Below are 56,506 nucleotides of genomic sequence, written 5' to 3' on the forward strand. Positions count from 1 at the left end.
CACTGATATACTAGTTCTTGCAATTACTAAGATATTTCAAAGCTAATTACAACTAATAGACAAATCATGTTCTCCTGGACTAAAGTATCAATCAGTACACATCAAACGGGTTTAGTGTAAAGAAGTTATAAACAGTCTGAAAAGGCCATGACTTTATGCAATACCAAAATACAAGTAAACGGTAACCAAAGGATGTAGGATAATGAGTACATAACAATACATATTCAATAATTCTTCAAAAACAAAATCAATGTAGTGTTTTCACATTTAGTCATTTTGGGGCAGTCCTTTTGTAGCTGACTGTGCATTACAGGTTTGCTTATTGTTGAAGGCCTATAGTTGTCTATATCTATTTTATCTAGATTGTATGATAGTTGGCTCAATGACAATCATATAAAATCTCCTTATTTTCATATTGTTTCATTATTTGATTTGCTATTTCAAAGGTTAAAACATCCAACCTGTTTTATATTTATAAAAAGTCTGTAGTTGATTTTGCACAGTAGACAAAGACTATACAAACGGAGACATACTTTTGCTTAATTTTTTCTGCTACTTATGCTAATATCAGACTCAGACTTCTTTTAAATTGAGTTTTACGGTGCGTATTGCTGCGTGTTTGTTTATTCAATATTGGCTAGAGGTATAGGTGGAAGGTTGAGAACTCAAAAAAAAATTTTGCACCTGTCCCAAGTCAATAAACTCTAACCTCTGTGTATACAGTTTTCTGTGTTTTTTTTAAAATTTTGGTTCATTTGTATGTTTTGTAGTTTAGTGTGGCGTCCATTTAGCTGAACTAATATACATTATTGTTTAGGGGCCAGCTGAACCCCGACTCCGTATTTTGTATTTATAATGGAAGTATACATTATTGTTTAGGGGCCAGCTGAACCCCGACTCCGTATTTTGTATTTATAATGGAAGTATACGTTATTGTTTAGGGGCCAGCTGAACCCCGACTCAGTATTTTGTATTTACAATGGAAGGAGAAATGTTACTCACATGTTCTGGTATAATACAATCAATCTCTACTGGACCTGTACTGGTTACTTCACAGGCCTTGCTCCCTATTGTGACCTCAGCATTGGGACTAAAACCATAGCCACTTAATGCTAAAGTTATTCCTCCTAAAAAATACATGTGTCAGAACAAAATACTTTAAAAACTGTTGTATCGTCAATGTATTTATATTTTGGTGAATGAAATTATTTGGCATCTTTTGTTTTACCATACAAATTCACTTTAGAAAAGTTATATAAAAGAACAGCTTTCAAATAACTTCTGTAGACACTTATATTTGATCTTTCCAAGGGCTATAACTCCAACAAAAGTTTTTGTTCTTTGAAACTTTTATGATAAATATTCTAAATAAGATGTGAACATGAGATAGCTTACAATGCAACGATCCATACAATTTTTATTTTAAGAAATCAACGGTCAACTTTGCCTGAGGGAGTTGGAACCTTAGTTTCTTAATAATTTCTTAACAAGGATCTTTAGAAAAATATTTATACCTGTGTCCCTTAAAGTCATATGAAACGAGTGACTGGTGAAAAATAATGTCAATCCAATTCTTGAACCAATGCATGCATATATCATAAACTTAATCTTCTGTGCATGATTTTATCATTTTTTACGCATCCATATCATATAATCGTCAAAAAAATATTTCACTCGGTCAGTGTTGATGTGAAAATATGGCAGCTAATCATTTGTTGTGTTTTGAAGCCGAAGTTTACCAATTGTCACCTTTGTAAACAATCAACAAAGAAGCATGGATATTGAGGTAAGCACGTGTATAACATGTACAATAAGATATAGTTTATATCGATGATGGAGCAATGTTTACGTTTGTTGACTCTCTCTGACAATTTGGTTTTCCCCTTCGCACTTGCATATTGCGATCATCGGATTTTTATGAGAAAGGTCACGCTGAGGTCACTGCATATGGAAATCATATCTGCGAATTATTGTCTGGAAAGCCAATAATTAAAAAAAGAAAATTTCTTCTAAATTTGGATAAACTAAAGAATTTTCTTCAGAAAAAGTATGTGTACATAAGTTTTATAGTAAAAACTAGCCATTTAGTTATAAAAAAACATGTGCATCAATTTTTTTTAATTTGAAGTTTCATCTGACTTTAAACTGTCATGACACATTGTCAGACTTTTACTCTTTTTCTTTTTGTAAATATTTTGACATGTAACTACTTCCAAGGATGTTTCTGTACAAATATGATAATAAAAAAGATAATTTAAACAAAATGACTTCATCAAAGCATGACATGAAAACATAACATCCCACTCATCTTCTTTGATTCCCATGTCTAATTTAATTCTTACCACCAATAGTTCCAAAGGTTGGACTGATATCAGTTATTGCCATCGAATAAGTGAAAGTTTTAGTTGCACCATTGTGTAGAGCCTTCCCTTTTCCACCATCGATAACTTCGACTTCATAGGTTCCATAAGATCCCTCACCGACAGTACAAGTGATTGAGGTTGTTGTAATGGCTGTTATCACACATGGTACTCCCCCTATAGTCACTGCACTATTGTCGGATCCAAGTTTAGTACCGGTGATTTGTATTTCTGTCCCATTTGCACCTAAAAGATTGGTATATAATTTTAAGCTAATATATTAGTAATCTATAAATAATCAGGAATCATTGTAGAAGTCTGGGGATTGTGAAAGAAATCTTTTTTTCTTGTTTCTTTATTTGCAATTTCAGACATTTCGTTTAACCAAAGAAACAAAAGGGTATCTCATTACTCCAGGCAATCTTAATTGTACTTTTAAGGTGTGTCTTCTCTCTCTCCGTTATTAAGGACTTCCTCGTGAATTTCAAATGAAGAGCAATAAAAGTTTATCATGTTATCTCTTGAATATCATTCCATATTCCTTTTCATGCTAACTATATTTATTGTGGTACTCTTTCGACAGTATACTGTAAATCAACTAAATTTTGCAATTTATTTTCGTGAGAAAAAAGATAATCAGGAATATAAGTAGTCACAAATATGTAAATCTTGGATCTATCCTCAAATCTATACATTGAAAAAATGGTGAAAATTGATAGCCATGAAGTCAGCTAGAAAGAGAAAACTTGAAATAAAGTATCCACAAAAATAAGTTGATTTACAGTATATATACATACCTGTAACAGGACTTATTGCAGTAATTGTTGGTGTACTTGCAGCTGACCATTCATAACTACAGTCATCTGTACATAGTGTAGGAACATCATTTACATATGCTAGTACCTATAAAATAGCACTGACAGGTAAAAATCTATGCTGGGACTTTTCATTCCATGGTTATTGTTATCATTTGTTTAATCTTATACATACATCTGTGGATTCATCAGATACTGATTTTCATGGATCTCTTGGGTATAAATTAACCAGGAATTTAAGTGTTTAACAAGGCCCAAATTTTATGTAGACTTGTATATAGATAAAACAACAAAAAATAAAGAATCGAAGAAAAAATAAAGTTTTCCTAAATCCATGAAAATTAATGAACCCAGTGTGTATATACAGCTTCTAAAATATAAAGTATTCAATTATCATAAAAAAAAAATTTAACAAGCCTTACAAATCTTAAGATTCTTAAGCCACTTTATGAGATATCTTAGAAAGCCATTTTGTTATAATTTTTTATTGAGGATACCAAAGTAACATTGAAATTTTATAAACTAATCCTGGTTCTGTTCTATGTAACTATTTAGACTCTGTGTGGCACACATGGTCATAGATTGTATTCAAACTTCACACAATGTAGTATTGGGGTATACATAGAAAATGACTTTGTCAAAATGTAGTTTATATTGTGATATTTTCAAAAATATAATGATAAAAAAAAATGTTTTTAAGATACAAGTTGTGAAAAATTTACACAATTTGTAAAAATATACAGGGAAAAAGCTTTATTTTGTGAATTGAAAGAAAACTTAATGACAGAATTTTGGAATAAAATATGTGAAGATAGCTCTCATAAAATGCTTTATCGAAATTAAAAAAAAAAATATTGTCACCATACTCCTTGCTAAAATACAAAAAAGAAAATATCTCTACATTCTTTCAAAAGAATTAAATTATCTTAGCCATCTCCTTCCTTATTTCCTTCCCAAAACATTTTCAGTGCTTTTAAAAACAGTCAAAATAATCAGATAAAATCACATAATTCTCTTCATTAAAATAAATAAATGTGGATTGTGTCCACATGTGGACACAGATGATGCCCCTGCTTGCATATCATATAATTATAAAGGGACATAACTGAAGAACGGTAAAAGTGATGCTACCCAAATTTGAACTTGGTCTGAGTTTTGTGGTAATAAGCATTGTGTGTAAGTCTCATAACATTTGGTTGAGGCTAACTTTAGAGAACAGAAACTAAAAATTCAGCAATTTTTCTATTTTTAAACACGAATAACTCTAGAAGGGTTGTGTATATGTTTCATAACACTTGGTTGAGACAAACTAAAGTTAGAGAACGAAAAAAAAAAAATTCAGCAATTTTTATGTTTATAAAGGGACATAACTCAACAATGGTAAAAGTGACGCCACCAAATTTCGTACTTAATTTGTATTATATAGTAATAAGCATTGTGTATAAGTTTCATAACATAAGGTTGAGGCAAACTAAAGTTAGAGAACGGAAACAAAAAAAATGTACTTGATCTTAGTTTTGTGGTAATGAATATTGTGTATAGGTTTCATAATGTTTGGTTGGGGCAAACTTAAGTTACAGAATGGAAACTAAAAATTTTGCAATCTTTCGATTTATAAAGGGGCATAACTTAATAATGGTTAAAGTGACACTACCCAAATTCAACTTGATCTGTGTTTTATCAGTGGAAGGCAAAATTAAACATTGCATTGAATAAAGCATTGATTGTAGTTGATTCAACTATAATCATGGACAAAGGAAGATAACTCCAAATTTAAAAATTACTTGAATAAAGACATTGATATTTTTAGAAATTACATTTAGCTTTAAGACAAACTCAAGTTATAGAATGGAAACGAAAAATTCAGCAATTTTTTCATTTGTAAAGGGGCATAACCCTAGAACGGTAATCAAACAGCTTGTAAGCACTGAATGGTAAAGATTGCTTTAATTTATCAGTAGGAAGTAAAATTGAATATTGCATTGTATAAAGCATTGGTTGTAGTTAATTCAACTACCATTATGCACAAAAAAAGATAACTCCAATTTTCAAAGAAGACTTTGAAATATTTTTAGGAATGAAGGGTAAAAATTGCTTTAATTTATCAGTGGAAGGCAAAATTAAACATTGCATTGAATAAAGCATTGATTGTAGTTGATTCAACTATAATCATGGACAAAGGAAGATAACTCCAAATTTAAAAATTACTTGAATAAAGACATTGATATTTTTAGAAATTACATTTAGCTTTAAGACAAACTCAAGTTATAGAATGGAAACGAAAAATTCAGCAATTTTTTCATTTGTAAAGGGGCATAACCCTAGAACGGTAATCAAACAGCTTGTAAGCACTGAATGGTAAAGATTGCTTTAATTTATCAGTAGGAAGTAAAATTGAATATTGCATTGTATAAAGCATTGGTTGTAGTTAATTCAACTACCATTATGCACAAAAAAAGATAACTCCAATTTTCAAAGAAGACTTTGAAATATTTTTAGGAATGAAGGGTAAAAATTGCTTTAATTTATCAGTGGAAGGCAAAATTAAACATTGCATTGTATAAAGCATTGATTGTAGTTGATTCAACTATAATCATGTACAAAGGAAGATAACTCCAATTTTAAAAATTACTTGATATTTAGAAAAAAAAATGAAAAATTTAGCAATTTTTCCATTTGTAAAGGGCATAACTCTAGAACAGTAAAAGTGATGGCACCAAAATTCAAACTTGATCTGTATATTGTGGTAATAAGCATTGTGTATAAGTTTCATAACAATTGGTTGAGGCAAACTAAAGTTAGAGAACGGAAACCAACTTTGGGACGTACAGACCGACAAGGGTAAAACTTAATGCCCCCTCTGCTAATGCGGGGGCATAAAAAAGTTTTAAAACAAATTGCATTTTCGCCTCAAAACTTGATTATTTCATAACATATATGGACCAATAGTCTTTCTGCTATTTTACTATCAAAGATGGAGAAAGATCCCCATACTACCTTAATCAAAGGTAATCATGATATTTCTTGGTGTATGTGTTTGTGTCTCTTTTATTCTAAGAATTTACTGACTTTTGCCATATCACATCTCTAACACAAGCAAAAGTTCAAACAAATAAAAATGTATACAAAGTCTTAAGCAATACTAGTTTGACAAACCTGAGGTTTACTATGATCTGTATATAACATATCTCCTGGGATTGGATTGTACCATAATCCACCATTAGTTAGGGTGTATACATTAACAACAACTTTCCTCCCGGCCAAAGATGAGTTAACCTGACAAAAGTGGACAGAGAAATATTATACAAACATTGAGTCAAGTATATGGATATCTATAAGGGATTTGTAAATTCCTCTCCAAATTGTTAATGGTAATGTGGAATTTGTCTCAAGACCATCCCTGTCATTTTTGTTGCATGCCATTCATAGTTTACTAACTTACAAACTTTCTTAATCAGCATCTTATTACAGATCATACTGATTCAGTGCTATAGACATATTCTGGATTTGTTTTACTCATGCAAGATATAAAAAAAATACAGAGAAGAATTTATGTTTTCTGAAATCTTAAGACTTCAAACCACTATTTTCAGTGCTGCTAATATCAACTATGCATACCCTCATTTGTAATTCAAAATATCAGAAAACAGGAAGTAGGTGTCTGACAGGTCTGAAAAGTGCTCACATGTTATGACTGTCAAGCTGCAGGCCATATAAGAAGTCAAGCTGTACAGTAATACTAGACAAATATTTGAAGACACCAAGTATTAACCAACAGAAAGTAGGTGTCCGACATATATCTGAAAATTCCTCACACATTACAACCCAATACTGTCAATCTTCTTATCAAATAGGGAGAAATGTGTAATGAAAATAGTAAGTACATTCAAAATATTAATAAAAAAATTCAAAATGACATCAAACTGTTGTTTATTTTACATTTATTCATGTCATTGTTAAAGCAATTGAGGGCCATAACTCCTTCACAGCAAAAAGTGAAATCATCAAAATCAATCTTGACCTCCATTTTGTAATAATTTTTTTTTTAAATTTGAAAGGATTGTATCAAACATTCTCAGGTTGAAGCCAGGAATCTGCATAAAGTGCCATTTACAAATCAATCAAGGACCATAACTCCTGGATGGCAAACGTGAATATTGTCAATATCAAAATTGACCTCTGTTTTGTCTTCAGTGAAAACATATCAAAATTTCAAAAGCATTGGTTAAATAGTCACATCAGAGAAAAAGTGAGGAACCAACCTACCGAAAAGGTGAATGCAATATAGCCCCACTCATATCAAATCATTCTTAAAACACAAGTTGAGTAATAAGTTACGATAGTTATGAAAGGACAAACTGTTGAACAATGTGATTTGGGGTATTACAATATAAATTGAATGGACTTTCACCACAATATTTATGTTGCTTTGAATAGTTTTAATATACACTTATTGTCAAAAAAGCAGTACCTGTATTTGAGGCTGGTCACCAGCTAATGTTGTAAATCTTATATGGTAGTCAAAATTTGAACAGGTACCATATCGATATATAGAAATAGCTCCAATACCATCTATTGATTCCAAAATATCAGTCAATGCTGCAGAGCTTGTATCATGTGGAATACCTAAAATATCAAGTCACAATTTGTCAAAAGTGCTGTCAAGAATTTTGCAGGATGGATGAATGGATTGGTGATTAACATCCAGCGGCAAATATTACACATGTGGATATATGAATATGAATCCTGATTTGTATAACACACGACAGGCTGAGCTGGATTTTTATCTATTTTTTGTTCACCAAAATGAAAATAACTTTACAGCCCTTTTGATATTTGTTAAAATGAATCAAGTAAATCACATCCCTCTCTATCTTATTAAAAGAGCTTAAACTAATTGCCTAATGGCATGATTCACAACCATGTACTTAATGGAGTGTGTTTCAACCAACTATGATGGAGTGTGTCTAAACCAGCAACAATGAGGTGAGTCTCAAACGAGTACCTAAGTAACTAATGAAGTACTGTAAGTCTCAACAAAGTAGATAATGCAATAGGTCTCAACCAATTACCTGATGGAGTAAGTCTCAAACATTTACATAATGGAGTAAGTCTCAACTGAGGAACTAATGAAGTAAGTCACAACCAACTAGATAATGCAATAAGTCTCAAATAATTACCTGATGGAGTAAGTCTCAACCATTTACATAATGGAGTAATAATTAAAGTCACAACTGACGAAATAATGAAGTAAGTCTCAATTAATTACTAAATGGAGTAAGTAAGGTCCTTTTATAGCTGAATATATTGTATTGCTTTTCCTCATTGTTGTATGCCGTACAGTGGCCTATAATTGCTTACCACCACTTCATTTTAAATCCGGTTAATAGCTGTCTCATTGACAATCATACCAAATCTCCACATTTTTTATACAAGTCTCGATTAACTTCCCTATGAAGTAAGTCTCAAATATTTTCACAATGGAGTTAGTCTCAACCAATTACCTAATGGAGTAAGTCTCAACCAATTACCTAATGGAGTAAGTCTCAACCAACTTTCTACTAAATTAAATATCAACTTATAACCTAATAACATGATGGAAAGGAGAAAGTACCAACCAAATACCTAGATCATAGTTAGAGACTATGAAAGTAAATCATAATTAAATCATACAGCATATCTCAAGTTAGATTAGCACCAAACTATAGTGATTGTTGGCTAAAGTGATATATAAAGAAGATGTACTACTTTGAACAACTGTCTACCAAATACAACCTGAATTTTGATTAATATTAGGCAATTAAATTCCAGTGGAAAATATTACATGCATATCAAGAATGGTAACATGTTGATGAGCTATGAATAAACTCTATTTTATTCTAGACCAACATATCTTACTGGTCAATCACAAGCTAGGCAATGTTGTTAATTTCATTTAAGATATTAACAAATTTTGTTTTATCTTTAATTGCAACTTAAAATTTAACTGAATATTTGGTTTACAGGGGGATAAACTGCTTGTTATCTCACCTGATTTGGTTTTATTTTTAAAGGTAATGCTGAATGTTCCACTGATAGGAGGTGAAGCTGCCTGTAATCTTTTAATATCTATTTGTACCCCTGATCCAACCTGTCCAGGTTCTATAGTTAATAGTGGTATTTTATGGCCACATAGATATGGTACAAATGTGACCTCCAAAAGACCTTCTGTAGATCTCACATCTACTCTATCAATACGTGTACTGCCCAAACTTACAGGAAGCATTCTGTAACTATTTACAACTACAACAAAAAGTATTAATCAAACAATTTTAACAAATGTCAAGTTTTACATAATTCTTCATTAATATAATACATGTATATGAAACTAAAATAAAAAAAAACGACCAAATTTTTCAAATTCCAGTTTGAATTCACCACTGCAAACTGATTATCTGGTAAAATACTTAAGCTTATTGCATCAGTGAAAGGTTGTCTCTAGTAAAAAAAAACCAACATTATTGATCAACTTGTCAAATAAAACAATTACACTATCTCATTACCAATAAACACACCAATCAAAAGTTGTGTTGTTAAAGTTTTGTTTGTGAATATTTTAACTTGAAAAAAACTCAAGAGCAATCAATTCTGAGAGTGATCAAGGACAATGTTACTATTTATTTCTGAACTGTTTAAACTGTTAAAAAAGACTTTGACAAAATTTAAACAATGAAAGTCACGTTACCTGGTCCATGTCCAGAGTGCCCCATGAAAAATAGGAAAATTGGAATAACAGTGTGATTGATTAAAAAAGTAAATAATAATTTTTTTTTCCATGTAAATTAAGTGCAGTTAAGTTGTACATCACACATGTGTTTTAAATTAGATTTTCAAGAGAGCTATTATAAAACCATTCTGATTTAAACTTGAAATAAAGACACCAGACGATTGGCATAAGAGATAGAAAAAAAAAACAATTTACAAATACACAATATGGTTTTCATAACATGTATTGACAAAATTAAAAGTAAAAGAACCTTCAACATTCTCTGTGGGTTGTTCACGTCCTATATAGATATCATCAATATAAAAGTTTCTTGTATAATCATTCTTGCTAACATATATCCTTCTCATGTAAAAGGACGACCCTTGTGGTTGAAATCCTTTAACAGCACTGAATATTTCTACACAAACATAATGCCATCTAAAATAGAACAACAACAAAATAAAAAAAAAACAGAATACATTATGGAATATGGAAGAATCAAATTATAATCCCCTTCATTTTTTTTTATTGATATCAGCTTTTTAAACCACTAAAGAAAGAGACCTCCCTTTGAGAAACATTTCAAATAGAGAGATTAAATGTAGATACTATGTTCTGTTGCTTTCTACGATTTTTGTAGTAAAATCATAGATACATGTATTTAATAGCTGTGCTTATTGATTAGACTTTGCAGTTTCCTGCCTCACAACTGACCCTATGTTTGACAATGGTTCCCAAAAACATTTCATTGCCTTGCGTTTTGGTGTAAAGTATACAGCCAAGTGTTTGTATTCCTAAGGGGACAATTGAACTATAAATGTACACCAAATTTTTTTCGTGGATACTTTTTTCAATTAGGCCTTTCTAGACATCTTTGAGGTAATTTATTTTTCGTGAATACTAACTTTGTTTATGTATTCATAAAAGAGAAGATCCAAGTTTGACACATTCAAGTGATTTTCTACTTGCAAAAGGCATGCAAGTATACACTCTCTAAAAAATATTTGGTTTAAAATTAGGATAAATAAACCAGCTATTTACCCTGATTTTCTTTCAAATGTCAGAGGAATACTGTTAGTAGCATTGTGTACTGTACCATTAACATCTTCATAGGAGTAGGTAATTCCTATACCATTTTTCAGCTGGTTACCCAGATATGCAAAGCATAGCTACAAAAAATATATTATAGAAAAATATTTTGTTGATAGGTTTGTTTATCATTCTTAAATAGAAAAAAAATATTTAGTTATTATAACAACTATTACAAATTTCAATGTTGATGTATTTTTCAAAAACTATTCTATATTAATAAATTTGATTCCTTTATTTCAAATCAGTACACAAAAACATTTGCCCATTATATAAAAAATAAAATAGAGTGGGTGAGGATGGGATTTTAAATTTGCTAATGCTAAATTGCAATGCTCTGCTCCATGCAGTTGTATTATTTAGAATGCCTAAATGAGGCATGCAGTAATTAAAACAAAAGGATGATAATTATTAATTATCCCTGCTGATTGGATAATTTGAAATGATTGCCTTGTTCTGATTGGTTCCCTTCCCACATATGATCTCACTAAGCAATTAGAGAGCAAAATGTCAATAGTGGCCAGTGGGGAACTCCCTATATCGTTGGTTGATATTAATAGTTATAAGCTGAACTAAAATAAACCTAATGGGCAATAAAAGACAGACTATTATAAGTAAGCTACCGATACGAGGTAATGCAAGTGCAATGATACATGTCAACATGCTGTGTATTAATAATCCATTTTTATAAAGTAAACTTGTATTTGCCCTGTTTATTTGTACAATAAAAATAAGAAAAATGATAAGAATAGACACTGAAAGAACCTCAGAATGACAAATTGGACAAATTACACAATATTGAACAAAACAAAACTCACACATTTTATAAGTTTCTATCTATACTACCTAGAAGGTCACATCAATCATTTGTACAATTGCTTTACTGACAAAAAAAATGTTCTGCAATCCTACAGTTAAGGGGAGATAATATGTTTGGATTTGGATTATCTCCCTTTGAGTGTTGAAATTAAGTTTAGTGGGTATAAATTTGTTGGGTTCCCCCCCTAACCCTTTTCTTTCGAAACAGGTAATCCAAAATTTCTTTTTGGTTGTACAAAAAAGAAAATTTATAATAATATGACAATCATGACTTTTGTAATGCTGACTTTTTTTATTCATTACAATTTTTATGTTTGCACAGTGTTTTACCAAGGTTTATTGATGCATGAAGTTAGATTTATACATCATCTTGTTTATACAGGTACAATATTACAGCTTTGTGTTTCCACAGAAAGTTGTATGAGTCAAAGTGTAATCAGAGGAATGAAATTTATAACTGGAATTTTTATTCTATATCTTAGCTATCTAAATGACTAAGGATACATTAAAACTTTTCTGATACAACTGTCAAGGTTTAAATTCTAGAGTGAAATGGAGAGATGTGTTCGAATACTTGAAATCAAAACTCTGTCATATTTATTGTCTGCAAGACAAGCACTTTACTCAAAGATATGAATCCTTTATTAGAAACCAATGGGGAGGAGTATGCATTTTAACTCTTCTGCTTCTAATCATTTTATTTGCAAATTATCTTGAATGTAAAATAAATGGGGAGGAGTATGCATTTTAACTCTTCTGCTTCTAATCATTTTATTTGCAAATTATCTTGAATGTAAAATAAATAAAATAAAGAAAGATGAAAATGGAAATTTCCTCGGTGTTGACATTACAATTAAAGAAAAAAATATAACTTATGATTTAATTGATCCCTTTCGAGAATTCTACCAAGATAAGAAATGATATACATGGAGAAAAATTGATCCTTCGAAGCAAGCTTGATTTTTTTCTTGTATCTCATGTTTCTATCAAAATATAAAAGAAGTGGAACTTCAAAACCACTACACAATTGATCAATCACCAATAGTTTTACACTTTAAAATAAGTGATTTCAATATTGGCAAGGGTTTATTGAAATTAATAATAGTTTACTGTATATTATTAAATGATATGAGCAAATCAGCCCTAATACGGATAAATCAGCATGTGTAATACTGATGACATTGCCCTGTCAATATAAATCAGGAGTTAATATTGCTTTTTGGACAGGGTCAATATGGAAAAAACAGGGCCAATACTGATAAAAGCTGTATTGGCCCATGGGCTAATACTGGACTTTCACTTCCGGTTTCAATTTTCCTACGCTAAGCTTGACTTTGGACGTATCGTTATGCATAAAATACATTTGTATCATATTTTTCAACTTAAAATCATAGAAAAAAAATTACATGATGTTCAGTGTTTTGTATCTTGAAACGGAAATATTTCACAGCCTTTTCGAGTACAGCTTTCGATTATTATCACTGTTTCATTTCCGTTGATCAATCAACAGAACGCAGACGAACCAAGAGTAAAAATAGTTAAACTGTCTGATTTATTCTTCCCAGCTACTTTATATTTGCTAGATAAAATGAATTGTAATAGCATAAGATAAAGTACTTGGATGAGAATTAAGAAATTACATCTGACAATGACTCAATGTTGACAAAAAATCCTTTGTGAATGTCATGAATTTCTGTATCTTCTTCACGGTAAGTTTCTTAGTTTAATCGAAAAATTTAAATCATTTAATAAAAGTGTTATGAACTGGCTGTTCCTGTATTGGCCCTGTTATAGATTCTCGATCAGCTGTATTGGCCCTCGACTCCTTGAGTCTCAGGTCCAATACAGCTAACCTCGAATCTATAACAGGGCCAATACAGAAACAGCCAGTTAATAACACTATAATATAGAATATATTGAAACTGTCAAAGAAAAAATAAAACAAATTAAGGATCAATATGAATCTTTAGTATACAATAGAGACACACTAGATCAGGTGGATTGCTTACATATTCAATTCAAAATAAATGATAAACTGTTCTCAGAAACATTAATGACCGAAATAAGGGGTAAAACAATTTCCTTTGCCTCATATAAAAAGAAAGAAAAAAATAAATTGGAAAATGCTTTGATAAATAAAATTCAAAAATTGGAAGGAAATATACAGACCACAGAATCTCTTGAAAATCTTAACCAAAAAAAATCTGAATTACAAATTTTAAGACCAGGAAAAATGTGTGGTCTTTATGTGTGTTCAAAAATGCAATGGATATAGAAGAAGGAGAAAGATCCTCCAAATATTTCCTCAATTTAAATATACTAAGAATTTTGTTAATAAAGCAATTCCAAGACTAGTCAATAAAGAAGGTCTTTGTATAAACAAACAAGAATAGATTTTAATGGAAGCCAAAAACTTTTATTAGGATTTATTTATAAAAAAAAAGCAGTGGTTTCAATAAAGAATAGTACATCAAATCTTAGGCACAAATGAACTTCTCTTAAAATAAAAGTGAAAGATACAAATAATTGTAGATATGAATGTGTGTGTATGTGGGGGAGGGGGTGTAGAAACAATAGAAAAATCCTGGATAATTGAGAGGATAGAAATAGAACTTAAACTTTAAATATAGATTTGGTTTTATTTGGTATTCTACCCAACAACGATAAAAATGACATAAGAAACTTAATAATTCTGTTAACAAAATTTTATATTTATAGAAGCAAATTATCATTGGAACAAACCAAATGATAGTGCTAAAAAATTATTTAAAAGAAAACTTATTAATAGAAAAATATATATTTTATAAAAATAAGACTCAGTAGGGCAGAGAACTGCTGGAACCCCTGGACTCCTTTATTGTCATAACAACAAAGATAAACAACAGACACCATATGTTGTATAATTTAAAAATATTAATTCTCTATCCAAGCAGCCTTAATTAATTGTCTTGCAATCATATTCTGCAATGTATCAAACTATTTTTAGCCGTGTCTATTTAATATGTTGTATATCTTATATAGCCTATATATACAATATTATGCATAAAATGTGTATAACTTACTATTATGTTCTATGCAAATAAAAACAATCTGATTGTATATACTAATAATAATATTAACACAGAGATTGGTGGTGCAGTAATCCAATAAACTGTCATTTAATTGCTGTTAAAATAAATTGCTTCGCTGAGTGCAGCTGGATACGACCGCAGATGTCCAACCCTGAAAAGTTGGGGCCAAAATGGACACAATATTCACACTTGATACAGGTCTGAATTTGGATTGTAATTAAATTTTTGACACATAATAGGTTTCTGACACAGCATAACTGTAGTCAAAGAACTTCAAATTGGTTATATGATTTAAATTTATATTCAATTTTTTTGCTTTTGTGCAATACACTATGCGAATTGAAATCCCCCCCTAAATTGTTTGAGCCATAACCCCCCAAAGTCAATCCTAACCATCCCTTTGTAGTATGGAAACTTGTGGTATAATTTCAGAGAGATTCATACACTTTAACACAAGTTATTGTCTGGAAACTACAAAAATGCTTATTTGGGCCCCTTTTTTGGCCCCTAATTCCTAAACAGTTGGGACCATAACCCCCAAAATCAATCCAAACCTCCCTTTAGTGGTTATAAACCTTGTGTTAAAATTTTATTGATTTCCATTTACTTATATTTATGTTATTATCCGGAAACCATCTGTCTTCGGACAACGCTGACAACGACGACGACGACAACGCAATACCAATATACGACCAAAAAATTTTTAATTTTTGTGGTCGTATAAAAATGGGAATTAATCTCTCTTTTCATATCTTACAAAGCACACATGATAAAATTTACACTGACAAATATGAATACTTCAAACTAAAATGAGCATGTGCCTGCAAATTAAAAGTACTTAAAAAACAACCTAAAAAAATTCAAACATTTGAACAAAATAAAAATTCCGAAGTCAATTTAGCTACGTAGATGACAGTCTAAACTTGTGCTTGAAGCATAGTTGCCATCTTTATGGATTTCTAGCAGAAGAAACAGTTTCTTTGTGTGAAATGGTTTTGATGATGAAGACTGTAAGTTTCCTGACAATTTACATAAAATGAAAGTTTGGCTGCCACTTCACTGACTGGGGATCATAGACTTGAATTCAATGAATTAATAGGAAATCTGAACTTTAGCCAAAACAGTCTCTTTAGAGCTGTTGTGACCCTGACCTTTGACTTATTGATGTCAAATTAAATATCCATGATCATACTGAGAGAAAATGTTTTGTGACACTGACACCATGGTTTATCATGTCTCTTTTTAGTAACAACTTACTACATTCACTTTAGAGGACAATGAGAGGCCTTTAGAACTGCTGTCTGTTACTTCATATAATGATGATGGATTTTTACCAACATATTGTCCACAAAAAGGTTCAATTTCCATCGTTATGGTAACACCAGATTGCGATTTTGGTTCATGATCAAAGAATATTTTGTCAGCAGGAGGATCTTTTAAGAAACTTGGACAGCGAGTTCCAAACATAAGGTCCAATGCAGTTTTTACCTATAACAGAGAATATCAAATATTGAATAATCAAAAATATAGTAGCATTTTATCATAGCATTACTATCTCTTGAATAAGCATATCAATCTACTTTTAATCATTTCTGTATTTTAACATAGTGATAGGTTAAATGTAAACTTCTTTAAAAATAAATCCATTAAATGTCTTTTTCTTGATTCTGTAAATTGAGAAATTTTTGTGTGCATTTATTATTGCTTTATTTACAATAGACAAAAATTTTAGATTTTATTGCCACTTCAAGAAAGTAGTATTATTTGTATGCTGCATTTCTTGAAATGGCAATAAAATCTAAAATTTTTGTCTTTTGCTAAATATAGCAATAATAAATGCACACAAAAATTTCTGAATTTACAGTATAAAAGAAAAGGACATTTAATGTATTTATTTAAAGTTTAAGTAGCCTATATTTAACATTTCACTATATCAAAACATACAAATAATACTACCAAACCTAAAATGTGAGTTTTGGTTTTTTGTGAAACCTATCCTGTTGCAATTTTCGCTATAATGAAAATATTCGCAAAAATTTCTGAATTTACAGTAAAGAGATTTCAGTTTCCCTCAGGAAAATCTGTACTAAACTTTACAACAACAAAAAATGTTTTTTCACTCCCTATTGTTTATTTTCCTTTTTTGTATGGAGATGGTCCTTTGACCTCTTACAGTCTGTTTATTTTCCAAATCATTTGCTCTACCTGTGTCTCTAGAGATGTTTTAAGATTTCAATGAATGTAACCCATGTATAACTATTCAGTTTGGTATTTTGTTACCACAAATTACTATATTCTTTCATATTAAAAGAAAAAAATGATTAAATATAGAATGATAATTCTATAATATAAAGATTTGGTTTGGAAGGTTAGCTGTTCCTGTAGTATTTTCCGATTGGTGTTTGGTGTCTATTGTATTATTGTTAGTTGATTTTGTGTTAAGTACTGATCAAATGTGTCAAGTCCTTCCCAATTCATTTTTACAATTTGTTTTTATATTGTGATGTAACACCACTGTCCCAGGTTAGGGGAAGATGGTGTGCTCACAAACATGTTAAACCCAGACTCATTCTTTATGTGCCTGTTCCAAGTCATGAACCTGTTATCTAGTGGTTGTCATTGGTTATTGCCTGCAATATCTGATTTTTATCCATTTTTGTAGAATAATCAGGTTGTTGTTGTCCTCTTTTGGAATTGTTTCAAAATTTCTCATACCAGAGCATTTCATGGCTTAATATACAGTATGTGTTTTGCTCATCGTTGAAGGCCATATGGTGACCTACAGTTGTTCACATCTCTTTCAGTCTATATATAGTTGTTTCATTGGCATTCATACCACATGTCCTTATCTTTATATAGTTTATACCCAAGCATTACTTGTAAAATAAGGATTTTTGTTTAGTTGTTTTAACTGTGATTTAATTTGTACATACCTGCCCAGCACTTGCCTCTACAGGGAGCAATGGAGATGGTTTAGAAGCTAAATATAGTACATAGTAATTCCCACTAGGTACACCTTTAACTAATTCTGTTACTTTAGTAGAGAGTGTTTCCCCAGCTGTTCCATTGATGACCTTGACATCAATGTCAGGAAAGTTTCCTGTTCAGATATTAATCAAGTCAGTAGATATTTCATTACAATACATCTGTTCTAAGTAGTGTTTACTGTAGATTCTTTATTATTTGATACCATTTTTCTTGGATTTCACATGTATAGGTAAACCACAAATTTAAATATTCAACAAAGTTCAAATTTTTGTATTGGCTTGTATACAGACTTTGGCAAAACAATGAAATCAATTATCCACGAAAATATAACTTTACTTCAATTCATTAAAATTGGTATCCATAAAAATAAATGAATCACAGTAATATATGAGCTGCGTCGGATAGAAATTGACCTTATGCAAATTCACATATACTTGTACATGTATAAGACTTTGATTGATTTTGGAACATTTAAATACGAAATAAAAGTTTAATTTGTGTCTGTAACATAGGGTTCTTATATCAAATACATTTTCAAACAGTTACAGACTTTGCATACAGATTTTTTTCAACTTCTATTTAACACAGCTCATATGTTTTTAAAAATAAGCATATATAACGGGTTTCAGCAATCAAACTGGTTTAGGTCTACTATAACGGGTTTCAGCAATCAAACTGGTTTAGGTCTACTATAACGGGTTTCAGCAATCAAACTGGTTTAGGTCTACTATAACGGGTTTCAGCAATCAAACTGGTTTAGGTCTACTATGTTTTATAGCATAATATTGTAAATTCTAATATAAAGTGTCATTTTTATATATAGCAAAGTGTGCTAAAATTGCCTGAAAGTGGCATTAAATACCAATATAAGCTCATTTTGACATGGCAGGCATTTTATATATGTCAACATTTTACTTCTCATTGCCACAAATGAATGGTTGATTGCAAATTTGAATAAAAGGTTGTTTTAACATGACCCCTTATGGGATTTGTGTTGCTCAGTCTTTAGTTTTCTGTGTAGTGTTGTGTTGACTGTTGTTTGTGGGGATCGTGTTGCTCTGTCTCTAGTTTTCTGTGTAGTGTTGTGTTGACTGTTGTTTGTGGGGTTCGTGTTGCTCAGTCTTTAGTTTTCTGTGTAGTGTTGTGTTGACTGTTGTTTGTGGGGATCGTGTTGCTCTGTCTCTAGTTTTCTGTGTAGTGTTGTGTTGACTGTTGTTTGTGGGGATCGTGTTGCTCTGTCTTTAGTTTTCTGTGTAGTGTTGTGTTGACTGTTGTTTGTGGGATCGTGTTGCTCTGTCTCTAGTTTTCTGTGTAGTGTTGTGTTGACTGTTGTTTGTGGGGATCGTGTTGCTCTGTCTTTAGTTTTCTGTGTAGTGTTGTGTTGACTGTTGTTTGTGGGATCGTGTTGCTCTGTCTCTAGTTTTCTGTGTAGTGTTGTGTTGACTGTTGTTTGTGGGGATCATGTTGCTCTGTCTCTAGTTTTCTGTGTAGTGTTGTGTTGACTTTTGTTTGTGGGGTTCGTGTTGCTCTGTCTTTAGTTTTCTGTGTAGTGTTGTGTTGACTGTTGTCTTTTTGTTTTTCTTTGGCTTATGAATTTGATTGTCCCTTTGGTTTCTGATTTGCTTCATTTTGTTAAATTTCTGAATATGTTTGAAATATTTACAACTAACTGTGAAGAAATTGACAAGGATTGTCAATCAAATGTTCTGCATTTGAAATTTTTGGCAATATATTATTCATTTATCTAAGTAGCATGAATAACATTGAAAGTATAAATTTGTATTTACCTCTTTCTGACACCATGGTTATATTTATGACAATGCCTGGTGGTCCCTCCATTAATTGTGCTGTTGTTATTGTCACAGATTCCTTGCCATCTAAGAAAGGGAGACTACTCAGAGCATATGCCATTACCTCCCCTTCTGTGATCACATCAAAAGGTTCTAAAAATAAATCATCAAATGTAAGTTTTTATCATATATTACTTAATATCTGTTAGTTCTATATACTGTGGATTCATATATTTTTTGGGGAATCAAGTTTCGTGAATCGCTGAAAAACTCGCATGTTTGTTGATATTTGTTTTCATGGTTTTGCCAAAGCCTGCATATGAGACTATAGAAGATTTGTAATTTGTTGAACACTCAAATTAGTGGTTGACCTGTCCCTGCAAAACCCTTGAAAACTGACATCCCAGGAATAATAATGATTCCACAGTAGTTACACATTCTAATGTCTGTCAACTTATTTTTTTATTGTTTATGATTTCTCAGAAATTTGTTTTACTATCTTATTGTCTCAAATTGTGTCATGTCAACATTAGAGTTTTGTACAAGAACCTTAAACATAGTGGTCAAATAGCATAGGTTCCTGAGAAATCGTCCCTAATGCAAAATATAACCAAACTAATTCTAGAATAAGAAGTATGTTTTTTAATGATCGATGAACAGATTTGGAGACATGATGAATTAAATAATGAATTATTATTGACATATCTTCATAGGTCTCACCATGACCTAATTTTAAACTGACTGTGACCTTTAATTGTTTACATGCTAATTCTTTGGCCTATGATGGAAAGTTATCTCATTGGCAAACATATCAAATCTCCTTACTATTAACAAGCCTGTAATTAGATAAGGCGTCAAGTGACTCATCAATATGCGGTAATGGGTACGCGTCCTTTTTCCTTACGAAATTCATTTTTCTGTTATCTGAGCAAAATTGAGTAAAGCCGTCAGACTTCTTCACCAAGACAATTACTATTATAAATGTTTTAACATCAAAACATAAAACTTGTGCCATAGAGAACCAAATGTTACATTTGTCCAGCTATTATGATGCTAATCTTCTGACATCTAAAGTATCTAAAATAACATCATATTAACTGCTAAATATACAAAAATATAACTCTACCAGTGAAAACACCATAGAAACCGAGCTGAAACTTAGCATCACTCAGATATCCAGCATCCTCTTCAATGGTCACCTGTTGTTTTTCATAAACCTCTGCTCCCGTACTGGTCATCTGAACCTGAACTGACTGGATTTCTCTTTCAACTTTGAAAAAAAAACAATCATAAAGACTCTTGTACTGGTCATTTGAACTTTTATTAAAATAATCTCTATCAACTTATATATATATATAAAAAAACCACCAAGAAAATATGTATCAAGTTATCTTTGTGATATTCCCCTGAACATAGAAAGAAAGTGGTTTTATAAAGGACAGTCTTTCTAGAGAAGTGCATGTCTATCAGTAGATTTTGGAACCTCTATGTATAAGTAGAAATCTACAAAAACTTCTATGCAATGTGCTTTATACTCCTTATTACCAGTATGATAGGTGATTTACATATGGTTTATCTATTTTCACATGAATGATGAAGAGCAATATCTACTGATCAAACGATTGCAGCAATATCTACTGATCAAATGATTGCAGCAATATCTACTGATCAAATGATTGCAGCAATATCTACTGATCAAATGATTGCAGCAATATCTACTGATCAAATGATTGCAGCAATATGTTACTATTATGACTGAAAGAATTTCTTACAAGGAAAAATGAAAAAATATTGCTTGAGTAAGATTCCTTTTTTTCTTGTTATATCTGTGAGAGATATACTTATTTTTTTTTCTTAAGATAGCCATAACAATATTTGATAAACAGGGTTATTGATGAGGTCAGGCTAGATTTTAAAAGAAACTCTTAAAGTGGTAAAGCAAAAAGGGTGGTCTCCCATTTTCAATTTCAAACTGTCACATAACTTATCTCTCAATACCAACCAACATGCACTGAAGCCAAAGGAACTACAAAGGTTCATTTATCTTTGTAGAGGTAACATAAAATATACCTGAAGATGTGACACTGATACTTTGTTTCTCCTGATCAGCCATCCCAGTCATCCTATCGTTAAATTTTGTGTCCAGATGACGAGCAGCGACTCTGATTGTGCTTGATCCTACTCCGGATTGTAAAACTTCAATATAATAACTGAAACAAAAGTAAGGGTATTTTCCTATTTCTTAGATGCATCTAAATCAATTTTCCAATGAAAAGTCACAATAACGTAAGAATTTAAATTTGATATCATTAAATTCAGAAATTTCAATAGTTTACACAATATAAAGGGCACATTGATCTTTTGCTGTTACTTTTATTCATACTTTAATCATGTGTATTTTTTACCACTTACTGTTTATCTTTCTCAAGTTCTATAACATCAGAAATAGAATATCCATAGGATGAAGATGAACTTGCCAACTGAACCTAAAATGAAAGGAAAACATTTATATTAGAAAGACGAATAAAATCATCCACATGCTTCATTGATGATCAGCTTATTATTATCCTTAGATGATTGATTGTTGGTCTTTCATTTTCACTTTTGAGCGACCTTGGCTATTTCGTGGCGGCCAGTTTTTATTGGTGAAGGAAGCACGAGTGCCGCAGAAAACCGCCAACAGGGAAACTGAAAATCCTAGTCAAATCAAATTTGAGTCGAATGCAACCGCACACAGGAGTTCAAACTCACAACCTCAGTGTTGACTGGCTAGTGATAAGAGTAGTTGAACTACTTAAGAACACTCCTCCATCAGGGCCCCCGTTATCCTTAGAAGTATTTGCTATGACTTTTAAAAATGGGTATGATTCCAAAACATTTGGATGATAAATATATATTTTCTAAACACTCTGTTATCTTTTACTTTTGTATTCATAATTAGCATCATACACTGAACAATAGGGTTCAATAGACAGGTCTATAAAAAGCTGCCTACCAGTTTTTAAAGAAGGTTTTCAACGGTTTTGCAAAAAGCTATCAAAATTTGCTTTTTAAATGCATAGCTAGTCACAAGTATAAAATTTTTAAATTTGATTTATTTAGAACAATAGAGATATGATAATCAATAGCCTATACTCTCTAACCTTGTTTGTTGGATCTTGATCAGTGCTTAGATACAGCTTCCCCAGATAATAACACTGTAAATGAAATGTCCATCGTCCTGAATGGGGAGGAACGTAGAATCCATGTATCCTGGTCACATGGTTCCCTCCAATATTTAAATCAGAAAAATAGAAATGGTCAATGACTTTAGTTGTTGTTGTATTATCATCTGTAGTCAAGTCTAAAATCTTTGTTAAGTCATTCAAACTGTAATAGTGGTCGCTGTGACGTTCATATAACAAGCCTCTGTTTCCTAAAATAAATAAACTTTGGTAATTTTATTTTATAATTATAACAGATTTATAGAATAAACTTCTATTTGATGGAACTGAGAGGTATTTCTATTCACCTTTTGTTATATAAAACATATTTTTTGTGACCTTATATGCTCTCCCGGAAGCAAGTTTGGTACTTTAGGGTGTAAGAAATATTACTAAATGCATTCAAGATTATTGCAGAGAGTTAACGTAATACCTACCGATAGTAAATCTATATAGTACAATAGAATCCCTGCAATGGTAAGGAATTGCAAGTAGAGTGTCATTCAAATTTTGGTAAAAAATCTATTTAACACAAACTGTTATTAGTTTGACAATAACATATATACTTTTGGTGCAGTGATTCCAGCAATGTATCATAATGTTATACAAATCACTGTCATTACTGGAAGTTTTTTGATGATAGAAAAGTAAACAGTCTTATTATTTGCATTTTACTTAGCTACTAGTTTCTAAATCAGTCAAATAACTTGATGAAGTAGTCTGTTCATTATCTTCCCTTGACAAGACAAGGGGCACATCCGGCTATTGAACAAGCAGTGAATTGTAAATGTTTGGGAGTTCAATATCATAGGATGTTTGGTGTTAAAACTTGACACATGTATTTTAATTTGTCAAGAATAATATTTGGATCTTCACATTTATCATGAATAGTGTGGTCTTTACCAGAATATCTCAGAGCTGACACTTGTTCATCTGTTTCACAAACTATCAATCCATCTGTCACCGTCTCTGTAACCTGACATTCAGATCCTAAAAACAATAATACAATACCGGGTATAAATAAAAAGACATTCAGTCAATAAACAAAAAGGTTTCATAATGCTATACAATTAGTGAAATGGTTGATTACCTACATGTTTCACAGTGAACCACTCATCATAACCAAGAGTGTTTTTTTAAATTTAACTTCAACATAAACTGAACCTCATGCTTGATTACTTTGAAAAGAACTTGCAGAGTTTTTACCATTAAGGATGTTCACTACTCATGTTTTTAACTTTTTGTCAGATATTCTGAATCTAGTTTTATCCATGTTATACCAAAGAAAATTATGCCCGCTAACCCCTACTTTTCTTTTCATAATTTTATTACATATAGTTTAAAAAGCCATTTTTTAAAATCTTATAAAATCCTTGTTATTTTTTCAAAGTTTTGGAAACATAAAAGTGCCAATGTTAAATGTATGAAAATCTAGAGAATCATTTCCCGTCAAATTTTCAATTGATGATATCTCTAAAACAACGACACGAACTTTTCATTTTTTCTACTTTTTAAATTCCTTTATTTATATACTATCAAATTAAAACAGTCTTTTAAAAAGCTTGTTATTTTGAAACAGAGGAGCAAACATCCCTTAACAAAGAATTTAGCAAAGAAAATGAGGTGTAACAGTTCTTGAAAGATTATTGACATAAATAGATCAACAAGGCCGATCATCACATGCTATTGGTTATATATATATAGTCACTTTGCTCTTTGAAAAAAAAAGGAAATAATAGGAATTCCAAAACCCACTGATATAAATATATAACATTATTGTGAGGTATCATTTTTTGCAGTTTTAATTGTTAATCAAAACTTTTCAATACCTAAATAAAATCTCTATTTCATAATTAATATTTGCTGTTATTGCAAAATGTAAAACTGCATGAATAGAAATAACACAAAAATCCCTAAAAAGGAATAAATACCATAAGGGCAGTTAAAAACATAAGTCAAAGAAAAAAACAACACCATGACCAACAGAAAGAAAAAAAAAACAACACCATGACCAAAAGAAAGAAAAATACAACAACACCATGAACAAAAGAAAGAAAAAAAAATCAACAGAATGACCAAAAGAAAGAAAAAAACCCACACCATGACCACAAGAAAAAAGATTAAACAGTCAACAACACAAAAAAAAGGAAACTTAAGAAAGAGCAACACAATCCCTTCTAAAAACATGGGCTGAACTCAGATGCTCAAGAGAGAATAAATAAAATTGGGTAAACAAATGAAAAAAATAGTTTAACAGTTCTGAATATTTTTCTTCTATTAATCTAACTTCATTCAATGGAATCTGTTGATCAATCCAGGCACGGATTCAGATGGGGGCCCCACCCAGCAGAAGCACTATCCCCCCTAAAATAAGAAAAAAAATGTAATTTATAGGTAAAATTACAGTCATTTTTTTGTCAAAGTATGATCCTCTTAACTCTTAATTCTCGAGACCACCTCCTAACATAAAATCATCAATCTGTGCCTACAATCCATACATCTACCAAGAGCATACCTCCAACAACAACACGAACAGGTTTTTCTGTTTCATCAAAATATTGTCCAGTAATAGACAACCTGGTTCTGCCTTGAGTACTTCCACTTGATGGGGATACACCATTAATAACTGCATAGGTCTGATACATATAGATGTCATCATTTCTGGCTACTCTTATCACCTCTTTCTGTGGCAAAGATCTGAAATTTTAAACAAGTAAAAGGATGAGTCAAATTTACTAATTTACTGTTCAAAAAGATGTCTCACTTATATACATCCAGCAATGAAACTAAACTTCCAGGAACACAAACAGTTTGCAGAAACTTGTACAGATTTAAATGTTACACTTTGTAAATAAATAGCTGATTCACAAACCAGGACTCTTTTGAGGAGATACTTAAATATTCATACATATATTTTTTTTTACCTACTCAGGTTCCCAGATATGATATTTGTGTTTAAACTCTAAGGAATAGGAGAAATGTAAATATTGAAGAAAATGCTGCACAACCCTATGTTCAAATGATGTTCCGTCATTTTTAAAAGCAAGAAATGCATTATACATGTATATTGACTGCAATATCAAAATCAAGCAATGAATTCTAACTTGTGCTCATAAAGGCGTGTGAAATTGACGATATTTTCCAATGAAAGACATGATTTCGAGAAATAGCCTATTAAAAAGTTTTAGCCTGGTCAAGATTGTATGAGCAACAGAACAAGAATCAGGAACACTACTAAAACATAATGTCTTTATTCAGCAACTTTAACAATGGCATCATTGATATTTTTAGAACAGAAAATTCAAGCACCATGTATAATTTATGTAATATATCTGAGTATATATTTCATTGATAAATTTCTTGAAATGTTGATGGATTGGATGTGCAGATTGTTGTGCTTAAGGATGTACTTCGGTCAGGTTTAGGAATTTTTGTCAGATGTTCAGACTCCTTCGTTTTTTTCCTTCGATACAGGGTAAACTATTTTGCCCCATAACAACCATTTTTCTTTTCATACAAGACTTCAATAGCTCATAAAAGGTAATTTACCAAAATTTAAGCAGATTGTAGATTTCTTTTCTTTCGATTTGAGAACCAAATAATACAAATGCAATTATAAATGTATAAGTTAAAAGTCTGAGTCAGCCTTTTCCAGCCATTTAAAAAAAATTAAATATCTTTAAAAGGAGCTCCATAACCTATCAATATTTTTAGCTTATTTTGTTCCTTAACTAATGCTCTTCTGACTTATAGTATCAATTTCAAATTCTAGATTTTTTTAATTTCATCTAAGTACATCCTTAATGCATTTTGTTTTTTTACTTCAAAGTAGTTATAAATTCTGGAAATTTGAGAACTATCAAAAGAGGGACGAAAGATACCAGAGGGACAGTCAAACTCATAGATCGAAAACAAACTGACAACGTCATGGCCAAAAATAAAAAGACAAACAGACAAATAATAGTACAGATGACACAACATAGAAAACTAAAGACTAAGCAACACGAACCCCACCAAAAACTGGGGGTGATCTCAGGTGCTCCGGAAGGGTAAGCAGATCCTGCTCCACATGTGGCATCCGTCGTGTTGCTTATGTTATTACAAATCCGGTAAATAGTCTAATTCGGTAAGTCACATTCGTGAAAAGGGAAGGGTATTGTGTAGTTACGACATAAGGAACATATCCGATATCATCTGTGAAACGGTTATTCCATAATGGTCAACCAACTCGTGATGGCGTCCGTAAAATTTACGAAGGGATGACTTCAACTTCACCATTTGAAACTCTTGGTTTAATAGCTTCCTTGTGAGCAGCAATCCTCTATCAAGGAAATCATGATAGGAAACACAAGCCCGGGAATATCGTATCAATTGGGAGATATATACTCCGTATGCAGGCGCTGCTGGAATGTTGCTACATAGAAATGGAAAGTTCACAATTGGGAAGTTGAAATCATCTCTTTTGTCGTAAAGTTTTGTTTTCAACCAACCCTCATTGTCAATTTCTAGATGTAAGTCAAGATATGAGGCAGACTTAACTGTATCTGTAGTATCCTTTATCTCTAGTTCGATGGGATAGATTCGTTCAACATAGTCACCAAATTTTGTATTATTTAGTGAGAGAACATCATCTATATAGCGGAACGTAGAGTTAAAGGATATTGCTAACTTCTTATCTCTCTTCCTAAGAAGCTCCTGTATGAAGTCAGCCTCATAATAATAAAGAAACAAGTCGGCAAGAAGAGGGGCACAATTGGTTCCCATTGGAATTCCGACAGTCTGTTGAAAAACACGTCCTCCAAACGTAACAAATATGTTGTCAATCAAGAAATCAAGCATCTTGATAATGTCAGTTTCTATCAAACCAGCCCTATAAGAGTTTTGATTGTATGAATGCAATCTTTTACACATAAAAAATCCAGGTGATGATTTTCAGCAAGGATAGGCACTATCCAAATCCTTGTATTCAGTTTGAAATTTTTGACATTTTGTTATGTCAGGGCTTTTACTTTAGGATATATGGGTTTTGCTCATTGTTAAGGTCGTAAGATTTCCTATAATTGCTAATATGCTTATGGTGATAGGACGTGCCACTGGAATAGGTCACCTTTTCAAGCTTGAAAATATGTGAATAGGTCGGGAAAACTATCAGAAATATATGATAAGGTCAATAAAGTTCCCATAACTTCTTCGCTTGTCATTTTTGATGGTGTTCTCAGCTGTGTTTTTATCAACCAATTTTCTCTTTTTTGACACTTTGGTATTCCACTCTTACATTACATACCAAAAAACCCAAACAATATGGGAAAGGGTTACATTTTTACCTACACAATATATGAAAAGGTATACATTTTTAAAATCTAATTTATATGAAAGGGTGGGGTAACAGAACCCCAGCGGCACCCCCTATCAATTAAGTAGTGAAGTAGACCCCCCCCCCCCCCCGAGATACTATTAAACAATTTTTTTGTTAAAAAAATGTTCTTTTTTTCTGGGAAATAGAAATATTTATCTAGTGTTAAAAAAATATTTTTTAACTCATAATCTATACTTGAAGTAGAACAAAATTCATGAAAAATGCAGTTAATTTTTCAAAAGATAAATTGTCCTAGGCACTGGCTACGGTTACATGGAAATATAACAATAATATAAAAAATTATTGTTACATTGGAGACTAATTGCCGGAATGCAGGGTTGGGTAAGGAACCGATTAATTACGAATGTAACAATAATATTTGGGTCTACGGTTACATTGCGTTATTGTTACATTAACACACTGCAATGTACGATGGGAATAGTAATAAATATGTATTAAAATAAAACTTGAAAACTTTTATTTGATATTTACAATATTGCATACAATATTTTGATTTTTTATTTACAATGACAGTTTCTACAAATTCAGTATGTTGTTTTTGGAGCATGTTTTAGTCTGACACATTTTCGGTGAAACCACTCTAAGCAGCCATCACAAACCAGTGATACGGCAATGTGCACGCTCTATATTGCATACCGTACATTTCCATTCTGCATTTTCCCTTTATGAAGTTTAAGAAACTTTCAATGTCTGAATGCCATGCTTCTGGTGAAAAATATTTTGTTACTCTTGCGATGTTTACATTTTCGTCCAATATTTTTTTTTTGAAGCATGTTAGGTTGTTTAAATACAAGTCAATTGTGAAAGCAATTAATGTTGACATTTGCCGACAGATTGAAATTGGTGGAAACAGTGTTTTCATTTTCAGATTCCAGATATTTTGTGATCTTATCAGTCGTGACAGTACATGCTCTATTGAACAGTTCATTAAGTATTCATCAATAGTGATATTGAACTAAACTGTAGTAGTCATGATTTTTAACAACACCAAAACAATCAATACTTATTCGCTGAATAATATTATTATTATTAATATTATCTAGTACATATCGAAGAATTAAGCAACATAACTATAGAAGGTTTAAGTTTAATAAATCTATCATACATTGCAGTCTTTAATGTAACAATAACATGAATAACGCAATGTAACCGTAGACCCAAATATTATTGTTACATTCATGATTAATCGGTTCCTTACCCAACCCTACATTCCGGCAATTAGTCTCCAATGTAACAATAATTTTTATATAATTGTTACATTTCCATGTAACCGTAGCCAGTGCCATTGTCCTAAGTTACAAGGCTATGAAAACTTAAAAAAAACAACTTTTTAACAAGAATATAGTTCTTTGGGCAAGATAGCCTCCTATTTTTTATGAACTTGTTTCGTATAACGTTTCAGCTATTAACTCATTTTCGTTTTTTAAGATATCAACTTATTACTAAACTGCTAAATTGAGGATGTACCATGAGTCAGCCCAGGAGTCCATGAAGAAAAGCTGAAGTGGTAAAGTTGGACAATGTATACAAGTAATGCTGTTCTTTCATGCATTGCTAGATATTTTTCGAAATATAGGCTTTAGTTTACAGAGTTAATCGTAAACGACAAAGTTGAACAGCACACTCAATGAGAGAGATTATGTTGGGTCGTTCCAGTTTCGGGGAAGGAAACAGAAATAACTAGTGTAAATCTGTGCCAATATTATATTAAAGGCGGTGGCTATTTTGAAAATATCTATACTATTTTGCCGGCTCTGATTAAAATATCTTAATTCAGCCGGCAAAATAGCATATTACTATAGAAATGGCTATTTTACCAGCACCGGCAATATAGTGAATTTGTTGCTGGAAAAATAGAAGCGGAAGCCAAGAATAAAAAAATTCTTTAAATGCAGAAAAGAACTGCAATGATTATACTTGATGCACCAATACCAGAGACATATAATATATGTCTCTGCCAATACTAACACCTAGTATAAATTTATTTAAAGAGCTAAAATGGTTAAATTTCAAATCTAGAATTTCATATCATAAACTTATTCTTGTTCATAAAATTCTCAACGATAAAGCACATGATTACTTAAAGGAACTCTGTTGTCCAATTGTTAACCCACATAGAAGAAATCTAAGGTCATCTGCAAATAATAATTTAGCTGTTGTGCGACCGAACACAAATTCAATGAAGAAATCTTTCGCATATAGCTCCTCAATACTTTGGAATAAACTACCAAATGAAATAAAATGTTGTGAAATCCTGGACACTTTTAAACAAAAATGTATAGATTTCTTGACTGTAAATGATTTATAACAACTCACTCATATATTTTAATGATTTGGTATTTTATGTATATATATGAATTTAATTTTCTCTTGTTCTACAGACAATGTATAGTTAGCATGAATATTGCATCTACATAATATGTTCAAAATTGTAAGCTTTGTAATATTTGTACTATTTGTTCTTAGTGAGGGCCTCAAGGTAGATTAGTGAATGCTAATTGAGTCGCCCTCCTTAAATAAAGTCATTACTTACTTACTTACTTCAGTTAAAAACTATTTTGTTTTATATGCAATTCAAAGAACTGACTATTATTTCAAATGAAAATTTAATTTAAACATTTTTGATTTTGGAAGCTATGTGATTGATTTTGTTACGTTGTATCAGAGACATATAATACAATATTATATGTCTCTTAATGTATAATGTTTTATCTAATTTGTGATGCAATGAGATTTTTAACTTTTATCTTTTTATAACATACAGCAGAGACATATGCATGATATATAATACTTTCTCTGCATACAGTTAAAAAATCTGAGATTGCATACATGTTATTTTCACTTTGACTGATAAATATTTTTGAACGATTATATGTATCTTAAATATTGTCAGCTGTTTTCTTATTTACCTACCGGTATATCCGTTATTATTTGGTTCTTTTATGTTGACAGTGCACATTTTCGTAGTACTTTTTAAAACTAAATATTAAACTTTCACTCTTTACAAATAACCGGCTATTTTGCCGGCTTGAATTAAGATATTTTTAACCAAAGCCGGCAAAATAGCATATTTTCTATTTTGCCGTGGTGCCGGCAAAATATCTACTGTCTATATTAAAAGTGATTCTTTCTTACAGTATTGTTGTCATTGTGGTCATATATTAGATAGAAAATCCTAAGGCGTTTTGTTGGGATACCGCGTGAGATGCGATCAATCAGCACAATCACCTAGGATAGATGTAGCCTTTTTAACTATTCAACGAGAGAACATTTAGTCTTAGATTCAATGATTTTTTTATTAGTTGGTAGTGGCTTTGAACTAGCTGTCAGTAACTGCGAGTACTCTCAGATCTGTACTTAGTGTCTTTTTGTTGTTTGGATGTACAAGTACCCGGCCACGTCCACTTGTATTTGTAGTATTTGTATTTTTATCCATCTGATGAGTTAAGCCTCTTTCATCTTTTTAAGTATTCGCATTGGATTGTCAACTCCTCTTTGAGTAGGTAGTTTTACAATAACTCTAATGCCCGGTTTCATGATCTTTCATTGTTGATAAAAAAAATGTTAACAATACAGAACGATTTTTGATGGAGCATTTGGCAGACTGAGGCCCAGCAACATAACATTTTCTATAAGGAAAAGTATGTAATTTGGGTATCCAAATCATATAGTTTGTATTAAATTCATCCAAAAAATATTTCATTTTCATTTTTTTCAATACCAAAGTATTGTCTGCAGGGCGGGTGGTATATTCAAAAACTAATGGTCCACCATTAGCGGTAACAACCCAGACAAAGCGGAAAACAAAACTATGACAACGATTTCCATGCGTAAGACACGCGTTTTCCCCTTACATCAAATGCGCTACTAAAGACCAAACTTCTGGAAAGCAAAAGCTATATAATGTTTTAAAGCATCAATAACAGAAGGACCTAAACAGAACAGCCAAAACCTTTGCCTGAGGGACTTACATAACTTACTTAGTTTCAGTAATTTGTGACAGTGATATTTTTCATTTACTTTTAGTGTGAAAATATAGCAACTTTTAGATTCATTTATTTCATTCAATTTATCTTTCAGACAATTCTTCTGTTTTCTTTGATGTCAGTCGTTTTAATCTTAAAAGACTTTAACGACATGTATGTGCTAATTACACCGTTTTTGACATTACATTTTGAATCATGGCATGACTCCAGCATTCTTGATAATTTATGCGAGATGTCCCCAGGGTTTACATGGGAAAATAAAATTGCAGTATAATCTGCATATATCAAAACTTTACAATCTGAGTCAATGCTAGTTATAATCCGTTTGTCTACCTTGGTTTGAGTACTATAAGACAAACAGATAACAGGTTGTAAGTGTAAATGGGGTAACTTCAGAATTGTGTAATATTACATGTGGTGTCCCTCAAGGTAGTATACTGGGTCCACTATTGTTTTTGATCTATGTCAATGATGTTCAAACTAGCATTGACTCAGATTGTAAAGTTTTGATATATGCAGATTATTCTGCAATTTTATTTTCCCATGTAAACCCTGGGGTCATCTCGCATAAATTATCCAGAATGCTGGAGTCATGCCATGATTGGTTAACTGACAATAAATTGTCCCTACATTTGGGAAAGACGGAGTGTATAATTTTTGGTCTTGGTCGAAAACTTCGGTCTATAATACCGGGTGATTTTGCTATCTCCTGTAATGGAATTAATATTGAATCCAAAACTTTTGTAAAATATTTGGGAATAATAATAATTTTATATTGATCAGTTTCTGAATGGTGATTTTATTGTCAACTCTATAGTAAAAAAGTCAACCAAAGGCTTAAGTGTTTATATAGAAACAAAGAGTGTCTAAATTTTCAATCTAGGAAATCATTGTGCTCTTCTCTGATTCAATGTCATTTTGTATATGCATGTGCATGCTGGTATGAAGGTATATCAAAACAAATGAAGAATAAACTTCAATTGGCGCAAAATTAGATTGTGAGATTTATTCTGCAATTACATCCTAGATAGAGTGTGGCATATATTGAATATGAGGAATTGGGGTTTTTAAATATTAGTAATAGAGTCAAACAACTAAGACGTAATAATGTTTTCAATATTTTTAACAATATATGCCCAAATTATTTGCACACTAATTTTGTTAGAAATGAAACATCTTTCAATACTAGATCTAGTAATAAGAATTTTTATATACCAGGAATTAAAGGGTGTGAATCTACCACTTTCTTTTATAATGGAATAAAAAGACTGGAACTCGTTGCCAGAAATAGTTAAAAGTTGGATAAATTTAAATCCATATTTAATAGTGAATTTGTTTTTTATTAATTTTATCAAGGATTTGTATAGTAAGATATACAAATGCTTGGTCATCCTAAGGTATTAGGCTGCAGTGATAATCTAGTCTATATAATTCACTCAATATAATCTAGTCTATTATCAAAATATCATGACAATTTCCATAATTTTATTTTTTAAATTACAATTTTTAGTAAACATGTATTTTGTTTGTTTATAGCTAATCATGATGTAATATTACATGTAGTAGATAATTAAAATAAGAACCCGACAGACTAAGGCAAGGACGTTGAATTTATAAGTATACGGAAACCCGTAGTGAACAAAACATTTATACTGGACTTTGCCGTGTATTTACATGTATGATTTATGATTTATACTGTGTTTAACATTAATTGTGGTTGTATTTGAAATTGAATTAATATATCATTTGGTATCCGAATTGATGTTTTACTTATTTATACTGTGAGCTACTCCCCACAACATTTGTTATAGCAGGGTTGTCCTAAAACCCTTTTATAATATTATATCTAGTATAATTTAGGGGACTCCTATTTGATAGTCCGTGGTTGGAGGCAGGAGACATTTTATTTGCACGAACATCTATTTTCAATCATTGGGAGACGAATTATTTCAGAGACAATGTTGCCTTTTTTTTTCATTTCTCATGCGCGACTTATTCCTACATTGTGTAAGTCAGGATTTATAGTTTTTACTTTGGCTTTGAATAGAGTATTTGTTTTTGTCAGTTCCACTTTCAGGTTATTTTTTTTCAGCCCCCCCCCCTCCCACGCACTCCTGTAATATCAAGTGATCGTCAACCTTATTAATTGAAAATTTTCCCAGAAATGTATCAGTTTAGTTATGCCGGTAACGGTGAAAACACGTGTAACTGTCGAAGTCGTTTTACTTTTTAGTTTACTTTTTTTTTATTAAATGTAAAATGTATAGTTACTTACCGACCGTAGTGTCCTTCTATTATAAAACTGGCATTAAAGTTTCCTGTAATGAACATGTCCCGATAGTGTTATTGTCATATACAATGTTTCATTTTCAGTCATTGGATGTAACTAATTTAATATGAAATAAAATATAAAAAGACTTAAACGAAAGTAGCACATGTATATCACAAGTTTTTCACTCCTAATTTTCAAACATGACACCCTTAAATAGCAAACACATTTTAGTTGAACAACATGTATATGTCATTAACTTAAAGAAAATGATAAAATCTTGAAGTCTGTCAGAGCAACAGAAGTATAAGTTACAACCCAAGAGAATTAACACAAACACAAGAAGAGCATGAAGTCGATACATATATAATAAATGCTAGCTCTATGTATCCAGACTCATAAACGTTTGTGTTATCCGTAATAAATGCTAGCTCAATGTCATGATCCAGGCTCATGTGTTAACGGTATTAAACGTTTGTGTTATCCGTAATAAATGCTAGCTCAATGTCATGATCCAGACTCATGTGCTAACGGTATTATATGATTCCTGTATTGTCATTGAAAAAAACGAGAACAACGCGTTATAAATTCCATGCTTCCGAAGCGCTTTTTCTGGATTTGAATTCATCAGGAATGCCAAAAGCTGAATATTTGAAAGCCAAGTATGTAAAAGAACCGAAACAGTTGAAAAGGACCCCAAAAATAACAGCCAAATCCATCTAAGGTCAACTTTGTATGAGGTAGTTGAAAACTCAGTTTCCTGATGATATCTAAAATAAAAGGACAATTCAAGAAAGGTTTGTTTTAAATCATGTCAGGACCGAAGTACTGACCATTGACCATTGAGCTGATGATACTTTCAGGGACTGATAGGCCACCAGCAGCGGTATCGACCGAGTGCTGTAAAACAATGATAACAACAAAAATTAAATAAATGAGCTTTTCTGGATTTACCTTCACCAGGAATGCTGGAAGTCGAATATTTATAAGCCAAGACTGTATAAATAACAGTTGATTAGCTATATGACCAAAAAGAACACAAATAATAGCAAAATCCATTGAAGGTCATGTTTGTCTGAGGTAGTTGAAACCTTAGTAAATTATTAATTTTTATATATTTATAAACAGACAGTTTAAGAAAAGTCTGTTATTAATAATGGTGAGTATATCAACCGAAAGAGTATCTTCGAGACTCTGGGAAATAAACACTCACCTACAAATGTCCCTTTCATTAAACATTTTATGTAACCATAGGTACTGTATCCTCCATTGTTTAACTCGAATCCGTAGCTGGAAAATTAGAATAAGAAGTAATTTTGCCTTAACCAAATTGTATTAGAATGGATTTATAATCGATGACAGTCAAGCAATTTGAAATCTTCGAACATGACCCCTGTTCTGTTGTTTCAGAAGATAATTCCATTGAATGCTCCCAATATCCTCAAATAATTTTACAATCTTTATTTTATTTATCTTTGCTAAAATTATTCTTCTCAAACTCAAAAGAATCATGTTTTATAATATACAAATTTGCATGTAAATATCTATTTTTTTTAAGGGGAAATGAATTTATTCCCAGTAGAAAAAAAAGAGAGTAGTAAGAATGGGGAATAACACATGAACTGATCTACAAGAATAAAAAAAAAGACGATGTTTTTTTGTTTTTCGTTTCAGTTAAGAACTATACATATATACTAACAATGTGTCATTCTCTGCCTTCATTTCACAAAGCTGTCCTGCAGCATACACCCTGAAATGAAAATCCAACATATTTAAAGGGAAATCACACTATTTATACTACTAATAATAATTCATTGAAATTTTGCATGTAGACAGATCATACTTATTAAGATATTTTAGGCGAAAAAAAAATTGGGGTCACCGATGTTGTTTTCGAGATATGACGTCATCAAAACTTAAAGAATCGCGTTATAACGAAATATAGAAATACCGCTTTAAATTGTTCAAAAAAGACAAACTTATTGAAAAACCATGTTTAACTGGAATAACAAAAACAGTCAAATGTAACTTGTACCTTATGAACATTTATTTGTCTCGGTTTCCTTATTTTTGAAGGCCTTTGAACGTTTCCCGCAATTTTTAATTGCTATTTATAATAGATTTTTCTTGAAATAAAAAAAATCTACTAATGTTTTTCCCTTCAAACTTCTGCATAAGTTGCAGCTTCAGGGAAGATTTTAAAAGCATAAATAAAAAAGGGGGGTCACCGATGTTTTAAATCCGCTAAAACGGAAATAATCTTTATTATTGAATTTTGGCGGGAACTATAACCTTTTAACGTTATAGAACGACGTTGCTGGCATAACAGCATTTCTTGCAACGTTTGCGGGTTGAATTAAACCATTTCACTACAAAATATGATATCATTTTTGAACATTTTTTAAGGTATTTTGATTATTCATTGATATCTTTATCAATCTATCGAATCGTTAAACATAGATACAATACTGAACAGTTTATTATAAAGTAATTGTCAAAGTTGAAGTCATCTCATTTTTTAAATTGCATTTGTTGTATGGGGAAAACGAATGTTTGCCTCATGCCGTATTATAGAAATAATTTTCGGCTTCAAGATAAAGAATCTTCTACCTCGGAAGACTGAGGGTATCCGGGCAGAAAAGTAACACGTTCCTTTTAGACTGCAGGCAGAATAATTTCGTTACCATAATTTCACTAGCTTGTCCATTCGCACCGGGAAGATAAAACCTGAAATGCCGTGTTAAAAATGCCACAAACTCAGCACGCTAAAAGAAACCTATTTTCGGTAGGAATTTAAAATTGGTTCCGTAATTACACAACGCTTCATAATTTATTTGAACTGTGGAAACCAATTTTTTTTCTGAGTTCTATCATCCCGCACCCATTTTTCATACATCGTTGCATGTTCATTGTACATAATATGTTCAATGTTCATCGCCTGTGTATTAAAACTTTATGTATTGCGTATATTTTATTACCGTTCGATTCAACGTGGGTATTTTATGAGAAATACAATGCATCTGATAATTTAGAGTTAATTGACAATGAAATACACATCGCCATATTGATATCAGGAACATATAATGTTCCCAGTTGATGTATTTAAAAGAATCTTTAAATTTGTAATAAACGGGTCTAGTTTTTTTTTCTTGTTCTGCTACATCTATCCGTGTTTCTGTGGACATGTCAATATATTTTATCTAACTCTAGTTTTTTGTCGAGCCTTCGACTTTAGTCGAAAAAGCAAGACATAGCGATCCTACATTCCGTCGTCGGCGTCGTCGTCGTCGGCGGCGGCGGCGTCCACAAATATTCACTCTGTGGTTAAAGTTTTTGAAGTTTTAATAACTTTCTTAAACTATCCTGGATTTCTACCAAACTTGGACTGAAGCTTGTTTATGATCATAAGATAGTATCCAGAAGTAAATTTTGAAAAAATAAAATTCCTGTTTTTCCATGCATATTTGACTTATAAATGGACTTAGTTTTTCTTCCAGTTAACATTACATACAGTATGCAGTTAAAGTTTTTAAAACATTTATTAGATCCATAACCTATCCTAGATTTATACCAAACTTGGACAGAAGCTTCTTATAATCAAAAGATAGTTCGACAGGAATATTTTTATTGATTTTTTTCCTCATTTTTGTTGAGCCTGCGATTAACAGCAAAAGTAGGCGAGACACTGGGTTCCGTGGAACCTTTACGATTTATTTTATCAGATGACAAATGAGAGTGTGGATAACCTTTGATGTAGAATAAGAGTTCGAGTTCCAGCTAAATTTAGAGTTAAAGTTCCAGTTTTATTTTTAGTTCGAATGTTTATTCGAGTAAGAGTTCTAGTTAAAGCTCGAGTTCCACTTAGAAACTTCAGAGTTATACTGTAAGATAGAATAAATTCTGGTAATAGTTAAAATTTTGAAATCTGAGATCGGATGAAATTAAAAGAAAGATTGCAGTTTCTATATTTTCTGTTGGTGCACCTCTCTTTCTTGAATTGTATATTCTTTTATCACATTTATGTTTCAGTATGGTATAGCCTATATACTTTTTTTTGCCAAAACTGATTAATGATAGGTAATTTGAAAATAACTGATTGATTGTGTGTGCCACTTTCAGCACTCTGCTATTTCATGTTGGTCGTTTTTTTTAAAGAATAAAGGTATCAAGAGTAAATCAGCTACCTTTGTATTAAGCAAATGGTTGTCCTTTACAGTCATGATCGGAATCTGACAATCTCCCTATATCACTGTTTGTTGACATGCAAGTGATCACAATGAGTGATCTGAACACGAACCTACATCTTAATTACTAGTTTTTGTTTTGTTTTTTTTTCCGTTTTTTTCTTGATTTTTGCAAAACTTTCAGTGGCAAATATTACATGAATATCAGCACAAATTTTTTTTCTATATGAGATGAATACTCTTTCACAAGACGGACCTTAATGTGATGGTTACAGATTAGCACTCTGAAAGACATGTTACTCTACATAAATACATGTGTGTGTGTTAAATATTTCTCTTGTTGGAGACTTGTAAAGCCAAATATACAGTGTGGATTTTTTGTTGTTGTTGTAGGCAGTACGGTCATCAATAGTACAAAAATAACTAGGCATAGTGTTTGATATTCCCAGATTGCTCTGACGTCTAGCGGCCTTATTTTTTAACTTGCTGGTCGTACAGTTCGCTATAATTGACAGTTTGAAGAAATACTACAAAATATGATTTTTTTTGTGCCCAAATTATGTAAGCCTGTACAAAGCATTAAAGGAAGATTGCGTATAATGTACTATATAATCAAGGCTAAATTTTCTTTGATTTCGACAGCCAGCAACCGATTTAAAATTTTGTATGCTTCTTTTACAGTGATGTTTAACTGGCGTTATTCTTAAATAACGTTTGATATTTTTAAATATGATTACTCTACGAATCACTCGTGTTCATGTGTTTGTGCCCCCCATACCCCACTCCCCCCCCCCCCCAAAAAAAAAGAAACAGAGAGAGAGAGCGAGGCGTTTGACACCAAAGGAACAACGAAACTCGTTTCTTATTTACATCCCTCTGTTGGACAGAAAACTACAAATGCCGGAAGCTGTACGCTTACATGCTGTTACTTTTGGTATATTGTTATTTTTTCCAGTAAATTCCCACATACCGCATCGCAGTTGGGTTACACTAATGACAGGACAATTGCCCGTATTGACCGGATGAGATATAAATAGTCAGAACTTTTTTGTTATTTGATAGATTATTTTAATATTTGAAGACCTTAGAAATATTAGACTATATTTTATGAAAATCTAACAAAAAAAAGTTGACCGGACGGATTTCACACTCACTGATGTACGCTTTACAATATTGAACTGATCGACAAAAAGTTTTACTGTAATATCTCTTTTGTTTTACAATATTTTTTCATACAACTAAGAAATCTGCGAGATTAATAGTTATCTTATATGAAAATTTAAACTTCATAGTAAAACAAAATGTTTTTCTAAAAAAAAAAGTTGACCGGACGGATTTCACATTCGCCGATGTCCGCTTTGATTATACTGAAATGGTCGACAAAAAGTGTTATAAATATCTCTTTTGTTTTTAAATATTTTTTTTCTTCGTGAAACTAAGAAATCTGCGAGATCAAAAAAATTGTTAATATATGAAAATATAAACTTTACAGTAAATAAAAAAAGTTTACAAAAAAAAGTTGAGCTGACGGATTTCGCTACAAATAATAAAGACCAGATCAACAAAAAATGTTGATATTTCTCATATCTTACAATATTTTTCGATGAAATTAATAAACCTTTAAGAAAAATAATTGTATAAATGGTATTGTATGTAAATACTAACTCAATAATAATAATAATAATAATAATAATAATAATATCTTTATTTAAAGAGAGTAACTCATTTGAATTAAACCCAATCGTAAGGTAATTCAAGACCATATCAAGACCACTTTCGGCTATTTTTTTGCCATACATTTTGTCCGTTTCGAGTAGCATTTTCATTTTTTGCACTTAAATCAAAACGTCATTTGCTTTCTCTTGCTTTAGTGAACATCCTTTTGAGCGGGCCGCCATTTTAGAAATTAGCAACCTTTACGACGGACTCGAAACGGCGACGTCATAATACGGTCACGACACTATAGCGGCGCCGAGAGCGATGCGTATAAACAATAGTGTGATTTCCCTTTAAACTAACATATAGAAGATGTGAGAGTAATGTCAATGATACAGCATCCAAACAGCTCAACATTTAGAGATGAAACATATTCCACCAACTTACGTTTTATGCAGTAACTTTTGGTTGTCACCGTAAGGTATCTTCAGGGTATATGCATAACATTTATGTGTTCTTAATTTTTGATATTGCAACAAATTTATGTAACCATAGGTACTGTATCCCCATTGTTTAACTCGAATCCGTAGCTGGAAAATTAAAATAAGAAGCATTTTTGCCTTAACCAAATTGTATTAGAATGGATTTATAATCGATGACATTCAAGCAATTTGAAATCTTCGAACATGACCATAGTCATCATTTCGATTTTTATTTTATAAAATGTCTCACATTACATTTTAAGATTGATATATTTTACTGAGGGTCTATGTTTACTTTTTCTATGTTAAGATATTTTACCTCAAAATACGTTCTGTGACTCCATTTTTTATTTCTTCGGGGAAGACATTGCTTCCGTACACACCGGTAAATATTTTGCCATTAAGGTGAAGAATGCCCCCTAAAATGAATTAATTGATTCACGAATCAATCTAAAGACAAAAAAAAATCATCATTTCGCTATCGAAACTTTAAATGTTGCAGATGTAGTTCTTTCAATTGAACTCTTCAAATCTAGTTTATACGAGAGACTCGAGTATTTTTCTTGTGGTAGACTTCTAAAATATTATAATGAAAGCATTATACATAATGCATTTAATTCAATTTTTCAGAAATTCAAGAAATTTGATTAATTTTTGTTCATGTTCATCCTCATCAAGGCGGTCTTTTATTTGTTGATTACGAAATACAATGTAGGTCTAAGTCTGTAATAAGTATAATACTATAAAAAAAATAGAAGTGTTATGCATGTCAGTAAATATTATTTGAACTATGCAAAAGAGTTAATCAGTAATCAATATTCAATTCTGATATTCTTTTCCATTCGTTTTTGCTGAATGTCACGCATATTCATTTTTTTTATACTTCAGGAAACAGCTTATATGAAGCTTTGAAGTATAATGTGCCACAACTTGTATAGTGTTCAGTTATTTGTCTAATTTTAAGCATTGTTGGTTTATTTAAAAATGTTTATTACCTGGAATTCCAGATTGAGACTGTGGTTCAAGGCTAGTAATTGTCGGCGTGTACCATATACTGGGCTAAAATAAAGCAGAAAAGTATTTTCATTGATGCTTGAGGCTAAAATATTTGAAATTGTAAACCTAATAGAAACGTTGAATATATAGCTGATATATCGAAAAGGACCAAAAATTTAACCAAATCAAGACAAGGATTCAGCTATGCACGAAGGATGATACATTCATGAATTTTATTATTAATACAATGTTTCCCCCGATAATTAGACTGTATTTAAAAGGAAAATTAAAATGTATGTTAAAATTATGCAATTTACTCTCGAAATAATTGAAACAATATAGCATACTCTTCAGAAGTTTTTATAATGTTTTAGATTTGATGTTCCTGGTGCGCGCGTCGTCATGTTACCCTACGTAAAAATTACGAGAAGAAAACCAATTGGCAATACAAAATCTTAAGCCTGAGAAGAAAGAACACCACGAACACAAGAAAAGAGAAGACAATTAATTAATACTTATACAAAGAAAGGTAAAGATTAAGTAACACGAATGCCATCAAAAGCTGAAACAGTGCTACGAAAGTTAAGCATTTACCGTTTCACTAGTACCACCGTTTATGCTGTTCATGCTAAGTTAAAGTAGTATTTGATGAAAAGTCAAGAACTTTAAAGAAAGACTAAGATTGTTGCTTAGATAACAAGATCGTTTTTCTAGTCATCTGTATTACAAAATTATACCGTAACGCTCAACCAGATCATGACGGCCCCTTACAACTATAGAGATGACTTCAAAGTAAATTACCATTAAGGTGGCTGGGTGGTATAAATATCTAATATAGGATTTGGCTAATACTTTTTATAAATCAAATTTATCATATATTAAGTGGAAAATAAAAATAAAAAAATGGGTTCACCGTCTAGTTAAATTTTTTTGAAGGGTTCAAGTTTATTGGTTTTCATTCAAGATTACTATAGAAATGATAGGGAAATGAATGCATAGCCATCTTTTTTGAAGAATTTCTCATGAAACCTAATATAGGATTTTTTAATGTTTGTGTTTTTTCTGTTGCTTAAATAGTCTTTTTAAATAATAAAAAATAAAATCAACAAGTCACCGTCTAGTTAAGACAAAAAATGTAGATCATTAAAAATAATGAGTAATATTTCAAAAAGGGAGATAACTCTGTCTTTTACACATTTTTCTAATTTTGAGACCAGATATAGAAAGACCTGGTTATAAAAACTTGTTATACCTTCTATACATGTAAGACAATATATAATATATATAACATTTCCAAACAGTCGATTTGCATATTGGTTGCCATGGCAACCAGCAGTCAAAATGTAAAATCACTAATTTTTGGGATTTTTTTAAATTTTCAGTTCAAATTCATTATAGGGTGCACTGTTTGTTTTTAACATACGGATTAATACTATGTGTATTCATTGCTATTGCATAATAGAGCGACAATACTTACTACGAAAGAACATCTATAATCGGTGGAGTATCCACAATGTCGATTTGCCAGAACAGCCTCTCCATCAACAGAAACTCTAATATAGTAAGTGTCTCCAACCATATTTCTATTTCAAAAAAAAAAAAACTTTTGGTTAGCGTTCAAACCATTTAATACTTATTTAGATTGTTTTTATTTCCCTAATTATATACCTCGTCTGATGTTGTATTTAGCGTAATTTACATCCCACTTCGAGTTTATTTTAAGTTATGTAAAAGAGAGGCGAAAGATACCAAAGAAATATTCAAACTCGTAAATCGGAAAACAAACTGACAATGCCAATGCAAAATAATGAAAAACGACCAAAAGACAATGATCAATATTCAAAACACAACATAGAAAACTACAGCAACACGAACCCCACCAAAACTGGGGGTGATTGTTCTTAAATTAAAGTTGCAACCTCAACAGGAAAAAAATGAATTTACATTGTTTTGGTTGTTCTGTTCAGGACCATATGGTTTTAATGCTCTCAAACGTTTTATATGTTTGGCTTCCCGAGCTTCCCTCTCGAACGATTCTGGTGACATTACATACGTTTTGGGGAAATGGTCATATAGTTCTGGTGAGAGTTGGTTTAAAATAAAAAAGTGTAGAAGTAAAAAAGAACATTAAGTCGCAAGAAACTAGTTAATAAATGATTTGATCAGGATTAAAACTTATTTAACAAAGTCAATCCTTTCTTAGATAACTTATAACGCCTTTGAACTAAATTCATTGGATGTGTGTTGATTGATATCTTGGTGTGTGAAAAAACAGTCTATTCATTAAGTTGAAATATGACCTTGAACAAACTTTCAGTCACTTCCAGAAAGTTTTAATAGGTACTTTGTGTCTTTCGTTTGTTTGTTGGGTGTATGTGTGTGTGTAGTACCAATCTGATGAGGCAATCATTTTCAACCGATTTTAACAGTTTGTTCTAGTGATGGGCTGTTAAACAACTGTCCAAGGTTAGGGGAGTGTTGAGCAACATTCCTTGTTTGCCTGACCTACTGTTAGCCAGGAGCCTGTAGTCCAGTGGTTGTCATTGGCCGTCTTTCATAGTTTCTTTGCGTAAAATGTTATTAGCCTAAATCAGACCATTCATTTCACATTTAAATGTGTTATCCCGTTGCCTTTAATAGCTTACTATACAGAACATATTGTTGAAGGCTTTGATCCATAGTTGTTTACACCCCTGTCATCTCTGGTAGACAGATGTCTTATTTGCAATCATTCCACTTCTCCTTATTTTTATATTATATAAGATGTTTGAATTCAGGGACTAAGATGAAAATAGTATAATTATTATGTGTTTTATCGCAGAAATACCGTGGTACTATTATAAGCACAAAATGGATCCGTGCTATTACATAATGAGACTTTTATCCATGAACAAAGACGTTTTCGAACCGATAACAAACACTTTTACATAATATTTGAAAGGATGATAAATTTCTGTGCTAATATATATATATATTATATACATACATTCAAATTTTTTTTGTGTTAAATATAGTACTTCAATTTTTGTTATTGACATGAACTTACTGTGGAGTATAACAGATGATTCTAGTTTCAGTTGTACCATCCTTCAGAACTGGACAGTCATATTCTCTATACGATGATACTAGTTTAACCTGGTTACCTGCGTCATACTGGTTTACAGAAAAACCCCTACCTACTATTGTTAGTCTGGTCTCTCCATTCAAACTTCCATAATGTGGAGACACATAGCTTATATCGGCTTTAAAAGTAAATCAGAGATCATTAAACATTCAGTAAGTACACTTCTTTCTACAAATTGTTAACACGATTTGCTATAGGGTGAAACTTTTACTAAGCATTGTTGATGTGGTTCATAAGCGTTTCTCGTTTCTCGTTTTTTATATAGATTAGACCGTTGGTTTTCCCGTTTGAATGGTTTTACACTAGTAATTTTTGGGGCCCTTTATAGCTTACTGTTCGGTGTGAGCCAAGGCTCCGTGTTGAAGACCGTACTGTGACCTATAATGGTTTACTTTTATAAATTTTGACTTGGATGGAGAGTTGTCTCATTGGCACTCATACCACATCTTCTTATATCTATATAAATGAAGAAAGGCTACGTCATATGGTCTCTGGTGGAGAGTTGTCTCATTGGCAATCTAACCACGTCTTCATACTTTTATAGTTATTTGTTGAAAGAAATACTTAACAAAAAATATTACCTTATTGTCCACTTTAAATTCGTAAATATTTTTCCATTGATCTATTAAGCTCGTCGTTGAAGACCATCAAGCAACCGCCACGAAGAAGAACAGCAATACAATTATTGTTTCTTTAATGTAGGGGTGATATTGGATTCAAGTCTCGTCTTCATTCACCCATATTCCGGAGCTTGCGTTTCCTGTCATGTTTTCCTTGATAGAGGGCAGCTAACCAAAAGGAAGCTATTGAATCGGAGGGTTCGTAATGATAAAGTTAAAGTCATCTCTTCTAAAGTTTTCACGGACATCATTTGTTTGACCGTAATGGAATGTATATCGTTTTTGCTTACGGATATGTTTACTTGTCATACCACAATCCCGTCCTCTTTACCTCGATTGTAAAATCACCAAGTACGACTACGTCTCAGCGACTGTTTTCACAAAAAATCTTACGATTAAAATTGATCGTAAGTTATACTGAAATGTGTATGACTTACGAGTATTTTTACTCTTAAGATTTTTTGTGAAAAGAGCCGCAGATTCTTTAATTGCTGTGAGCAACACGACGGGTGCTATACAATGAAACAGTAAGGTTTACTCTTCCGGTGTATTGGAGGTTTTTTTTCAGGGAGGGTTTTTTTTTTGGGTGGGGGAGGGTGGTGCCGTTATTGACAACATTTATATTTACGTATTTCAAGTGTTTCATTTCGTTTTTTGTAATAAAAAAAGTTTTAAAAAAAGCCAAAACGGACTCCAAACAATAATAAAAATGTCAGTCAGTTTACGAATACACTGCCCTTTTGTTCTTACAAGGATGTATAGTTTCATAACCTATTTAAGATACGTGATTCCCTGTAAATAAAGATTGTTCATTTAAACTGTGCCAAAACATCAAAATAAAAATACACAATTAAGAAGAGATACAATAACATCTTAAGTATAAAAAAAAATACCAGCAAAACAGATACTATCATATTCAGTAATAGATAATAGTTAAAGCACACATGGCCAAAATGAACGAGACCGCATGTACAGGTATTATTTACAATAGTGCGCACTGTTTATTGTTTATTAATCATTAATATTATTTTGGAGATAAAACTATGTAGTTTAATTAAATGATAGGTATCAATCAAATTAAAGACATATGTCGGTGTGACCACTGTTTGGCACTGTTTTAAACTTCCTATTTGATAAAAGTATTGATTGATTTACCTAAGAATGAGGTCATGTAGACAATCGCGTGCATTGTCTAATGAGCTTGTATCCTTTAAACAGGACAACGGACTGAAATCGCGTGTACATAACATCAGGCTGTAGTTAATTTTCCATCGGTAAACAAGCAGGGCAAACTCGATATGGAATGGTTTACAAAACCAAATCACAGAAATGGCTGAAAAGCTCCATAATATAGAAGCCATGACAAAAGATGATTTAGAAGCTTACGGTACGTGGTCTATTCATTATACCCAGTATTAAAACACTGAACACAAACCACAGATAAGCACCAACACTTCTAAAGGTCGTATATCTGTTTCTAGAATAACAATATACCCCATTTCTATGATTTTTTTTTTTTTTTTTTTTTTTTTTTTTTTTATTGAAGATAACTTCATACCTACAGCACATCAAAATATTGTTAACCATCAAACCACCATAGAAACTAAAGACAGCAACAAATCGGTCTGATCTAAGGCGCTCCGGAATGGCAAGCAGATGCTGCTTCACTGGTGGCACCCATAGTGTTGCTCATAATAAGTATAAATTCGGTGATGTCACAATCGAGAAAAAGAGAACGGGATTGTGGTTACGACAATTGGAACATAACCGTGGTCATCTGAGATACTGATATCCCATTACGGCCAACCAACCCGTGATGGCGTCCATAAACACGCAAGTTTATAATAGAGATCTTCAAATAAATAAAAAGGAAATTTATTATGTATATTGTATAACAATCAAGCCATACGAAACGAGTTTCTGGAATACCATAAACATTAGTAATGCACAAGACCAAAAAACAAACGTTTGAGAGTACCAAAACAAAAAGAACATTCAAAACCTTAGCGATACATATAGTGATTTATGCTATATATCTGTTTCTGTCTGTCTCGTTTACATACCTATGACACAACCAGCATTTGAGGGCCAGTCGCAAGTATTAATACGCCAGTTCCAGTGTAATCCAGCGGGACAGTCCATTGAATAAGAAATTCCATGTCCACACTGTATGTAGGACGAACAATCGTTTGGATCTGGCAAGTATCCGTCAATTAATGTACTGCAGTCTGCAAAATATTGTGAAAATTGAGAACACCCTTCAAATGTTACAAATATTCGGCCATTTCATAATTAATTCGCCCGATCTTTTTCGTCGCATTTACTCAGTTTCATAGACTTGGATATTAATTTTGGTTTTGTTTTGAGAATTGAAAAGATCATAAAAGAAAGAAGGAAGTTTTATAATATACTAAAAGTGAGTATAAAGATTATAGAATAATAAAATTAGACGACTTATTTGTACTCGCTTTTACAAGCAAATATAATGAATAAATACTCTCTCTGTTAGTCATTAGAGTTATCGAAATTAGTATATGTTTAACATAAAAAATATAATCTGTTGGTTGTACTATTAATAACAATTGTCCTTGATGGTAAAACTATTCTAAATAATATTTACCGTTATATCAGTTATCAGATGAACCAGGGGATTCAATTGATGAAATTTCATAAATAAGCTAAAATATCAGTAAATCACTGTGCCTTAATTTACACGATTAATCAGGTTATAAATAGGTCTAATATGAACAAATCTGGATATAAGATATCATATGCAAGATTGTCTTCTAATTATGAAAAAAAAAGAAACTCAAATGAAAACAATTGCAAGGCCACATCAAAACGAAGTTGAAGAGCATTGAAAACCGAAAATTTTCAAACAGTTGTGCTAAATATGACTAAGGTTGTATATGACTGTGATAGGAACACATTTTGTTTCGAATAATTCAATATTTTATTCAGAGGAAATTTACAGAAAATGAAAGTATAAATGATATTTCATATCAACACATAGAAATACTGACTAATGGGCTGGTGATATTACCCTCGAGAACGAAACGTCCACCAGCAGTGACATCGTACAAACGGATGTAAAAATCTTTTCATCATTTTTAAAGCGGATGACTGTGAGGGCATTCCGGTGTTATGCTGCCACAGACATTTCTACCCACGTGACTTGCGTTTTTGACTGATAACCGAAGGTATTTCGTATACTTACGCGGATATTATCGATTGCAAAATAACATTCCTTATCGCTTGTTATATATATTAATTTCATCAATAAATATTCATGAAAATAATTTTTAAGAACATAGATAAATGATTTGAAAATGTTTTGTTGCGAGAAATATATATATCAATAACAAATCAAGAATACCGAAAATTTGTGTTAACGCATCCGGAAGAATATCTCAAGAACGTTTTGCAACAAACGCGGTAAAATATGAATGCCTACTCAAATCCAATCTATTCGAAAAATGAATTATTACAGAAGAGTGTCCACCATGCATTTGCACTGCACTATCATTAAAATAGTAGAATAGAATGGTATACAAATGGATGAAAATTATATATAACTGTTATACAAAAATTAATATAATATATAACAACAAAAAAGAGTATACTGATAACAAATGATTATATCACAATATAATAGTTATTACGGTGAGGTTGAATTCCCTGTCATTTATTCATCATCCACACACGAACTTGTCTCAGAAAAAAATATATCTATGTACCTTAACCTAACTTTCAGGTATAGAGATGAGATTTTTTTTCTGAGGTCATCCGATGTTCAGTACTTCAGTACTTTGATTATACTTTGATACGTCAGACGCACGTTGGTATACAAATTACCAGTAATGGTGCTCGAATAAAAACAATCGCAAGGGGAAATAAAATATGAAGTTGAAGAGCATTGAAAACCCAAATGTTGCAAAAATTTGTTACTCCGTGGTTTTAAACCTCTTCAAAGATATCAGGCTTATAATTTGGTCTTCAGGTGTGAGTTTCTGAACTCACTGTTGTGTGTAAGATTGTAATTTTCAAAAACCCATAATAATTTCTTTTTATTGTTGTTTTCCAAAATCTTTCCTTACAATACAGCTATTACAACAATACATGATGCCACATTTAAAATAAATGTAGGAAACAAATTTAACTACATAAAAATGTGTATCTACATTTCTGGCAATAAAATTATATGTACATGTATGAACAATGAAACACAAATGATAAAAAAAAATAAAAGTGTTTAAGTTATATTATAGTTACAAAAGTATCATATAAACAACGAAAATTAATTATTACTAGTAGTCTTAAGACTGTCATCTTTGGCTGTAATCTAATCGCTTAAAGGGGCATTAGGTATGTTAAAGAAAAACAAAAAGATTTGTTTTAAACATTTATAAAAGCAGAACATTATTGAAATTATGTTTCTCTATTAGCAGTCAGTTTGTCAAAATAAGCGATCAAAAACATCGCTGATGTGATTGTGCGGGAAGTATAAATTCGTGTAGAGAGAGACTGCAACACTCCCTACACGTTAAGAACCCATACAACAATACTATAAGGGGTCCGTTGTTGGTCATTTGCAAGGCCAAATTTCAGTCCCTATCCAATATATCTTCATTTTCCATTGGCATTTCAAACTTCCCGCCCGTCATCCCGGTCGACTCCTATTACATGACTTATCTATTGTATGTACTGTTAACCGCCCGTCATCCCGGTCGACTCCTATTACATGACTTATCTATTGTATGTACTGTTAACCGCCCGTCATCCCGGTCGACTCCTATTACATGACTTATCTATTGTATGTACTGTTACCCGCCCGTCATCCCGGTCGACCTCTTATTACATGACTTATCTATTGTATGTACTGTTAACCGCCCGTCATCCCGGTCGACTCCTATTACATGACTTATCTATTGTATGTACTGTTAACCGCCCGTCATCCCGGTCGACTCCTATTACATGACTTATCTATTGTATGTACTGTTAACCGCCCGTCATCCCGGTCGACTCCTATTACATGACTTATCTATTGTATGTACTGTTAACCGCCCGTCATCCCGGTCGACTCCTATTACATGACTTATCTATTGTATGTACTGTTAACCGCCCGTCATCCCGGTCGACTCCTATTACATGACTTATCTATTGTATGTACTGTTAACCGCCCGTCATCCCGGTCGACTCCTATTACATGACTTATCTATTGTATGTACTGTTAACCGCCCGTCATCCCGGTCGACTCCTATTACATGACTTATCTATTGTATGTACTGTTAACCGCCCGTCATCCCGGTCGACTCCTATTACATGACTTATCTATTGTATGTACTGTTAACCGCCCGTCATCCCGGTCGACTCCTATTACATGACTTATCTATTGTATGTACTGTTAATTTGTTTCCGTCTTGGACGTTAAGCAACCATTATAATTAGTAAGTTTTAGGAAAGTTAAAAGATGAACAAAAAGTAAAATAACACAAATACCGAACTCCAAGGAAAATTAAAAATGGAAAGTCCTTTATCAAATGGCAAAATCAAAAGCTCAAACAAATCAAACGAATGGGAAACAAATGTCATATTCCTGACTTGGTACAGGCATTTTCTTAATCCTTATGTAGAAAATGGTGGATTAAAGCTGGTTTTATAGCTACATAACCTCTCGCTTGTATGACAGTCGCATAGAATTCCATTATCTTGACAACAATGTGTAAGCAAAACAAACAGACAAAATGGAAAAATCAATAAGTGAAAGTGTTATGATAAAAAAAATGTATTCGTATACGATTGAAGGTGGTGAAAAACATACAACAAAAGATAAAACAACATTAAGAGAACTTAAGCATGAAATGTATACAAATTGTTTATTTAATCATAACGTAGATTGTAAAAGAGCATGGATCATGTTTTGAACGCTCAAAAAGTAAGAAAATGGGATTTGTTCTTTTAGATGGTAAAAGATAGAATTACAACTAGAGCTTACGGTCATTAGAATAATAATAAACTTTCATTATATATATGATACTTTTGTAATCGTATGATTATAAATTATGCACTATCAATTTTTCATATCCAATAAAATAGGTACATTTTATTCTATAATTCAGTTTTGTGTAGTTAAATTCATTTTCTTTTTATTTCTATGGAAATATTGAATTACTTAATGTTGTAATATATTTTTTGCAATGAAGTTTTTGGAAAACAATAAACAATAAAATTTTTATGAGTTTTTGTTGTAATCAATAACGACATTAAAAAACCTTGAGTTCAGAAACTCACGCCTGAAGACCATGATTTCATTATAAGAAGATATGTTTGTAAGAATTATATGGTTCCTGTTCCACGTTATTGTTACATAATTCAATGTGGTTCTTGTTTGGAGAATTTTGAAGAGCTTTAATGATTCATCAGGCCCATTTTACCCTTCTATTGTTGATACACATATATTTGTATATGGAAGAGAAAGCAATACGAATGTTTGATTATAATTTGTTACCAAATATTTAAACTCAATGTTAAGGAAAATGTATTTATATAAGAGCATTGCTCTTGATTCCTAATCCCATTTAAACTGAGCGTACTGTACGTATTGCTGTGTGTTTGTTTATTCTACTAGGGGGAGGGTTAAGATCTCACAAAACATGTTTAATCCGCCGCATTGTTGCGTCAAGAACCTCTGGTCTTTGTTAGTCTTGTATATTTTTATAAATTTTGGTTCATTTATATAAATGTTTCGGAGTTTAGTGTGACGTCCATTTTCGCTGAACTAGTACACATTTTTGTATAGGGGCCAGCTGAAGCCCTCCTCCGGGTGCGAGATTTTCTCGCTGTGCGGAAGACCCATTGGTGACCTTTGGCTGTTTTCTGCTGTTTGGTCGGGTTGTTGTCTCTTTGACACATTCCCCGTTTCTATTCTCAATTTTATTTTATACATAACGATTTTTTGTAATAAAATATGTTTACACCAAACTCAATGTTCATGTTCGGAAAAAAAGTATTACAAAAATACGGAATCCAAGATAAATAAAAAAAGGGGAAGTCCATAAAAAATGACGATTCATAGTTATTGATTCGAGACATAAAAAGTGGAACAGAGGTAGAGGGGTGACTGTTGCTTTCACTCTTAAAGTCTAATTATAATGTATATTGGCCCCTAAACTTCTGTACATCTTGTAATGGAGCGATTGTATGTTACCACCACTTCCCCTCTTTTTTGTTAGTAAAATTGCTTTTTAACAAAGTTTTATTTCCATAGCCTCTCTGAATTCCATTCAAATGTTTAGACGTATTTCTCTCTATGAAAAACACTGGTGTCTGTTTTAGACAATATATAATACTATATTATCTTTTAAAGAGCAATAGCAACTCGTACAATGAACAAACTAATTAGCATTATTAAGTATGTAAAGTATATTAATAATAAGAATCTTGATTAGAAACTTCAACCTTTTCCCATTACCTTTCATCCACAAAAAGCCACTAACAGGGCATATTGTAACCATAGAAGGACGTAAATGACGAGAGATTTCAATGATGATTAAGCAGTAAAATTGAAAGTTTCTACCGCGGTGAATTCAGAGATTGACTGATTTTATGACGCAAATGAGTAGTCCCAAACCAGATCTAGAGGACATTAAATAGAAGTCAAACAATTTTTCGTTAATCAGACAATAAAGCATATAAAAATTAATATAGAAACGCTACTCAACACATTAATTTTTGGTTTGAATAGGCTTAGAATAAACCCACAACATTAAGCACTCAAGAAAAGCATGCCTTCATGAGACCAGAGATGTGTTTCCATTCAGGATGAGGAAGACAAGGTGTATACAATAATTCGTTCTAAAAAAGAGGCGGAAGATAGCAAAGGAACAATCAAAATTCATTTAATCGAAGAAAAACCGACAACACCGCGGCGAAAACTAAAAACGACAAAAACGGGACCACCATTCACTATCGGATGAAAGAAAGTATTGTGTTAAAACCTTATTGTGATTTCTCCTTTAAGTTCAGTTTTAACGGATGGAAGGAAATAAAATTACATCGTTCTAATTTCATCCAACTTAATCAGTAGGAAGACATCAGTGTAATTGTAAAGCTCTCGGTATGATACTCAATCAAGATGCAAAATGTTGCAAAAATTGGAGATAATGGACGAACAGACAAAACAATGGTAATAAACATTACATTTATATGTAAACCGGATACTTAAGATCGAGGAACAACGGTGCTTCAGAAGGGATAAACAGTATCAGAAAAGTATCACATATAACTCATCCATTTCTGATAGATATAAAAATCAAAGGGCTAAAAGTCACGTCTATGGCAACTCTTATATAAAATGTATTAAACATCGACTGCAGAAAGTTTTCTCCAAAAAATATAATTCATGTAAAAATAAAAGAATCAACTACGCCGTATGTAAAAATTCTTGATCATAAAAGACAAATATCACTCTGCATAAAACTCTTGATCTCTGTCTGTGTAGTTACTATTTTGATTAAGAACATTAAGAGCATTTGGTTATAAAAATCATAAGTATTTAAAAAAGGGCATTCCAAAATGCAGAGACCGAATAGAAATATTTGGCCTCAAAGATTTAAGTAGATCTTTCAAAAATGAAATTTTGTCTCAAGAGTATATAATTTACATAATATTTTGATTCCATTTTGTTTTATTCCGATGCATACAGTGCACTTGCAAGACAATCTGTATTCTATACAGTATATGATTTATTTTTTCTATCGAAAGTGTTTATAAACTAATGCAACAATCTATCTTAATAAGGAACTTTTATAATTTCACAAATGTGAAATGATCTATTTTATTTTAAGTTGTAAGAAAATTATGAAACAATAAATTCTGGAAAAATATATTTCGACAGTCGGCGGTGTATTTAATGATTTGTATATACAAATCGTTTGTAAAACCAGAATACTTATTATGCTCTTTTTATAAATGTAGAATTCTAAAATTTATTTATGTACAAAATTTGGCGTTTTTGTTTTTTCCAAAATTAGCTTGTAATAAAGTTGTATTAACGAAATGGAAAACAAAATCAGTAACGAGAAAAACAGATATAACAAATAATGAGATAAAAACTATTAATATAAAACAAATGTTTTATTTTAAAGAATTGTATATACTTACCACCACTAACACTATTTACTTCAAGCAGAAGTATAAATATCACATTTACAAAAGCATGAGTTGCATGCATTTTACTCTTCTTAAAGATCGTACTGAAGCTACAATGGCATTTCTGAATCTGACAATGTGTAATGCAAGCAGGGGTTTAAATAATTTTACATTATAGTTTATTGGTCAACTTGTTTTACAAACTATAATGTCATAGGACATTTAAGTTATTCACACACATATAAAATTACATAACAAACGAAAAAAGATACGACTGTGTCAACCAATCGTTTGAAATGTTTGTTTATAAAAATGACGAGATGTATGATTGCCAATAAGATAACTATCAACTTGAGACCAAATAACGTGGATGTAATGAACTACTTGATTATTGTTTTTTTTTTTGGGGGGGGGGGGGTGGGGGGGGTGCACAAAAAGTGTCTCTTGAATAATTTCATCATGTATGCACGAAAACAAATGTTGGGACATCCATAGGTATAAAACGGTTAAAATACTAAAGTTCAAAGGTATCTGATCAGAAAAAGAAAAAAAAAACTTTCTAAGTGGCAATTTTGCATGACAGCTTACCTAAAACTGAATTATATGAACATAGATTTAAAGATAAATTCCTGTTTCTGTTATTCTTAACACTCTGTTTTGTTCTAACTATTTCTGTAATTCGGTATTCTCTCTTATGGTCCGACTTTTGCTGTCAGTCTATGCACTCCATTTTACTCCTGACCAACAGTTTATATAGTTCTGTACATGCTGTTATATTCCAACTGTTTCTGTCAGTCTATATACTCAGTTATATTCCGACTGTCTCTGCCAGTACATATAAAGTACTCATTTATATTCCAACTGTTTCTGTCTGTCTATACACTCATTTATATCCCGACTGCTTCTGTTATTCTGTATTATATTCTGTAATATTCCGACTATTGCTGCCAGTATTTATTTATCCTGTGTTATTCCAACTGTTTCTATAGTTCTGAACACGCTGTTATATTAAACTGTTTCTGTCTGTCTATATACTCAGTTATATTCCGAATATTGCTGTCAGTCTATATATTCGATTTTATTCTAACTGTTTCTATCGTTCCGACTTGGTGAAATCCACTTGTTTCTGTCATTCTAGACAATGGTGAATTTCAACTGTTTCTGTCATTCTGTATACTTGATGAATTTCAAATATTTCTGTCATTCTGTATACATTGATGAATTTCAACTGTTTCTATCATTCTGCATACCTTAGTGAATTTCAACTGTTTCTGTCATTCTGTTAAACTTAGTAAATTCCTACCTTCTGTTCTTTTTATAGATTCCGACTGTTTCTTTAGAATTTTTGTTTATGTGTACCTGGACCTTGTAACAATGTATTTGAAATGACATCGATGTACTACATTCATGTTTACCCTGCCAAAGCTCCCATATGTCCATATCATACATATGAGTTCATTGCCGGTTTTGGCTGTTCCTGGGCTAAAGAGAAACTGACAATAAGTTTGAAATCTCATGAATGGTGATACATGTAAAGCAGGAGATGTTTTCTCTGTCGACACATAGGGCTCCCTCTGTTTCTCATGGTTTTCACTCCTTTGAAGTATATGTTTGAATCTGGTCTAAATGTATTTCAATTGACTTTGTTATCATATATTTATAGAATATTATGCTCGCTTTGTCCTTCTTTATTGACAAAATCAAATAAAAAGACAAATAATAAGTAAAGACAAATATTTTTTTGTCAAATAACTTAAATTCAAATAAGAAGTATACTCGTGT

At 31.7% G+C, this 56,506-nt stretch overlaps 1 protein-coding gene across 1 annotated transcript; it reads right to left on the reverse strand.

Annotated features, from left to right (window-relative positions):
- Positions 1-224: 224 nt before the first annotated feature.
- On the reverse strand, positions 225-45,067 carry LOC127701816 (fibrocystin-L-like). Its single transcript, XM_052205782.1, has 25 exons — positions 44,877-45,067; positions 43,308-43,413; positions 41,830-41,893; positions 41,154-41,253; positions 36,212-36,262; positions 35,726-35,802; positions 34,519-34,561; positions 25,396-25,577; positions 23,784-23,870; positions 22,821-23,092; positions 22,090-22,163; positions 21,748-21,887; positions 20,804-20,947; positions 19,675-19,830; positions 17,833-17,999; positions 16,157-16,387; positions 10,962-11,089; positions 10,192-10,358; positions 9,206-9,457; positions 7,647-7,801; positions 6,332-6,451; positions 3,158-3,263; positions 2,343-2,606; positions 1,003-1,127; positions 225-233 (listed from the first exon to the last, which is right to left on the reverse strand). Exons 2-25 carry the CDS (start codon positions 43,407-43,409, stop codon positions 225-227), a joined length of 3,216 nt encoding a protein of 1,071 aa, XP_052061742.1. The 5' UTR covers positions 43,410-43,413; positions 44,877-45,067.
- Positions 45,068-56,506: the final 11,439 nt, after the last annotated feature.

Source organism: Mytilus californianus, unplaced genomic scaffold (assembly GCF_021869535.1).
Source record: "Mytilus californianus isolate M0D057914Y unplaced genomic scaffold, xbMytCali1.0.p SCAF_5, whole genome shotgun sequence".
Lineage (NCBI taxonomy): Eukaryota > Metazoa > Mollusca > Bivalvia > Mytilida > Mytilidae > Mytilus > Mytilus californianus.

Coding starts and splice junctions, on each gene's coding strand:
- LOC127701816 (XM_052205782.1), bottom strand. CDS start 43,409: ATGGTTGGAGACACTTACTATATTAGAGTTTCTGTTGATGGAGAGGCT. Junction 21,888..22,089: donor GAACTTGAGAAAGATAAACA/GTAAGTGGTAAA, acceptor CTTTTGTTTCAG/TTATTATATTGAAGTTTTAC. Junction 11,090..16,156: donor TGTCCTCTAAAGTGAATGTA/GTAAGTTGTTAC, acceptor TATTTTTTGTAG/CTATGCTTTGCATATCTGGG.